The following is a 72,089-nucleotide window of genomic DNA, read 5'->3' on the forward strand; positions in this document are numbered from 1 at the left end:
TGGTAATTAAGAGGCTTTGTTCGGTGAGCAGCAGACAGAGACAATCAAGTGTATAATGGGTTTTTAATAAATGAAACTATAAAACACACAACTACATTTAAGAATATATAGAATATACAAGAATAAGAATATATATATATATATATATATATTAGGGGTGTCACAATATACCGGTATTGACGATAATCGTGATATTCAAAGCATGAAATATCGACATCGTGTTAATTTAGAGCAATACAATATACCGGTATTGGCGATATTGGCGTTTTCTAGACGCAGCGCTCGTCCGCGCCCGCGCAGCTAGAGTGAAACACTCTGTCCACACCCGAAAAAAGTAAGCTGAGCTCGCCAGTATTAACAACAGAGTTCTTCGGCTTCAAAGAAAACAGCACCTTAGAGGTGGTCGCACACTGGACGAGAAGCGCAGCGCCACGTCTTTAAAATTCGAACACATTCTGTATGAGTGTACACACACCGGACGAGAAGCACAGCGCGGTTCTATTCGGCGTCTGTCCGCGTCGCCCAGCAACGGCTCAGGACCTTGTTCAAAATCCTGCCGCGACGCAGAGCGCAGAAAAAAGTGTTCAGATCACAGACTCGGCAACTATTGTATTTAATTGTACAGTATAATCATAACATAACATTATCTCAATTCCATAATGTCCTTAAACATAATGATATTGCTGGCCATAAACTGAGAAAGTGCGTGTCCGGTGTGCAATACCTCGAGTTGTCATAGACGCGACGCGGCTATTATTTTACTAGTCATCATGGAATGGGAAACGTTATTAACTGTTAACAGGGGGTTTCTGTGTTCATATATTTAATAAAGGGTGATTATTAAAATTAAGAACCCCGTTTTCTTTACTCATCTTATTTTTGTATTTGTATTTGCACTTGATTTTTTAATTCAAATCTGCTATCTGCATGACTTTATTGACGCCAGTGCAACAACAGGTTTAAGAGCTTTTCAGTTCTTCAGGAAACCTTCAGACAGTGTTTGGCTTCAGTTTGAAACCAGATAAACTTCACATGCTTGTCTTCCTTCACAAAAATTTGCCATAGATTGAGTACCCCCCCCATAGATTCTATAGATATCGCGATATATCGATATCGTGAATTCTTTTGGCCACAATAACCGTGGTGTGAAAAATCTAACATCGTGACAGCCCTAATATATATATATATATATATATATATATATATATATATATATATATATATAAACAGAATAACGTAAGTAAATAAAGAAAGAAAGAGCAGATCACAGAATGGCAAAATATCACAAACAGTTAACCTTTGAGAGCCAGTAAAGAATCAAATCACCTTAAAGCAGGGGCAGACAGTTTACAGTTTACTTGTAAGCAGAGTTGCCGGAAATTCAGGCTAAGTCCATTTCACTCGTAGATAGAAATGAATGAGCCCGAGACTAAGACAGGGCAAGAAGCCGGAGATACGACTAATACAAAATGCTAAGAAAACAAAAAGTAAAACACAAAACGAAACGAAACACGAATTCTTTCACACGCACCATAGACACGCGCGTGCACACAAAATATGACATCACATTCTGCGCATATGTTTTACAACATAATTTAACATATACATAGTCCTAACACTTTTTAAATAGCCCACTTAAAGTGTTCATTACAAATGAATTACCAAATGCTTAAAATGAATAAAAGAAAATGAACAAAAATTTGCGTTATATATTTAAACTCGTGAACGCCCCCCATTAACACCTGAATGCCCCCCGTTAAGAGCCACTACCATATATCTACTATTAGTGTTTGTGATAAAAAATGCTATAAAACAGTTTCAGTCAATCTCATGTTAATCTTGAGTACCTATAGAGTAGTATTGCATCCTTCATATCTCCAAAAAGTCTTTAGTTTTATTATATTTATAAAAGAAAGATAGGCTGTACCGAGTCTTTCCGGAAAAAAAACAAGCGGGTGGAGGCGTGCCGTGTGGGCGGTGCTTACGCGCCGATAGCTAACAACACACAGACATTTGAAGCAGTTTTACTCACCGCCTGCGGTTCCAACGCACGACCGTGAACCTTAATCATTGGGACTGCTCCATCCTTAAGCATTAGACGATCTGCAAATCCGGCGTCGAACTGAACTTCCCTAAAGCCGAGCACAGCGCTTCGATGGGCGTACTGCTTTCGCTCTCTTGCTCTGGTCTACGGGTGCGCACGCGCCTTTCCGGGAGAAGTGCCCTTAGGACCCGTATAAGGAAATTACGCCCCATCTGACGTCACACATGCCCATACTCGAAAAAAACTTTCCGAAACTTGTGACAAACCGGAAGTATTTTTGCTACAGAAATACTCCATCAAACGTATGTTTAGCATGGGAATCCAACTCTTTAACAGCTAGTGTAAAAAACTCAGTATGCATTGTAACGTAAACGACTCTGGGTAAATGCGAATTAGCTCAAGGATATAGGGAATTTTGGAAATATTAATAATCATAACTCATGGTCATAATTCATAAATCGCATATACATTTACTTTATCAATTTACCGTATTTACCAACTCCAAGAAAGTTTTATCTTCTGGCCACGAACATCAAACTTTCTGAGTTTATGAATTAAAAACTACTCAAGGTAGTCTATAATATCGAGCTTGTAGCTTGGATCTTTGATTTCATTGACTTATAAGGTGGATTTTCAAACACAGAGACAGTTAAAAGTATAAATGGGTTTATTAATAAAATGGCACACACTAGAGATTATATAAGCTACAAATATAAACGTACGTAAAATGCAAACAATAAAAACAAACAAACATTTAAACAAACAGGAACATGACGTGATCGGAATGAATGACATGAAAGAAAGAAAGAAAGAAAGAAAGAAAGAAAGAAAGAAAGAAAGAAAGAAAGAAAGAAAGAAAGAAAGAAAGAAAGAAAGAAAGAAAGAAAGAAAGAAAGAAAGAAAGAAAGAAAGAATAGAAGAGATAGAGGGTAACTTAATTCACAGACCAAGAGCTAGACACCAGGAATCACCTGTTAGAGAGATCAATACTTGCAAGACTTGGTACTCTTTCAGTTCGATGCTGTAAAAGGCGAGGCACAAGGCACGCGTGTGCGGGGTTTGCGTCTAGCGTCGTCTTTCAGTGTCGTTTCGCAAGACGAAGTAAAGGCTCACTTGAATTTAACGTTACCGAGAAAGTTCAGATCATTTCCCTTTTAGAGGGGAAAGGCTAGTAGGAACTTAGTTGCAAAAGAACGGCAGCTTCTACATGACGCAAGGCATGCGTCCCAGAGAGAGAGGCCAAGGCCTGTCCAGCTGGTTCCGTTGGGAGGAGAAGCGCTGCGCGTGGAGGAGAGGAAGGTCAGAGCGAGAGAGCAAGAGAGTTGAGAGTTGAGAGAGAGAGCGAGAAGAAGAGGTCTCTTCTTTTTAAAAGACATCTGTTTACGCCTTCTTTTTGGGACAACAGCAAATCAGATCTTCTGATCTGAGGCGGGAAGAAAGTTTCTTTGTTCGTGAAGAAACGCCTACTTTGACTGTCATTTGAGAGATCGAAAATAGCATTCATATTTAGAAATATGGTATTTCCTGGAATAAATGCATATTATTGTACTTTGCAGTCAAGATTCGACTCCGACATGTTTTTCCCATTACATTGACACCTCGAATGACGTTTTTGCATGAAAGAAATACAGGGTTACATAATTTCCTCATAATCACTAGCATAGTGATTTTGATTATCATAATAACGTTGCATAGGTATCTCATACATTATCTGGCCAAATAAACACACATAAAAATACATATCAAAAACATTGCTATTGGATCACATGTGTGGAACTGTGTTTCAAAGTCCAGAGTGTGTTTGTGTGTGTGCGTTGGAATGTCACGAGTCTATAAAGTCACGGGGAGTTCACACTGAACTGGGGGGATACCAGTCACACGGGCGCGGGTGAAATACCCCCGTAGGGAATAATTAACCAGAGCTGTCTTCCTAAGGACAAAGAAGATGTGTTCGACACCCTCATGATTCACTTAATTTGAAACGCAGATGTCTGTATGTCATTGTTGCTACAGCATGAAATAGCATTTCACCCCCCCCCTTTAAGGTTTATTTCAGCTTACACAGAGTCACTGAGGAGTCAGGCAGAAGAGTAAACCCTGTATATAAGGGGCCTTTGAATTTAGTGCGGTGCGTGTGTAGGTGCCTGCATCCATCACTAATACTGTAATATGACAGACTTCCAAATTCCAAGTCCACATAAACTCCAACTCTTTTGGACTGAGTAATCACTGGGAATGCACAAGTAATCTCATTATTCTGCCAGAGTTTTGATTTGCCATTCTGACAGAGGAGAGAAGGGAAAGTGTTATTAACTCCCATTATACTCTCTTTTCTATCTGAGGTCTTATAAGCCACACCCACACCAACTCCACCCTCACACTCCACCTCAAAATAACAGCGACAATTCAGAGCCTCTGTGCATAAGGCCTGGGGATACAGTTTGAATCTTTCAGGATGCTCAGGATATTTCTGCTCCTCTGTAGTTTCCGATATTCTCTGGTTTCTTTCGGAGAGTTTCAGACGTGGATGTACTGTGTTTGGATCCACTGTGAGCTGATAGGCATCTGCAGAAAACAGGGGATTTGTTGTCATTTGTTAGTGGCAACCAGTTTTGAGGGTAATGGATTACAAGTAACGCAAGTTACATAATCAGATACTTTTTAAGTAACTAGTGAAGTAATGCATTATTTTTTAATTTACAACAAAAATCAGAGGAACTTTTTCATTAAGTAACGCAGCACTTTACTTTGTTTTCCCGTTTATTGACTGACAGCTCTCCTGTCCCTATATTGAGAGAAATCGTAGAGGCATTGTGTGCACTATGTAACCATGATGTTTATTGTTCTTCTAGACTAAGGGCCCTATCTTACACCCAGTGCAATGCAGCGGCAAGCGCGATGCAAGTGTTTTTTGCCTGTTTCAGTCCGACGCAGTTATCATTTTCACGTCCTGCGCCATGTTGTTTAAATAGCAAATGCATTTGTGCGCCCATGGGCGTGCTGGTCTGAAAACGATGTGTGTTCAGGCGCATTGTTGGCACGTTGCTATTTTGAGGCAACTGAAATAGGCATTGAACACCTGAAACCTGGTCTAAAGTCAATGGCGCAATTATTATTTTTTTGTTATTTAAAGAGCACGTTAGTAATGTGTGCCTATAGGCGGGTCCACAACGCGCGTCCACTCTGCTTAATACACACACACAGGGTACACACACGTGCAGCAGCACACAAACTAGCCAAATATTAAAAATAGAAGGATTACAAAGTAAAGATTAATATTGTGTACATAAAGATATAGTCGAATTCGGCATGTCCTGTAGATGGTCTGCTTGTGCGCTTTAACCTCGCACACGAGCAGATCCGTTTCCTCTCTGGGGAAGCGTTCAGTCTTTTCGCTTGCAAATTCCGTCATGTAAATAGCAATCCGCCATGGTGTGAGTGCAACTGGCTTTTAAAGGGAATGGGAGATGACACTCTGGTTGGTTTATTTCACGTTACGCCCAAAATACACCCATTACTCATTAAGAGAATAGGGACAACCCTTTTAGACCATGAGCTCGGCGCGCGCCAACCATTTTTCCCGTCATTAAACTAGCAAAAGTGGATTCGGTAACGCCCTAAGTGCACTTGCACTATGCGCCTTAGACCATGCGCTTAGATCGTTAAAATAGGGCCCTATATGTTGAATTATCAGTCCCTTCAGGTTTTTGCGGCGGCTTTTCTCAAAATTTGTGGCAATATTTGCAACATTTCTTGTGTAGTTTTTGTCTGGCAGAATCTTAGCCTGGCTAACGTCAGACCTAGTCTCATTGAGACGTGGTCTGGGAACCACATGTTCATTTTCTCGTATTTGAGGCGTGGTTTACGAATGCCCAGAGCCGTTTATTGGGCGCTACGAATGTCTATCAAATGCGCCTGTACGTAGCTCATAGCCAATCATTTCAATTATACCAGATGACGTATGTAGAGTGACAGAAATTTGACGAGGAAGAAGACGTTCTAAACTTGCCTTCTAAACTACTTAGAACACTATCTAAGGCTGCATCGAAAGGTAACTTTGCGTCTGCTGCCATGTTGGATCCATAGATATAAACAAACTGCTTCGGTGTGTCGCATAGACGTCGTCATCGTCTTGCTGCTCCCTCCCCGTTCTGTGATTGGTCCCCTCGCTGAGGCGAAAATCTGGTCCATGGAATCCAGACTGCCTAGCAGCGTGAATAAAATCGCGCTGCGCGCAAGGCAGCATGGGGAAACCCAGGCTAGCAGAATCTAACATTTTTATTACTTTTCTGACCTCAAAAACCATTGGGCTCTCTAATTTCTAAAAGGAGAACACTGATAATAACTATAATTAACACCAAATTAAATTAGTTAGTACCAATTAGTTGGTAACACCAAACTTTTTTTTTTATTATTCCACAGGATTTTGTGAAACTATGGGGTGATGGCTGTCAGGCCCTCTGGGGGGATGCTCCCCCTGTAGATTTAAATGTATCAAATATGATTCAACAAGCTTTTGAGGAATGCTTTTTTGTCCATCTCTCAGTCATCATTGTAGGCCTATTACATTACATTGTTTTGCCCCAACGATAAAAAATGATAGAGCTTTCATCTTAAAACTAAGCATTTAAATGTCATCTTACCAAGGCATATTACTTGGAGATATAGAGTAACAAATTATATTTATATGCATTTTATGTAAGTAGTCTGCTATACTGTTATAAAGATCTCATTGATGAAAATTTCTGGACATATAACAACTGTACCAAAGTGCTATTTTGAGCTGTTTTTCTCCTCCATTTTCTCACTATATCATACATGGGCCATCAAATCCTGGTTTATTAAATATGACAAAACAAAACATGTGAAAACTTTTTACTTTTATATTTTGTGTAAAGGTAAAAAGGTTCCATTCAAAAAATTTTTTTTTTTTTTGATATTTACCCTGGAAACCGCTATATTACTGAATTTACTTGCTCCTTGTCCATTTTGGTGTTGTTTACAGAGTGCGCGAGCCTCTTTTATGTAGCATATGTGGCACTAGTGCGAATAAGTCATTAAAAACGAAAGTGAGAGATTAGCATACATTTATATTCAGAGTAATCTATTCAGACTAAATGTTTGTGCTTGTGTTTAAAGCCTGTCTTAGACTCCTGTTTGGTTACTTTAATAAGAGATCTGCAAGAAGGGTATTGATTTATGTGTATACAGCGGTGTAAATTATCCAAACCGCTAGGGGGAGCTCTCGCTAAGATCTGCTCCAGAACGCGTTAATGCAGAGACGAGCAGATAGCTAACACACAGAATAGGCTCTATGCCAGGGGGGCAGCGTTTCATATTATGTTGAAGCTTCCCCGGGTGCCGCCATTGGCTATCAGACCATCACCTGCTGTTAGCATCCCATTGACTCCCATTCATTTTGGCGTCACTTTGACAGCGAATAACTTTACATCTGAGGCGTTTAAAGACTCCATTTGTCCATTATTTATTTCTAAAGAAACACGAAAATGTATAAAAGGCTCCATTACCTTGTATCTTACGCTATGGCCCCATAGAAGCAGTTTTTGTAAAAATAGGCTAATGATTGCGTCATACCAACGCGACTCTCTGTCGCACAGTAGAGAGATTACCGTATGGACAGGAGGAGAAGCTCGCGGGCAATCGGGGGGACGTGGAGGCAAAATGGCAAAGTAATTAATCAGAATACTTAGCAAAAGTTGCTCCTGCTCCTAGCTCATGGACACCTCCTACTCACACTCTCCGTCTCTGCAAGTTTCGGAAGGGAATGATTCAGATTTCGCTTGGCACAGCTGCTAGAAGAAAGACGGGTTGCTCACGTCACATCTACGTCGTCAAGCTCAGTGTGAGTCTGCGCAGTATGCTCGACCATCAGGAAGTTAGTGCTTCTAATTGACTTCACTTGCCTCCGTTGAATCCAATGGGGTCGCTGTGTCCAGTTTATATACTGTCTATGCTCTATGCACGAACGCTGCTGACGTATTTCCGGTAGGATCTCAGCCGGCGTCTTTACTTCCGCATAGCGCATTCTATAGGACAATTCACTATTCGCTAGTCGGATTTCGCGCGATATGAGAGAATACTCACCCTCAAAGTTGTTGATGTAGCTCGTAATTTATAATTTAAAGAACTTCTCTTTTTTACTCATATGTGTGACAGTTTAACTGCCTCACAATATTGTTAACTTCATTCACGTTAACCGCTGGAAGTTTTTGTAAACAGCGAGTGTAATTTGCCATTATCTCCACCCTAATGCAAAAACTGCTTCTGACGCAGCACCGGATGTAACTGGGCGGGCTGAGACAAAACGCGGAAGCGATCGTGCATAGAGCCTATTGAGACGCTCCACTTGTGATTGACATTGAATCTGATATCTGTCTTGCAGGTAAGATTAACTCAGTTTATTACAGATAAAAGGGGTTCATGAACCGTTATCTTGAGTATTTTGTTGTGTGAAGTAAGTTTTGAGCACAAAAACTGTATTGTCATTACTCGTGAATAGAACATGATCAGAAACAACAGTAATGAAAGCTTGTATGTGAAACGCGAGTCTGTATTGTGCACAGATATGAAAATACATTATTCACAGCGATGTTTATTTAGTTATTGCGTGATTTTGATGGCTAAATTTATAGTTTAAGTGACGCGGGTTCAGTAACGCACGTGGAGTTCGCGGGTGTCCGCCATTTCGTGCAAATAGTATGCCGCGGTGGCAGAGTTAATAAACTCAGACGACGTGATTTGCTCAGTAATGATATAAAAGAGTTATGAAAGGTGACATAAGAGAACATTACAGTGTTATTTGTTATTTAGAGTAAACAAGTCATGCTGGAAAATAGAATGCATGTATTCTGAAAAGTGTTTAACAAACAAAGTGAATTGTATGGGTTCAAATTAAGTTTAACATGGTTTATTTTTGATGTGTGTGTTTGTGTTTGTGAGAGATGTGCGCTTACAGCGGGAGCGGGTTGCGGTGGTTGACTGACTGACTGACTGACAGACAGACAGATGCATTGCTGAAGCAACGGCGCAAACAAAAGTTCAGATCAATTCAAGTTCAACGCACATAGCCTATTTTGAAGTGGACTTTCCTTTGGCTAAATGTGCACTGTGATGACGTCACATGACGTCTCTTGGCCCAAATTCTGCGGGAAATCTGCGGCATTTTAGAAAAATTGCAAGCTCCTCTGAATTTTGCGGAGTTGGCTTGATTTTGCGTTAAATTCTGCGATTGCGGAATCCTGGAGGGACTGAATAATACCCTAATGTTATCCCTAATCTTGTCATTTTCCTTGCCATCATCTTTTTTGATCCTTTTGTATTCAGTGCAATAAAGTTTTAACTAACTTTTCTTTTACTGTTGGAGTTCTGAATTATTTTTGTTCGCCTATTTTTATCAGCCCCAAATTGCCTTGCAAATAGCACCGGAGCCCTCTATTAGTCAACTACTTGGTGACTAAGGAGCAACTAAGGAGAAAAATGCAACAATGCAATAAAATGCAGCTTGTATCTGTTGCTTTCAGTGACGTGAACTCAGATAAATCTGATCAGTAAAAACGCATGAAGTGACCAGGTGTAAACAGGCCCAGAGAGAGAGATTAAGCTTGTATGAAATTCCCAAGTTTGTGTGTCTCTCAACAGTGTTCGGCAGTACTCTACTAATAGCGAAACTGTACATTTATCTGCTTCAAGAACAGCACCGTTATTACCTAGCTAGTGAGAAATGTCATGTAGCTTTTAAGTTGTTAAACTATTTTACTGATAAAATCGTCAGAACAGCGCTGACAACACTGTGCGATAGTGTGTCCGTATTTCACTGTGCGTGTCCCTGAAAATAATCGCACACCTTAGAAGATTCTGATTGGTTGACGAATGAAGCATTCAACAGCTAGCCTACATAGTATAAATGTTGATTATGTGATTATGTCACATTATTATTCAAAATAGGATTAACAGTTTAATTTTGTGTCTTTGCATGAGATACCTACATTTTATCAGACCTGGATGAATTCGACACTCTCCTCCTTTCTCAACACTGGGGGAATATACAAACACTGATTTAAAATATAATCAACTGTTAAAAGAGCAGCATTTGAAATACAGAGGCTTGTAGTATTGTAGAATCTTATGATCATGACGTATGATAATAGTGTCATGCCATGATGTCCTCTTAATCAAGATTCCAACTCGTAGTGTATTACATAATAGAAAAATAAGTACATACTTTAGTTTCTCCAGTTTACAGGTTGGATCATCTTTTTTATCAGAGAGCAGTTTCACCCCTAAGTCTCCAGGGTGGTTGTAGCTCAGATCCAGTTCTCTCAGATGACCACCATTTGAGTTGAGAGCTGAGGCCAGTGAACTGCAGCCCACCTCTGTGATCATACACCCCGACAGACTGCAGGTAATATTGCAAAAAAAACAATGTTTCTAGAGCATCTGATTTAAATATTTAAGTATATAAAAACAGATATTAACCCAAGATCATGACAAATCACTGTCAAATGTCTTTTACACTTTGCCACACAGTCCCAGACTTGTAAGAATTAACAACTATATTCTATACATTTTCATGAAGATACTGTAATGGCATTCGCCTGTGCAAAACTCGCTGTCATGATACTAGGGTGTTGTAAGTGGTTGCCAGGATGTTTTGAGTGGGTTTTATTCCATTGTTGTGTGGTTGCTTGAGTTTTCGGTTCTGGGCAATTTCTATCTGTTTGCAGTCATGCAAAAAGAGTCACTGATATTCAGGTCTCTAGATTTGCCTTGGCTACCCCCTTCAATGTAAGACCGTGGGAATTGTCTATGAGGTCTTTGCCTGTTTAGTTGTATGTCAGGTCATTAAGAAACAGCATACCTCTTAACAAGATGTATCATTCATGTTCACAGCATAAAGTTTAATGGCTTAAACTTTAATGTTTAATGCTTTAGTTCCCTCACCCGAACGATACACCATAATAATAGTGATGCCTGCAAGGAGGACCACTAATAAAATAACTGTTGGTGACCTTTGGTTCTAATATTATAACACAGCGATTATGTCATCATAGTTGTGCTTACCTCAGTTTCTCTAATGTACACTGTGGATCATGTAGTCCTGTTGAGAGCTGATTTACTCCCAAATCCCCCAGATCATTGTTTTTCAGCTCCAGCTCCTTTAGGTCTGAGTAAGATGATTTCAGAACTGATGCTAGAAGTTTACAGCTTGCCTTTGTGAGACCACATTGGTTTAACCTGTAGAAAGAGGTAAATTACATCACATACCAAATTAGCTAATGTTAAATCTAAACACACTCACAAATAAGGCGATACTTACTTGAGTTTCTGAAGTTTACAATTTTGACTAATAAGTCCAGCACAGAGTTGTTTTACTCCGTTTTTAGTTATCGTATTGTAGCTCAGATTCAGTTCTCTCAAGAGTAAATTTGTTGATTCGAGTGCTGAGGCTAGATTTGTACAGAATTCTGATGGGAAATCACAGCCAGCCAGCCTGAGATGCAGAAATAAAAGACACCACAACTAATGAATTAGCAGGAACCATCAACTCACATTTATCCAATGTATTCTACTTGGTGAAGTAATTGCATCAACACTATGAGGAATCATAATTTTTGTCTAATAATAGAGTTTTATTTTCCAATTGCTAGGACCATTTTCTCAATATTTAGGTCACTTTTTCAAAACCTTATTGCGGAAACATTGTGTGTCCTGCGTGCCCATCTGCTATGCCACTGTCTGAATCTAAAAAATGGTTAACACTTTATTTTGATGGTCCCCTTTACACATTCTGTTGACTTTAAGCACCAACTGTACATGTCAACTGTTACATGTTGCCTGCATTTGCCCCTAGACAATTAAAATGTTTCCTGTTCCTTGTGCTGTGCTGTAGTCCTTTGTAGTCCTTTGTTGGTTTTCCTTATTCATTAGTCTTGAATGTTACCATATTGAAATATATTCTGAATCTGAAATACTATAAAAAAAAAAAAAAACTTAAAAAAAAACTGTAATACTCAAATAATACTCCAATAAGAGTTCCCTTTCGTGGTCACTACGAGTTACGAGTAACTCATGGTTCTCTTACGAGAGTTCTCTCGTACTGCGTTTTATCAAAACGCTACGGGAAAAGTCTCTTTTCACGATACACTGAAGCAAAAAATTATCCTTTAATTTTCATATATGTAAAACAGCAGCAGACAGCTGAAGCAAGACGGCTTGTCCACTCATTGGCTGCTCTGCGGCAACTGCATAAGCCTATCGAGCGCGGGCTGATGCAACATCAGACCAATGAGGGCGCTTCGCGCCCTCCTCGCCACTTCCCGCCGAGACGGGCGTGGCTTACCTCTATAAAAGAAGCTCGAGAAGGCTGATTCACTTGATTTTAATCTCTTCAGCGAAGCGCACGCATCGCATCGCTGGATCACGGAAGCAGCGTCGTCTGAAGCAAGCACTTCAGCGGGACGAGCCCTCGAAGCCGCTGGCCAACGCCGCCTTCTACAGCCGTACCTGCTGCGCTTTCCGACGCCCATATCCTTTACTGTTGCTCTGTTTTGCGTGTGTGTGTAGTGTTCTCGTAGCACTCACCCCCTAAAAGAGCGGCGTCTTTCTAAAGATGCCTATATCCTGCGGCTCGTGCAGAGCCCCACTCGCCGAGGGAGACGACCACGTCATCTGTGTTTCCTGCCTCGGTGAGGACCATGCAGCGCTCGCGCTCGCTGACGGCGGCTGCCCTCACTGCGAGCTTCTGCCTATGGTGGCTCTGAGGACCCGCCTGGCATCCTTTTCGAAGCCTGCATTCTCCGCCGCGATGCCGCGCCGTAAGAAGCGCCGCTCGCAGCGGGTCCCGGAACCCTCTCCAGCCCGACCAAGCTCGCCGGTTCGCCCGCCAGCTTCACCGGCCTCGCCCGCTTCACCGGCCTCGCCCGCTTCACTTCCTGATGCTCAGCGCCCGCAGTCTGCCGCCGCTTCATCAGAGGAAGTTGTTTCAGAGGCCGCGTCGGGGGAAAAGGATTCCTGTTCTCTCCTGGCTTCAGGCAGCGAGGATTGGGCGAGCTCTGAGGATCTCGCGCCTCCTGCCCCGAAGCCCTCAAACAGAGCCAACATTGAGACGGAGCTCATGCGAGTACTCGCTTTGGCCGCGGCGAGCCTCGGCCTCGAGTGGTCTGCACCGGAGCCCCCCTCTCGCACCCGGCTTGATGGTAGCTTCCTCCCTGGTGAGCGCGCTTCTCCGGAATCTAAGCCCGCTCCTTTTCTTCCTGAGTTACATGAAGAAGTTGCGAAGGCCTGGAACGCGCCCTACTCTGCGCGAACGCGCTCATCTGTATCGCCTGCGTTCTCCTCTCTGGACAAGGCGAATGACTGAGGCTACCTCTCTATGCCGCCGGTGGAACAGGCTATAGCGACCCATCTGTGCCCGCCCTCTGCTGGACGGCGGACTAAACCGGTGTTGCCTTCAAAAGCCTGCCGCATGACGTCGACGCTGCTCGCGCGAATATTCTCCGCCGCCGGGCAAGCCGCGTCAGCGCTGCACACCATGGCTACATTACAAATATTCCAGGGTGATCTCCTCCGTAAATGGGACGAGGTTGGGCCTGATGCTGTCTGCATTGCGGATTTGAGGAGTGCTTCGGACCTCACGCTCCGAGCCACCAAGGCTGCCGCACAAGCCATGGGACGCTGTATGGCTTCCGCCACTGTCGCTGAGAGGCACTTATGGCTGACGCTCACGGAGATGGCCGATTCCGAGCGCACCGCGTTTCTCGACGCCCCGCTGTCTCCCGCTGGCCTCTTTGGTTCTTCTCTCTCCGAGTTCGTAGAGAGATTTACTGAAGCCCAGAAAGCGTCCCAAGCCTTCAAGCACTTCCTACCGAAGCGCTCTGGTTCCGCGACGAGTCGTGATAAACGGATCTTAGGCATTATAAAGAAAGGCTTCTCGCTACAGTTTCATCGACGCCCTCCGCACTTCACAGCGCGCGTCGAAACTTCGGTACCGCTGAATGTAGCACATCTACTTCGCGACGAAATATCGAACTGATAAGCAAAGGGGCGATAGAGCTTGTTCCCCGAGCTCAAAGCGAGCAGGGGATATACAGCAGATACTTTCTAGTCCCCAAAAAGGACGGCGGTATCAGACCCATTCTGGATCTCAGGCGACTGAACAGAGTATTAGTGAAACGCCGTTTCAAAATGCTCACAACCAGCAAAATTCTCGCGCATATTCGCCGGGAAGACTGGTTCATGTCGATAGATCTGAAGGACGCGTACTTTCAAATACAGATAGCGTCACATCACAGGCGATTCTTGAGATTCTCCTTCGAGGGTCAGACATACCAGTATACAGTCCTGCCTTTCGGCTTGCCCTGGCACCTCGTACATTTACGAAATGCATGGACGCAGCGCTCGCTCCTCTCAGACTCAGAGGCATGCGAGTGCTGAACTATTTGGACGACTGGTTGATCCTAGCCCAATCACGATCTCAGCTCATAGAGCACAGAGCCATTTTACTCGATCACCTCGAGAATCTTGGTATCACGGTCAATTGGGCGAAGAGTTCACTGAACCCCAGTCAAACGATTCCGTTTCTGGGTATAGTTCTGGACTCACAGTCGATGACAGCGCGGCTGTCGCCACAGCGCGTGCTGAACATTCAGCGCGCGGCGGACTTCGCCGCGCGCTGAATGTTCAGCACGCGCTGTGGCGACAGCCGCGCTGTCATCGACTGTGAGTGGCGTTTTCACCCCGCTCAGGAAATTTCAAAGGATGCTGGGTCTCATGGCCTCAGCATCGTCAGTTCTCCGGCTGGGCTTGCTCCGCATGCGCCCGCTGCAGTTCTGGTTGAAAGCGCGGGTACCGCGCAGAGCCTGGATGTCCGGTCATTTACGCCTCAGGGTCGATCAGGACTGTGTCACAGCCCTGGTGCCTTGGATGGCGAACGACTGGTACCAATCAGGTGTAAGCCTGGGGACTTCCTCGAGGGTGAGGATGGTGTCTACGGACGCATCCACCTCGGGATGGGGAGCGCTGCTCGAGGGCAGACCGTTCTTCGGCCTATGGTCGGAACGAGAAAAGCTCCAACACATAAACTGCCTAGAAATGCTGGCAGTGTACAACGCGCTGACGCGTTTTTGTCCCCACATCAAGGGCCAACACGTCATAGTCCGTTCGGACAACATGGCAGTGGTGTCCTACATAAATCGCCAGGGCGGTCTGAATTCCATATCCCTGTACAGGCTGGCGAAACGCCTCCTATTATGGGCTCAGCACAACTTATGCTCGCTGAGAGCAGTACATGTGCCCGGGCTTCTGAATGTGGGCCCGGACAGACTGTCCAGGAACAACGTTCCTACAGGCGAATGGTCTCTACACCCACAAACAGTCCGGCTGTTGTGGGAGAGATTTGGCAAAGCGGAGGTGGACCTATTCGCGTCCCACGAAAACGCTCACTGCCCCGCATTCTTTTCAAAGACCGACAGCGCGCTGTCCCAAAGGTGGCCGCGCTGCCCGCTATACGCTTTTCCCCCCGTCTCCCTCCTGCCACAGGTGTTGGAACGGGTCAGGAAAACAAAATGCCCAGTGCTGCTTGTAGCACCGTTCTGGAAGAATCAGCCATGGTTCCCAGTTCTGATGCAGTTAGCAGACATCGCTCCATGGCCAGTGCCGTTGAGGAGAGATCTCCTCTCGCAGGCCAGGGGCTCGATCTGGCACCCACACCCGGAACTGTGGTCCCTTCATGTGTGGGCGCTCAACGGATACCCGTTGGTCTCGCAGAGGGAGTCATGAATACCATCACGGAGGCTAGAGCGCCGTCGACCAGGCGGCTCTACGCTTCAAAGTGGTCGGTTTTCTCCGGCTGGTGTACAGCTCGGAGCCTTTCACCCCTCGAATGTGAGGTAGCGGAGGTTCTCTCCTTCCTACAAGAGCTGTTGGATAAGGGCAGATCCCCTTCCACGCTCAAAGTGTATGTGGCGGCTATTTCAGCGTTCTCCGGTTCAACGCTGGGTCAGTCACTGGGGAGGAATGATTTAGTCATCCGCTTCCTCAGGCGAGCTAGGAGACTGAATCCACTCAGACCTCCTTCAGTCCCTATGTGGGACCTTTCTATGGTCCTGGCGGCCATGAAAGGTGCCCCTTTCGAGCCTATCCAATCAATCAGCCTCAAACATTTGTCTTTTAAAACAGTGTTTTTGATGGCTCTCGCTTCAGTGAAGCGCATAGGCGATCTGCACGCGCTCTCCGTGAGCCCGACGTGCTTGGAGTTTGGTCCTAATGACTCTAAAGTCATACTCAAACCTAAGCACGGCTATGTGCCGAAATCCCTCAACACGCCTTTTCGGGCTCAGGTCATTTCCCTGGCTGCCCTGCCGGCGTCGAGCGAGGAAGGGGACTCGAGTTTTCTTTGCCCTGTATGGGCTTTAAGAACTTATATGTCCCGCTCTGCTGCCTTCAGACAGACAGAGCAGCTCTTTGTCTCGTTCAGCGGACGTTCCAAAGGAACGGCTGTTTCGAAACAGAGTCTATCCATATGGATAGTTGACGCCATAGCGCTGGCTTATACTGCCAAGGGCATTCAATGCCCGTTGGGAGTCAGAGCGCACTCTACGAGAGGCGTTGCCTCCTCGTGGGCTTGGTCCAGCGGGATTTCCTTACAGGATATATGTACGGCGGCAGGCTGGGCCTCTCCGTCTACATTTATCAGGTTTTATAACCTAGAAGTTCCCGCCTTACAGGCTAAGCTTTTGTCGGTGTAATCTATTTACAGGCGCAATGCGCTACCGACTAAACTGGGCAGAACTGTGTAAGACCCACGTTTTCCCACATTAGTGCAGGCTCCCTACCCTGGCTATGTGATGTCATATTCGTGTCTGTGGACATGTCTATATAAGGACGGAGGAAACCCCTCCTGTCTTTAGACTCTCCCTGTGAGGTCATGTTAAGTCTGCGGACGCTACAATATAGGGAATTAAGGCTCCCCCCCCCCCCCCCCCCCTTATTCCCTGACTCTGTGTGAGTCTATCTGGTGGTTATGCACTGTATGCCTGAAATAGCTTCCGGTGATCAGTGTTTTTATCCCAGCACGCACGGCGTTTTGCAAGGGGTTCCCGTAGCGTTTTGATAAAACGCAGTACGAGAGAACTCTCGTAAGAGAACGTACTCGGTTACTAACGTAACCTCGGTTCTCTCTAGAAGAGGGAACGAGTACTGCGTTCCCTTGCCGTGCGTTTGGTTCACTCTGGTTCGCTTCGGCGATCAAAATCAAGTGAATCAGCCTTCTCGAGCTTCTTTTATAGAGGTAAGCCACGCCCGTCTCGGCGGGAAGTGGCGAGGAGGGCGCGAAGCGCCCTCATTGGTCTGATGTTGCATCAGCCCGCGCTCGATAGGCTTATGCAGTTGCCGCAGAGCAGCCAATGAGCGGACAAGCCGTCTTGCTTCAGCTGTCTGCTGCTGCCGCAACGCGTTTTACATATATGAAAATTAAAGGATAATTTTTTGCTTCAGTGTATCGTGAAAAGAGACTTTTCCCGTAGCGTTTTGATAAAACGCAGTACTCGTTCCCTCTTCTAGAGAGAACCGAGGTTACGTTAGTAACCGAGTACGTTTCACTTAGAAAGCCTCTCACCTTCGAGTATGAAAGATGCTTGGAATCGGCCACTCCAACCGATGCTTTCAGCTGCCCGGGAAAGCATGGCCGTCAGCTCTGGATCTGACTCAGCTAACGCTGGCACTCCCGAGGGAGGCAACACAGTCGAATCCTCATTTCCAGAGGAATCAAGCCCGCCTTGTGATGCTGTGAGTGACATCCGCCAGAGCCCCGAATGAAAACACTGGGTCCCTGAGAGGAAACAGGCACACACGGAAACTCCACTGTTTGCGATGTGGAGGGGGGCGTGGCCCGAGGAATGACTCGTCGGTTATTGTGCCACATCATAACTCTCAGATCACCCTGGCCACCAGCCAAAGTATCCCCTCTCGAGGAAGAGATAGATTGGGGTGTGGCAGAGGGGACTCTACCCACACGGAGATCATTGAGTCTCGATCTAAACATCACAATGGTCATGTTCCCGCAATGAAAACATGACTCATCCATTGATTAAGCCCAACACGCCAAACAGCGCTCGTGACCGTTAAGCAGATGGATCACGCACCCACATCCAGAAAACACACTGGCGAACCATCTTGAAAAAGACGTGCCACGTGCAGCTCTTTTAGAGAGAGAAAAAAGCTCAGCAGAGTGTTGAAGCGCCCAGGGAGAAGCACACACACTGTCGGAAGATCACAGCACAGATCAGCAGCAGGCAATGTGATCTCGCTGGAACCTGCTGTTGCACCAACACACTGGAGAGCCGCTCGTCTCGTAGAGTGAAGATAATTCAGAATGGCTTGTGTGAGTGAAAAAAAACTTTTGGCTCCGAAGCGGAAACATAACTGCATGTTGCCAGCGTACTTCCTTATATACCCACAAGGTGGGGCGGAGTAACGCTATGCAAATTCCACAGACCCATGGCATTTTCTTGCCATTGGCTCATTTTGTATACTCGAAGGTGAGAGGCTTTCTATGCGAAACCCCATTTGTCGTCACGACGTAACGTCTCCGTTCCCTACTCAGGGAGGTATGTTACATACATAACCGAGAAGTTAGTTGACATGTAGGTACAACATTACTTACAGTCAACAGAATGTCTAATGGGGACCATCAACATAAAGTGTAATAAAAAAATAAAATACTATCAAAACAATTAGATGTAGCTGACACAGCTGTTAAGTCTTTCAATTCAATTACCATCTATACAATAGGAGTCTAATTAAGAATAATTTCGTACTGTAATTTAAACATGGACCATGTTACATATATTGTAGTGAATTCTTATCAGGAGAGAGCTGTTATCCTTGTTTTGAATACATTTCACAAAAGAAAATATTGTATAATGCTAACGATTGATAGTGTTTTAGGTCGATGCCTCATGAGTGACAAAGTGTTTTTGATGGGTGACAACCTTTACTCGTCTTATGAAGAATCTGAGACATGAAGTGTTTTGATAGTTTGAATGCACTCTGAATGTGAAATTACCTGCTGTACTCAACTGCTGAGTTGAAAGTTCATTATGAGAACTGTTAAGAGTTTTGAAAAAGTGACCTAAGAGTTGAGAAATGTGTCCTACCAACTGTGAAAAAAAAAATTAAGTGCAAGAAATTCTGAGTATTCTGGATGTATGTAGAAGGGATTTACAATCACAACATCTCATATCAAATAATCAACAGATATTCATAGTCTAAATAATGAAGTGCATTTATCCAGGTTATGTTTCTAATGATTTATTAAGGTTACTGTTGATGTGTATATTTTTGGTGTATAAGATGTGATTAAGGACAATAACAATGTTTACTTGTTTAGCCTGGCTTCTAGAGAATACATATCAAATTGTTTTGTAATTGATAATTATATGACACCAGTCGCCAGTCTGCGATTCTGACAAGAACAGGGTTTCTAAGAGATACCTCATACATATTGACTATTTGGACTACTTACTTCAGTTTTTGTAATTGACAAAGTGGACTTGCTAGTCCAGAAAAGAGGACCATCGCTCCAGGCTTGCTTAGTTTATTGTTGCTCAGATCCAGCTCTCTCAAGGGTGAGTTGACTGACTGTAAAGCTGAGGCGATTCTTCCACAGGACTCAGATGAGAGATTACAACAATCTAGTCTGTAAACAAGAGTGCATTTTTCCGTTTTTTTTTTGTTTTTTTAAGTTCTTCAGACAAACCATTCATATTGTTACTGTGTGCATTTAAATGTGACAATGCAACAAAAACGTTCTAACAAAATAAGGTTGTTATTAAAGTCTCAGTTCACTAGGCTGGAAAGCCTTTTAATGATATTTTAAATATATGGCGGTGTAGCAGTGTACAACATATTATAAACAATTTGTATACAGTATGGATAATAAAAACAGACCTGGCCATTTTGCAGATTTTGAGCACAGGCAGCAGTCTTATCTGGTTTTCTGTTGATGTGTTGAACTTCTTCATGTCAAACTCATCTAATACCTCCCCAGAATTCAACAAGACATAAGCCAGTGCTGACCATTGCTCTGGCTCCAGCTCTCTACCCAAGAGTGTTCCTGATTTCATGGCAGTCTGAATTTCTTTAACAAGAGTGTTGTCATTCAGCTCATTTAAACAGTGGAACAGATTGGTGATTCTCTCTTGTGATTGTTCCTGTTTGATCTTCTCTTTGATGTAACACACTATCAAGTTTTTATCTTCACAGGGTTTACATGAGCTGCCTTTGGTTAGAAGGTCTTCCAGGAGATTGCAGTTATGGTCAACAGAAAGACCCAAAAGGAAGCGAAGGAAAAGGTCAAGATGTCCATTTTCGCTCTCTAAAGCTTTGTCCACTGCACTCTGATGTACATCAGAAAGATTTGTGGATTTGTCTTTGTTAAGAACATTTTCCCCATCATTAACACATGCAAAGTGCGCATATATCGCTGCCAGATACTCTTGGTAGCTCACATGTACAAAGCTATAGACCTTCTCCCTGTACAATCCCAGCTCTTCTCTGAAAATCTCTGTGAACACTGAGTACTCTGAGGCTTTACTCGCATCAATGCCACCATTTTTTAGATCCTCTTCTTGGAAAATAAAATTGTGCTTCTCCATTTGCTTGAAAGCCAGTTCTCCCAGTTTCAGAATCAATGTTTTGTCAAATTCAGACAGTTTCTTTGGATTATTGGCATCAGCTCCATTGAACTTCTTATGCTTGAGACTGATCTGAATGAGCAGGAAGTGAGTGAACATCTCAGTTAGAGTTCTGGGTATTTCATCAGAGTTTCGATCACTCATCATATTTTCTAGCACAGTGGCAGAAATCCAGCAGAAGATGGGCATGTGGCACATGATGTAGAGGCTCTGACATGATTTGATGTGTGCTATGATTTCACTTGCCAGCTTCTGATCACTGATTTTCTTCTTGAAGTATGCGTCCTTTTGATGGTCATTGAACCCATGAATCTCGTTGACCTGGTGGACACACTCAGGAGGGATCCTATTGGCTGTTGAAGGTCTTGTAGTTATCCAGAGGAGAGCAGAGGGAAGCAAATTACCCTTGATGAGGTTTGTAAGCAGCACATCCAAAGGAACTTTCTCATATATATCAGAGCAGTAGTCATTCTTATGGAAATCAAGAGGATACTGACAGACTTCTAAACCATCTAAAATAAAAAGCACTTTCAGTTTTGAAAGATTTTCTTCTTTCACCTCAGGAGCATATTGTTGAACCAGCTGTAGCAGACTACAGTTCCCCTTTTTCTGGAAGAGGTCACGGAATGGTAGATGGATGATAACATTGATATCTAGGTTTGATTTTCCATCCGCCCAGTCTAGAATGAACTTCTGCACCGACACATGCTTTCCAATGCCAGCTATGCCCATCGTCAGGACTGTTCTGATTTGTTTTCTTTGTCCTGGCAGTGTCTTGAAGATGTCATTACATGCAAATGAAGTTCCTTGCGTGTTTCTGCTTTGTGAAATCATCTCAATCCTCAGAACCTCATGTTCATTATTTATCACTCCACTTCCACCATCTGTCATGTAAAGATCGGTGTAGATATCCTTCAAAAAGCATTGTTTACCTTGAGATGAATTTCCTTCGATTAAATGTTGACATTTTTTCTTAAGCTTTGCTTTATTGGCATCTGTGATTTTTTGAAGTGGATTAGCTAGACAAAAGTAAGAGATGTTTAGATGAAATGAAGAAAAAAAAATAAAAAATCTTAATTTAAACTTCAATTAAATAATAATCCTACCATTTGCCACGAAGTGACATGCGATCCTCAGTGCTGCCTCTCCTCCAAAGCTCTCCACCATTTTCTCAGCAGCATCAGAGGGACTGAGCTTCTCTGGCTGATTCCCTAAGCATTCTGGGTAATCCTCAGATAGTTTTCTTTTGAAGGTTTTGAAGAATTCTGTTACCATGTCCCCCATAATATCATAAAGTATGGTTTGACTGCCTGGCACATTCGATTTCTGTGGTAAAATAAAAGAGTACCCAATAGAAAAATGTTTATCAACCATAAATTATATAATTTGTTTTAAAATTAAATTGTCTGTTGAATAACTGAAAAGATATTTCAATGGAAAACTAACCACAATGTAGAATTTACTGTGGCCTTGGTGCTCTTGCCCCATACAGATGCTACAGATGTGCATGTTATCTGTCTTACAGAACACCACTGGAGCTCCGTAATGCTGCTGACAGACTCTTTTAGCAGGTCTGCACTCCACCTGGTCTTGGGTCTCTTCCACAGACAACCTCCTGCAGGAATATTCAACATTAATCAGTTAACTTAAATTAATATTGAATATTAATTATTAATATTTTGTCTATTTTGGATTATCTAGGCATTTTAAAACTATTTCAGCATGTTTTCTCATTTTCATGCTAACTTTGTAAATGTTTAATTAGACAAAACCTTTTTATATTTTTCTGTGCTCCACTGCTGAAGTTCAGTGGTAGAGGGATTGATCTGTCACTCTTCAGAGACAGATGTGATGTTGGTGAGTCTGATTCCTCCTGTTTGGTGCTACAAGTAAAACACAGAACGTTTATCAAAGGTAAACAAGTATGTTTATCTTCTTTACACATGAAAGACAGTTTATACTTTTCCACTTCCATGTTATATTTACTGTAAATGTTACATTAGATCAAACCTTTCTGTATTTCTCTGTGCTTCATCACTGAAATTCAGTGGTAGAGGAATTGATCTGTCACTCTTCAGAGACAGATGTGATGTAGTCGAGTCTGATCTCTCATGTTTGGATCTATGATTTAAACACAGTCAGATAATCTTCCACACATGCAAATGAGTATGTTTATCGTTACACATGAAAGACCATACATATGGTCTTTCAGGTATAGATATATATATATATATATATATGAAGAGTTTGGTTCCAAAACGAGATAAATCCATTTTGATTAATTTGAGTAAAAATGTTTTCTTTACCAAGAAAGTGGCAAGATGAAAACCACTATTTTCTGTTTCAAACTTTCACATAGCACCTTTAGGTTATAATAACATAAAAAAATTCTAATCCAGATTTTGATTTTCAAATATTTATTATAAAACCGGATATTTTTTCCCCCCAAAATGCAATAAATTTATGACACGTAAAAAAAAAAAAAAATGCAATTAATCCATTGAATAAAAGTTATTTTTCATACTGAAATTGTTGAAAATACACAACAAAGTAAGTTGATCCACATATGACAGCCTCTGAACTCGGTCAATACTAATCTTATATACAGGCACTGGACTAAAAAATACATTCAATCAGCCATCGCTAGGAAATACCTCCTGAACTTTTTTGACGGCGATCAGCTGTAAAATGGCTTGGTCCTGCTCGTTTTTTGTTGACTTTGAGTAAAACAATCTGAAAGTTTTTTAAAAGTTTGATTCAGTCGTGTGAGAACAAGCAACAGCTAGCATTTTTCCTCCTCCCGAGTGCCTCATCTTCTTAATCTCCTCACGTAAATGATTAGATTTCAATGGCTTGCGTTTCTTCCCTACTTCAGAAACCACCACAGGCACATCAATGCCGTCAAAATTATTCATATCTTTTGTTTGTTTGTTTGTTGATCAAAAGTAGATAAGGAAAACTAGGAAGCCAGGTGTATTCAAAGCGCCACCGTTACTGTTAACAATGCGTGGAATGGTACGCTGTGATGGAACCAAACTCTTCATATATATATATATATATATATATATATATATATATATATATAGTGCAATGCATAAGTGAATACACCCATGCTAAAGTTGACTAAAAAGAGGAATAAAAAATCATATTTTGGAAATTGAACTTAATGCCTTTATTTAAAAAATTTGGAAAAATCCAACCTTTAAGGACACCAATTTTCTTTGTGAATGAATAATGTATCGTAAATAAATAAATGTTCTTCCTTAAAGTACATGGTGCATAAGTGAGTACACCCCTATGTTAAATTCCCATAGAGGCTGGCAGATTTTTATTTTTAAGTATTTTTATTTTTATTTATTTTTAGGATACTATGCATCCTGATAAAGTTCCCGTGGCCTTTGGAATTAAAATAGCCCCACATCATCACATAGCCTTCACCATACCTAGAGATTGGCATGGGGTACTTTCCATAAGATCATCTCTCAATGCAAATCAAACTAGCTATTAGGCTAACTGAAATAAAACCATGCCAATCTCTAGGTATGGTGAAGGCTATGTGATGATGTGGGACTGTTTTAATTCCAAAGGCCAAGGGAACTTTATCAGGATGCATAGTATCCTAAAAAAAAAAAAAAAAAAAAAAAAAAAAAAAATCTGCCTGCCTCTATGGGAATTTAACATAGGGGTGTACTCACTTATGCACCATGTATTTTAAGGAAGAACATTTATTTATTTACGATACATTATTCACTCACAAAGAAAATTGGTGTCCTTAAAGGTTGGATTTTTCCTAATTTTTTAAATTAAGGCATTAAGTTCAATTTCCAAAATATGATTTTTTATTCCTCTTTTTAGTAAACTTTAGCATGGGTGTATTCACTTATGCATTGCACTGTATATATATATATATATATATATATATACACACACACACACACACACACACACACAAGTTAACTGTAAACTTTTCATTAGATCAAACCTTTCTGTATTTCTCTGTGCTTCACCACTGAAGTTCAGTGGTAGAGGGATTGATCTGTCACTCTCCAGAGACAGATGTGATGTTGGTGAGTCTGATCCCTCCTGGTTGGTTCTAAGTAGGGGGGAAAAAAACTGTGGACTGAATATTTGTCACAAATAAACCACTACTAAGTTTTTTTCTATAACTCAATAAAATGTAATAAATAATATATTGTATCTCCATGCCCTTTAAACAGATAGTAACACTATATTTAAAGCCTTTATATATAATGCATTATAAAAGTATTTTTAATGCATTCATTTATGCCTTGTTGTAATGCACCTTATAATGCATTCTATGGTTTCATTAATAAATTTAACCACAATTATAACACATACAAAACTTATCTATTCATTGTTACACCTTTTGAAAGTATATAGCATTTAAACATATGATAAACAACCAATTTCACAAGGAATATGCAAATATTATGATGCATTTTAACTATGGTTACAATTATTTATTAAAGATATAATGCACATAATGACTGCCTTCATAATGCATTATACATAAATGCTTTAAGTAAAGTGTTACCCAAATAATTTACCGTGTATAAGCTAAGGGTCACATGTACTGGTGTCTGCCTGTAAGTGTAACATTAAAGCAATGGTGCTATATGTAGCTATGCTGTAAAAAATGACAAAGCAAGTCTCTTGTGTGTCTCAAATGCTGCACGATCTTATCTCTTCACACGCATCATTATTCTTCATAACTGTTAAAGTCTAAGTGTGTTTCAATCAGCTTGTGTTTTGATGATTGTTAGTGTATGTTTGAAGTCAGTTCCCTTTCAGTTCGGTCACGTTCGACGTAGACGTAGGTGGAGAGAGGAGAGAGAGATATAGAGCCAATTCAATGTAAGGGGATTATTAGGAGGCCATGATTGGTAAGGGCCAATGGTGGAATGTGGCCAGGACACCGGGGTTACACCCCTACTCTTTACGAGAAATGCCATGGGATTTTTAATGAGCACAGAGAGTCAGGACCTCGGTTTAACGTCTCATCCGAAGGACGGTGCTCTTTTGACAGTATAGTGTCCCTGTCACTACACTGGGGCGTTAGGACCCACACAGACCACAGGGTGAGCACCCCCTGCTGGCCTCACTAACACCTCTTCCAGCAGCAACCTGGTTTTCTCAGGAGGTCTCCCATCCAGGTACTAACCAGGCTCAGCCCTGCTTAGCTTCAGTGGGCAACCAGTCTTGGGCTACAGGGTGATATGGCTGCTGGCCATATAAAGTTGCCCGTACTTCATTGTACTCAAGTAAAGGTGAGTTACGACCATCTTGGATCTGTGTCTTGATTAGGGCCCTTTTTCAAGCTTCCTTTCAAGTTACAAACACAGAAATGCAATCCCAATGCTTCATCCCCAAGATTGGTCTGCAGCGTTCGACCTGAAGGACGCATACTTCAGATCTCTACCCTTCCGCAACGTAGGCCATGCCTGTGTCCTTGCGTTGAGGGGTCAAAGTCTCAGTACAAGACCCTCCCTTTGAGTGCTACATAGCCAGCTGGGTCTTCAGGTCAACTAAAGAATAGTAAACTCGGCCATGGACTGAGGATCTCTTTTCCGGTTTGGAGGTGGACTTGGTCTACACGTTCCTCACCAGGAACGGTGCTACATAGAAGTGAGAAGGGGTTCCACTTAAATGTTCAGAGGCTTCTGGGGCATATGGTAGACGCAGCCGCATATAACCAGCTTCCTCCATATGTTGACCGCTTCAGCACTGGCTTCATGTCCCGAGGTGGCCGTGGCAGAGTGGCACGCTCCGTGTGTTAACGACACCTAGCCTGCCGCCAAACTCTCAACCGTGTTCAGACCTTTTGCTTCTCCGGGCCAAAACGCTCCTAGAACAAGTGTCTGCTAAACACCAGCCGAGGGGTCACGTATAACAGGCATGTAGTAAACGGGGGTGTCTGGGCGAACCTCCCTCTGCATTGGCATCCATTGCTTCGAGTTGTTAGCAGTTCCCTTGCTTGATGCAGCTGCTCAGAAAGCTTGCACTGCTCAGTATAGCGACCGTTGCTCATACACTTCCCTCGCATGTCACAACTCGCCCGCCACCTCCTCCTATGGAGTCAGAAGCTTCTGAGATTGGTTCTTCCACTTTTAAGTTCCGACCTGCTAAATCGTGCCACCCACAAGGCCTCATGCCAGCCTGTAGCCGATGACAGTGGTGACTCCATCCCCAGGCGGTCCAGCTGTTTTGGGATGACTTCGGGGCCGCAGTTACATCTGTTGCCTCTCCGAACTCTTAGTTTACTCCCTGAAACAAAGAGACACTGGCATACAGCTGACCACGGGGCCTATGCAAAATGTGCTTCCCCAGTGAGCCTTCTTGCACAACATTGTGCTAGTCAGGAAGAAGAAGGGGCAGGTCTCTTAGTTGCCCCGTAATGGCCCTACTGGACCTCGTTCCCCCGAACTTATGCTCCTCTCAATAGCCCCTTCTTGACCCTTTCCTCTGAGACATCTCAGGGACGGGGCACCATTGGCACCCGCACCAGACCTCTGGAAACTCCATGTTTTTTTGCGGAGGTTCAGCTATCTACTTTAAAATGACCGTAGATACCATCACTTCTGCGAGAGCTCCCTCTAAAAAGTAGAGGCTTGCTTATGACCTGAAGTGGAACCTGTTCGTTGTTGGTGTTCTTCCCACGGAAGACCCCCGAAGGTGTTTCGATCACTTCTGTGCTTCTTTCCTGCAAGATGGGTCGGAGCGAGGGCTGTCACCCTCCACGCTCAAAATGTATGTTGCCTTTATTTTAACACACATCATGATGCAGTGGATCTAATCCTTAGGGAAGCACGACTTCATTGCCGGGTTCCTGAGGGGAGCAACGAGACTGAATCCGCCTTGCGCTCCCTCTATACCTTCCTGGGACCTATCTCTGGTGCCACTGCACTCAGAGACCTCCCCTTGAGTCACTGCAGGCAGCTGAGTTAAAAATCCTGTTTTTAAAGGTGCCCTAGAATTTGAAATTGAATTTATCTTGGCATAGTTAACCCTCTGGGGTCGACAAACGTGCCCACGCGTTTTGCTGGATTTTTTTCACATAGCAGCAACATAAACTTAAAATACGCCGTCATTTATGGTCATACAGAAAAAAAGAAATATGAAAAAAGAATCTGTGATATTTCTACTTTTGTATGTGTCCACTTACAATCAAATCAAAACATTGTGTTTTTGTCAAATAAAGAAAATAAACAGGGTGTGCTTTCTGCCTCTCCCTCGCGGTGAACTTTTTTTTCTTGAGCACTTCTATAAACTGAAACAAAACTCAGCGAATACTTGTCTACATGCAAATCTCCACGTGGAACGCGATCGCACTCATTACCTCAAAAAACAAAACACCACACAAGTCTCTGCTTTTCGTCGAGTTTGGAAGACACGCAGTGAGCTTACATTGGATTTACCTCAGAAGAAGAAGAACGCGATTTGAAGACAAGAAAGATGTAAGGTAAGAAATTCTTACTTATTAGTTTATGTTATTGTTGCATAAACTTCACATTGCAGTTGAACTGTTGCTAGATATATGGTAGGGCTGCACGATATTGGAAAAAAATTACATTGCGATATTTTTTTTCCCAACGATATATATCGCGATATTGCGAGCCATCAATCCAGGCTAAAGTCAATAATTACCATTCCATGTTATTAATAATTTCACTAATAAGCAAGCTTCATTACAAGTAAAAAAAAGGCCACTTAATATTTTATTCCAGAAACATATTTCTCTCAGAATTCGGTGAACGTTCTTCACAGGACCTAACGTTCTTCAGGTTCTAGGACCCGAAAAATTATGTTTTCTGTGCTGATTCAGTGACGCGTTCATGTAAACGGCACCTATAACCAGCAAAAGTAATGATTAATAATATGTAAAATATTGCGATGTGACATTTTAATTGTTTATTAATAAACAAGTGTTTTCTGTAAAGATTAAGTTGACAATACTGACTCGCGATCTTCGCAGCAGTGATCGGGAGAAATGCACTTTTCATACAGATTAGGCTATTATTATTATTTTTTTAATGGTTCTGTTTAAAAGTAGAGATTTCTATTTTATTATTATTATTATTATTATTATTATTAGGTGTGTGAGGCGAGTAGGCTACCTTTTATGCTGAGTTGCGGTTCATGGATGATAGCTTATAATCTCCAGTTCAGGCGCTGGCTGCTATTTAATATTTATTTATTAAATCCAGGAAATTGGATAATGAAATACTGATTAAAATTAAGATACAATTAATACGAAACGAAATTCGTTTTAAAGAAAGGCTTTGTGCTTTCTGTTTGAGGTATCTGTGAAAGTTTTAAAGCAGTCTTTTATTGCCGCTTTCATAACGGTCGCGTCCTTAATAACATTGTTTTTTCCTCATAAATGCGAACACGAAAAATAAACGACTTAAAAAAAAAAAAAACATCCACAACTTTATAACACTCCAGCAAAGTAGCCTACCTCTTTTTGGTCAACATCCTCCTTTTTGTAGACGAAATAGGCTAGTCCCAAATAGCTGACTGAATTTTGACTTTTTTGCAGCGGATCCTCTTCGTAGCGCATTTTTAGCTATAGGATTGCCAGTGAATGTTGGCTGTGAGCGGTGAGCTGCGGCACAGCGAACCAATCACTGTGCAGGCACGCGGAACGCGTATGTCACCCCAGCAAAAAGCCATACAACAATCTCGTGTTTACTGTGTGCTACTAACGTTACCCTTCACATCGCATGTTCCGGCGATGTGACTATCGCTCATTCGCACATCGCGATGTCGATGTTAAAACAGAATATCGTTCAGCCCTAATATATGGTGAATATTATAATATTTAGACCCGTGTTTACTGTTGCTGTGCATTTGAATGTTTCATATTTTGGAGCACGATCGCGTGTGAATGTTTCATATTTTGGAGCGTGATCGCGTTTGAAAAGCAAAACGCACCAGGCTTCATGTTTTTACTATTATCTCATTTCATATCATCATAACAAATGGAAACATTTGAAGTAACATATGATAATCAATATATTATTCTCTAGCGTAGTTGTTACTGAAATCTTTTGGAAGATTTATAGGCTGCTATAGGTTATTGCTATTATTATTTTATGCAGCACTGCACGTAGCCTATGCCTAACAAGGCACAACAAACCTGGTGTTCATTATATTATATATTGTTGGAAACATGTGTGTGTGTGTGTGTATTCTGTGAATTTTAAAAAGCAATTTTAACCAGAAAAATCTAAAATGTATTCCCCAAATCGTGCAGGCATATATTTCTCTTGATATCAGTATGTTCACTTTTTTTTTTCAGTGACCAGATGCCACTGAGTCCTGCTGACTTCAACATTCACATGAGTCTCTGTATATGAACATGGTAAAGTGAAAATCAAACACCTTGGAAATGAAAGGTATGTACAATGTTTTTAGGAATGTCAGAAATGTCTCTGTCTTTGGGTCATTTTTTCAAAAATGTGCTTTTTTGTCATTTGTTGTGTATCTTTGGATTATGTTGTGTTGTAAATAAATCCAAACAATCAAACAGCGATTCTTTTTTAAATCTCCTCATTCTTTGTGCAATGTTGCTCAGAATGACAGGGCCTGATAGCTCCTAATAGGGCCATTAGGGAGGGTCTTTGTCTTTCTCAGGTGTGAAAACAATACATATTAATGATGTGATCACGCCTCCTCGCATAAAGCTTTCTTACACAAAACACATCTTACAAATTTTAAATCAATATATTGTCTTATCTGAATGAGCAGTCAGGGTGATTTTCACATAGTTTTGGAGCAAATATTCTAGGCTACGTGATACAATTTTCAAAAGTCTTGTGAAGAAATAATCAGTATGGGTTTCATGACCTTTTTTCAGTGACAATTTTTTTTGGTATTTTCACAAACCACGCATAAATGTCATTATCTCAAAACTACAAACTTTTACATACATGCTGCTGATATACTATTGTAGCAGAGTTTGTGCTGAATACAGTGTAATCAGACTTTAGCCTAGGGCTGGGCGATAATTCGATCTCGATACGGGATCGCGATAAAATTTTGAACGATTTCGATGTTTGGGACATATTATTCGATATCACATGAACAAGTAAGCGCAACAACAACAGTATCAGTCTGCCGGCTGCCGTATGCCGGTAGGACACGCCCACTTCTCAGAGAGCAGTGTGGCTACAGTAAACAGAAGGAGACTGAGAGAGAGGGAGAGGGAAAAAAGTTGGAAAAAGGAGAAAAAATTAGCGAAACTGAAGTTGAGGACAGCGAAAATAATGCCGAACGTGTAGGTGACATTTCTACATCACTCGAGACCGAAGACATTGTTGAAAAAAAAGGTAACACGACGTCAATTGTGTGGACGTGGTTTGGATATGGCAAAAGCGACCAGGAGCAGGCGAAGCCGGTCTGCAAAATATGCCGGCGGTTGGTACCAGCCGGAGCGTGCTTTTAGTACAAGTGGCAATATTGTGTCCTGCCATAGGGCAGCTTTAAAGCCAGATGTGGTGGACAGACTTGTCTTTCTTGCAAAAAACCTATAATGGGGTAAATGATGTTCACTAGTGCACAAGATGTAGAGGGCTGGGCGATATATCGCATGACATTGTTAGGCGCATCTTGTCAGTAAAGCCGGTTCCTTGATTAGTAGTAAATCGCCATCACCTGCTTTCAGATGGAGCGGCATTTACAACACAGAGCCGTAGTTAACTGACAAGCTGAGCCATATCGCATTAATTATCGCAGGCAATACGTCCGTGATAATTAATGCGATATGGCTCAGCTTGTCAGTTAACTACGGCTCCATCTGAAAGCAGGTGATGGCGATTTACTACTAATCAAGGAACCGGCTTTACTGACGAGATGCGCCTAACAATGTCATGCGATATATTGCCCAGCCCTTGGTTTACTATGTTTACATGTTTGTGCAATTTTGGCTCAGATTTCATTCTACTTATAAAACAATTCTAGAGATCTACCTTAATCTTTCAGGTAGTATTTGTGCCAGGGCCATGTTTACTCTTTTTGTACTTGAGATGTTCACTGTCCAGCCAAAGCAATTTGATGTGATAGTTGTCACAGCTGTTAGTTTATATACAATGTTTCAGTAAGTAAAAGTTTGTATTATTGTATAAAGGGAGATGACTCATGTTTGCAATTACAAATGATGTGCACAACCTTTTATTTTTGCATTTTTCAATACCTCCAAAAAATCTCTGGGAGTTAAACCAGTATAATAGTATTATAGTGGTTTACTTTTTGCATTTATTTTGTCTTTGTTTAGCACTTGAATGTGTCGGAGTGTAATGTGAATCCTTTGGCTGCATGAAGACCTTAACAAAAATATTTTTTGCCCATTATTGGAAGGCATATTGTTTATTTTTTTTATGTTATTAAACTTTATTCTAGTTTCAGTAAATCTCTTGTTTCTTCAAGCTTCAGGATGTCCCTTACACTGGCAGCATCTGCAAAAACTACATATCGTGATAAGAATCGAGATCGATCAATATGGAAAAACATATCGTGATAAAAAAAAAATGTCCATATCGCCCAGCCCTACTTTAGCCATAAAAATGTCACAAGTAACAGAAATAAGCACAAATGTCAGAGCATGTCAGAACACCTCCAGGGCCAGAAAACACCTCAGAGCCCAGAGGGTTAAATAACAAGAGTTCAGTACATGGACATGACATACAGTCTCAAACCCCATTGTTTTCTCCTTCTTATTTAAATCTCGTTTTTGAAAAACACCCCTGAAAAATAGGCGAATCTCCACATAACACTGACTGTGACGCAACAGTCGGGATCATTAATATGTACGCCTCCAAAAATTTGCATATGCCAGCCCATGTTCAAGGCCAGGCGGAACTGCGCAGCCGAATCATCGTCCGAATCATTTTTCCTCGAGAGACATCATGGCTTGCAAACGAGCGAAGCATGGCAGTTGCTCAGTGTTTGGATGTACAAACGAACACAAAGGTATTTTTTTAGTTCCTTCATCCGAGCCTCTGAAGAACCAGTGGGTTATGTGAATGTCTGATGTGTAATTGTTCAAGTTCAGACAGATAATCTTTCTCTCAAAGTCGTTCAATACTGTTTATGCATCAGTAAATCAAGCCAGTGACTAAACTATCAACTTCACGTCGTTTCTCTTAGTAGGATGAAAATAATCTTATTTAAACTGTGATTAATATACAGATAGCGATCAAAAAACGATCCCTTTCCAGTCGCCCAAGCTGTCAATCACACAGCGCGAGTTTATCTGGACACTTGCCAAAACTCGTTATGAAATCAATGACGCTGTTACGCTGCACAACGAAGCTCTTACTGTACGTACATCATGTTTGCATTGGAGAAATTATTAGTGAGAGTGCAGAAACTGCGTTGCAATGATAAGATCTTCATTCACGTGATCAACAGGCTTACACTGAAGTATCACAGCAGCCAATCACAGCAGTGGGTGTTTACACTGCAGTCTCACAGCAGACACGCCCCTTCAAACAGAGTGTTCAAATCTGAGGCTAATATCAGGCTAGGAAAAATGCCTTTTATTTCTAAATTATAACAAATTTTGATCTAAAAAACATACTAACATTATAAGGGCACCCCAGGAAACATTCTAAAATAATAAAATAATCCATGCAAGGGCACCTTTAAAGAAACAGTTCTCCTGCTTGCCTCTATCGAGAAGGTAGGGGACCTGCACACATTTTCGGTCAACGAATCGTGCCTGGAATTCAGGCCGGCCAACTCTCACAATATCTGAGACCCCAGAATGGATACATGCCCAAAGTTCCAACCTCTCTCTTAAGACGGGACCAGGTGGTGAGCCTGCAAGCGCTGCCCCGGAGGAGCCGGGTTTTTCCCTGTTCCTTCCGCCTTGCAGTTTTACAGGACAGAATGCAAAGCCTCAGGACCTCATCCAGCTCTTGTCTGTTACAAAAACCAGCAGAAGAGAAGGCTGTTTCCATGCTGAGGTTGGCTCACTGCAAAGTGGTTGCCATCATCTTGGTGTGTTTATACCCAAGGTGCACCTTGCCCACCTGGGTAGTGAGCTCCTCCAAAGAGAGAGTTAGCTCCTTTCTGGGTGTTGACACAGAGTGCCTCACTGACAGATTTTTTTAGAGCTGCGGGCTGGGCGACACCAGCACATTCGCTAGGAAAATAGCCTATGTGTCGAGCCGGTGGCTTTTCATGGGCTCCCTTCACATGAAGCCAGCTTCACTGTTAGCCCGATTTGTGGTGTCGGCTTGCTGTGCACCATTCCCCTCCTATAGACTGGATACGTGCACCATTTGCTCCAGTTGAGTTGCCCGTTAGCCGAACCCTGTTGAGTTCCTCCACATCCCTTCAGCGTTGGATGTGGCGGAGCATCCGATGTTAGGCCTACCACTCGTATGCACTGGTGGAACTTGTGCTAGGCTGGGTCCAGATGTTGCGATCCCTACGGGTATCCCATGTGTGTACTCTTCTACGGTACGGCTCCTTCCGGTAAGCCCATGTCTTCCCTTGGCAGAGCCTGCTCTGCCGTCACTGACCGGTTGCGTCTCCCCCGTTATTGGCTGGAGCCACCTCAGTGACATTCCATATGTTGTACTGCCCTATTTGCTCAGTCCATATGTGTTATTCTCCAAATGTTACTTCCCTACAGGCAGGATGTGGCTTCCACAGTGTATGCCTTCCAATGAAAGGTTAACACTTTCCCAGTGGTCTTGTGGAACAGCAGTGACTTTCCTGGCCTAAGCCCTGTCCCATCTCCGCCTCAATATTCGGGAGGATCAGGAGGCTTTTGTCTAGGCACTGGAATGTGGCAGCACTAGTGGCGTTTTCATGGGGATCCCAATCAGTACTGTACGTCTGACTACGTCGGACTTGACCAAACTGAAAGGGAACGTCTCGGTTACGTATGTAACCCTCGTTCCCTGAAGGAGGGACCGGAGACGTAGTCCCGTCGCCACTATTGTTGGACCACCGCTGACTCCCGACCTCCACTCGGCTCCTCAGCGGAAAACAAGTGCTGTGTACATCCGCTTCCGTGTTTATACCCGCGCTGCGGGGCGGAGTGCGAGATGCAATTCACGCACACCAATGTGCATTGGCTCGTTTTAACAATATTCGAAGATGACAGGCTCCCTAAGCGTGATCCCAATCAGTACGGTACGTCCGACTACGTCTCTGTTCCCTCCTTCAGGGAACGAGGGTTACATACATAACCGAGACGTTCTCCTCAAATTCAAACAGGTGTCCAACAGAGGAACCACAGGTGTAAAGAATCACATTAACTAGCAACATCATCCACTTACCACAAACAAACACTTACAAACACAATACTGACTGTGTTGATTACTCTATTGTTTTAGCATTTCAAACTTCTTTTAGTCAGATGTTTTGCTTGAAAAATGTGTACATCCATCCATCCATCCATTTACCAAACCGTTTGTCCTCTGTAGAGTCACAGGTATGCAGGAGCCAATCCCCGTGTCTCGGGTCAAAGGCAGGGAAACACTCTGAATGACCAGTCCATCCAAGGACCAACACACTAGGGGTGTACCGGTACACAAACATGACGGTTCGGTACACACTTCGATTTAGAAGTCACGGTTCTTTACAGCAGGGGGGAGAAAACACAAAATTGCTTCTTTCTTTTTTTTTATTAATGGTGTTTTGTTTTTCTTAACAAATGTGCCTCTGTGTTGAAATAAATTAAATTATTATAAAAATTCCTTAGGGATAAAAAATGTATCTTAGCTGATGTTGTAGATAATAAAGGGAGCCCTTACACATTACTATAATATTAAAGGTTAAAATTAACAAAAGAGCACAAATTGTTAAATTTAGTTGCCATTTATTTTTAAATATAATAATAATAATAATCACTTATTTTAAATAAAACACTCAAATAAAAAATAAAAACATGTAAATTGCACAAGAGGCAGGTTTTGCATGAACTTCTAAATATAATTATAAAGTACATTTTCTACTCCAATTCATTTTTGAAACATAATCATTTACACAGTTACTGTCATAACTTGTATGTTTAAATAAATTTGTCATGAAAACATTAAATGATCAAGACATTACTAACAGGTTAAGTAAATATAATGAGTAAGCTAATATAGTGCATATACAAAATGCTTCTCTCTAGAGTTCATTTCTCTAGCGAACTAACCTGCTGTCGACACTAAATGCCTGAGGTAAATGTAATGCTACGTGAGATATTATTCTCAAGCTGTTTTTATTGAAGTCTTTCCGCAGTTGAAACACTGGTTGATACAATACAAGTAAACATACCAACTGATCATCTCTTCATCTTCAACGCTTTTTACTGATAGCAAATAGTGTTGCATTACCGCACGCCCCCTTCTGGATGGAAGTGTGGATCGCCTGTGACAGACTGTATTTATCGTGTGACTGCATGCACCGAACCGTGATATCCGTACCTTTCGGTTCGGGACAAATACATGTACCGTTACACCCCTAACATGCACACATTCACACTAGCACTTACACCTACATACAAATTAGTGTCTCTAATTCATCTCTCATTTGTGAAAATCAATCTTTAAAATAAATGTCAATAAATGAAGTGTTCAGATGCAAAAGCCTCTAAGTGCCATCTGAAATTTTCTTCTAGAATCATTTTCATCTATTATCATTTTTATCAAGCTTGTATATTTAAGTTCAGTAATTTCACTTAAATGACAATTAAAAGGTAATTTTCATCGCCATTTAAGTGAAATTACTGAACTTAAATATACAAGCTTAATAAAAATGATCATTCTAGAAGAAAATGTCAGATGGCACTTAGAGGCTTTTGCATCTGAACTCTTCAAATCAATACAAAGCATAATTGATCTTGAAATGTATGTGACTTTCTCATTGTCCTCACCGTTCAGAGTGAAGGTCTTCTTCTGGACTGCTCATAGGGACAGAGCCATCATCATTCTCTCCAGCACTCATTTTTTTTAATTAATGGACTCCTGTCAAGACACAAATGTTACATTTTTTGGCTGCCATTTTGTGTATGGAACTCTGACTGTAAGTTCGTATTTTGGTATCCTCCTGTTTGAAACCAACATACAAAACAACAAAAACTATGAAGGTAATATGAAGTCATAAAGAATCGCATGCGCAGGATAAGATTTGTGAAAGTGTACATAAGATTGCAAACGTAAATTGAATTTGCATGCGCAAGAGAAGATTTGTAAAGGTGTAAATCGCCTTTCAAGTGTAAGAAAAAAATATTTGCAGCATTTTACTGTTATTCGTAAGTGTAATTCATGTTTTTTTGAAACTGCAGCTTCATGCTAATGCAAAATAAATAGGATCTGTATTCTTCTGACTTCCATTTTTTCCGCGCTTACACTTTTGGCACGTTTTTTTTCGCACAAATACGGCCAAAAGCACTGCAAGCCTGTGAACAGCAATTTGCAACCGAATACAACAGAGTCAGGAACTGCAAAACAGATTAATTGCGTAAAATCAAACTTCGTGTGAAAAAAATAAACTGTTGGAAATGTCTAAATGGCTTGTTGTGTGCATGGGGCAAAACATTTCCCGAAATAACCCGATTTGTACAGTTGAAGAACATGAAGAAGGTGGACCCGTCCTCCTCTTCGCTCTTGCAAAACTCAGTGAGTGAGAGAATCGTGCCAAAACTGGAAGCGCATGTAAAAGAAAGACGCAACTGTACAAATCGGGTTATTCCGGGAACTTTTTTGCCCCATGCACACAACAAGCTATTTAGACATTTGAAACAGCTTATTTTTTACACAAAGTTTGGTTTTACGCAATTAATCTGTTTTGCAGTTCCTGACTCTGTTGTTTTCGGTTGCAAATTGCTGTTCACAGGCTTGCAATGCTTTTGGCCGTATTTGTGCGAAAAAAACGTGCCAAAAGTGTAAGCGCGGAAAAATGGAAGTCAGAAGAATACAGATCCTATTTATTTTGCGTTAGCACGAAGCTGCAGTTTCACAATACATTCATTACACTTACGAATAACAGTAAAATGCTGCAAATATTTTTTCTTACACTTGAAAGGTGATTTACATCTTTACAAATCTTCTCTTGCGCATGCAAATTTAATTTACGCTTGCAATCTTACAAATCTTACCCTGCACATGCGATTCTTTATGACATCATATTACCTTCATAAAAAAAACATTTCATTCAAATGACTTATGTTTTAACATACACATTCTAATAATACAAAGCTGAATAAGACAGCAATTTGATACATTTCAAAAATAATATCATATTGAAATATATTCAAAATCTAAAAACAATCTAATTACTTAAACGTTTTAACATACACATTCTAATAATACAAAGTAAAATAAGCAAAATAAGCAATTTGATACATTTCAACCATAATTTAATTTAGAAAAATATTCTAAATCTAAAAAGAAAATGGAAAACTATCAAAACAATTATGTAGCTGAACTCACTGTATAGTTACTTTCAATTTCTTTACCATCTATAGAATTGGAATATTTTTGTACTGTAATGTAATCATGGACTGTAACATAAACTACATGAATTCTTAACAGTAGAGAACTGTCATTCTTGTTTTGTAAAGAAATGTTACAAAAGAAAAGGGGGGAAAAACTGGGGGAAAAACTGTAATGTAAAAAAATATATAGAAAGATGTTGGAAAAAGCTCACCTGCAGTAATGTGGCAACTAGGAACAACTTCCTTTGAAATGTGACATTATGCAAATTTAGTGATTTTTCTCCAAAATATTATGTAGGCCTGTGAGATATTTGCTAAATTGTCCCCTGAGTCCGTCTGACCACAAGGAACCAACAATTTTGGGATGTGAAAATATAAATTAGGTAAAGTATAGTAGGCCTAAATTTTCTTTCTAAAATAAATGAGTATAAGTACGTGTAAAAATAGAGGTATTGGCAAAACCTCATCTGTAGATCTGGCACTTGGACCATGCCAACATTTTAACGCAGTTGGTTTTGGTTTACATTTTAACGGAGTTGGTTTTAAAAGTCCCTTTTCTATATTTTAGCGAATTATAAATATTCAGCTATAAAAGGCGTTGGCAGTTTTGAGTATATGTTGTTGTGCCCATATACAGTTGTTAAATATATTGTTTAAACTACCTGTGGTATTTATGCCTATATATTTGTAAGACAGCTCTGAACAGAAGAGCGGGAAAACTAATAGCGAAACTAACTTTAACGCGCCACTTAAACTAAGTAGGCCAAGTTAAACTGTTGGTTATAACCCTATGCAATCATTTCTGGTCTCTCAATGCGACATGCATGAAGAAAAAACTATTTTACATTTTGTATAAATCGTTTTGGCATATAACTTAATAAAATCAATAAACCGTTTACGGTCCACCAACACAACCCCTCTCTGCATATACTTGCATCTAAATTATTCGGTTAATTTATTGAACATTGTATACAAGAGGGTAGGCTACTGGTCACCTCTTTCTGTATCATTTACAGCATAAAGGTTATCAATATGTTGCCTACTTATTGAATCTTTACAAAATGCACGTCAATCGAAAGATCTAACACGTCTTAGGCCTACACATAACCAACATTGTTGGCCTATTTAAAAACATATTAGGCTACTGAATGTTATTTCGTATGTCGTTTTCCTGCAGTGTGTTCCAAAGTGCTGCAGGTTAACATAAAAACATCAGCGGGGATAGTAGTTTAATAATCTATCATAGATTAAACCAATAATGATTCAATAGATGAACAGTGTTTTTTTTTAACTCACCGACACGTAGGCTCGCGGCACTGGCACTTTCACTTTCACTTATAGTGTGGCGCAGCATTAAATTCAAACGGGGAGGAGTTATTTTCTGGGAAGCAGGCGCATGCTATTTGACGATGTAGCTGTACTGCTGTACTGAAGTGCCCGTTTAGAGTTAAACATTTATTCGAGACTCTTGCGCACAGTAACAGCTACTTTTGGATTTGGAAATTGATGCGTTAATAGGACAATTTAAATGATTCCCCTATGTGGCTTAGGCAAGAAAGAACCTTTTTATTAAACTTAAAGTAACAAGAGGCTATTCCTATAACAAAGTGCAATGTGCAGATGAACTTACTTTAGTGGTGAGCAAAACTAGATGACTCTAGATGACAATTAAATGCATAACTTCTTAGTTTGAGCTTCTGTGTCCGGTCTCCCGCATGCAGAATGAAAGTCTATGGAGCAAACGTCTAGTAACTGCAGACAAGTTTTGTATTTCACTGCATCTGAAAGTTCAAGTATGGTGAACTCTGACCTGAATTTGCATGACAAGAATATGTATGACCAATAGAGGATCTGAACACCACAGATTGGCCTTTGACTGAATTCAAAGAACACAAACTTTAAATTGCAAGTATGAAGTGTTTTGGGAAAGTGAGAAGATTGTATATTTTTCCATATTGTATTTATTATTTCCTATATTTAAAAAAAAGGAAGTTAAGTCAAGTCACCTTCATTTATATAGCGCTTTTAACAAAGTAGATTGTTTCAAAGCAGCTTTTTACAGTGATAATAGGAAATTAAAGTAACAGAGATTGTTTTGGCTTTATAGCAGCTCTAGAATAAAGTTATTGTCCAGCGGTAACACTTTATAATAACGTTCAGTTGTAAGTCATTAATAAGTCTTTAGTTAATGATGAACTAATCATTTACAAAACATTCATAAATGATTAGTAAGTGATATACTACCATTTTATGTATGTTTTGTAAATTTAGTTTCAAGTCATTTACAAGTGATTAGTAAATGATTAAATAATCATTTATGAAACATGACTATGCATTCATAAATGATTAATAAATGATATGTTAATTATTTTATGTATGTTTTGTAGATTCAGTTATAAGTCATTTACAATTGATTAGTTAATGATTAACTAATCATTTACAAATCATGACTATGCGTTTCATAAATGTTTAATAAATGATGTAAAAAAAATTTGTATGTTTTGCTCACATCAGGTGCACAGTGGTTAAAGACGTGTTATAGATGTGTAAATGCATGAATAAATCATTTACAACACTTTCTGCATCCCCTAATCTAAAGTGTAAACTATTCATCACTTGTAAATGTCTTTCACATCATTCGTAGATAACCACTTCAAGAATCAAAAAGGCATAAGATCAACGAATGTTATCTACGAATGTATATGTAACACATTTACAAGTGATGAATAGTTTACACTTTAGATTAGGGGATGCAGAAAGTGTTATAAATCATTTACAACACTTTCTGCATCCCCTAATCTAAAGTGTAACCTATTCATCACTTGTAAATGTCTTACACTTCATTCGTAGATTACCACTTCAAGAATCAAAAAGGCATAAGATCAACGAATGTTATCTACGAATGTATATGTAACACATTTACAAGTGATGAATAGGTTACACTTTAGATTAGGGGATGCAGAAAGTGTTGTAAATGATTTATAACACTTTCTGCATCCCCTAATCTAAAGTGTAAACTATTCATCACTTGTAAATGTGTGACACTTACCTGTTATAAATGATCTATTCAAGGCATTTACAACACTTTCAGCACTCTCTAATTGCTATATACATACAAAAAAAAAAAAAACATTATTTATTATAACATTTATGAAACGCATATTCATGTTTTGTAAATGATTAGTTAATCATTTACTAATCAATTGTAAATTACTTATAACTGAATCTACAAAACATACATACAATCATTAACATATCACTTATTAATCATTTATGAACGCATAGTCATGTTTCGTAAATAATTAGTTAATCATTTACTAATCACTTGTAAATGACTTGTAACAGAATTTACAAAACATACATAAAATGTTAGTATATCACTTGCTAATCATTTATGAATGTTCTGTAAATGATTAACTCATCATTAACTAACCACTTATAGATGACTTACAACTGAACGTTATTATAAAGTGTTACCGACTATGTGAGCAGGCGTGTAGTCCTTCTTTACAAACCAACACTCAACAAACTACATGTCTGGCCTTAAAATTTAAAATTAATAATTTTTATCGCTTCCACGTAGCCACATGAACCGGAATTATCCCGACAACGTTTTATCTGTACAGAGGTAAAGGGAAGGAAAGGAGGCCTTCACAGGGGAGAGACTAGTTGACACTTCAGGACTGCGTTGTCGTTGTATCCAGGGGCAGGTCCTTCATCAGATCTGGATACGGCCTGGATCGGGCGGACTGCGGTAAACCTCGGGATAAACAGAGAGACTAATATTAGCGTAGACGCCATTCTTCTTATGATGTAACGAGTATCGGGATGTATGGGAAGTGTTCCCGGTTCTGGCTGACCTAATCTATGCAGCCTAACATTGAATTATAGAGGTCTATAATGTGTTATGTGTATATGCTAGGTCAAAGAGATGTGTTTTTAGTCTAGATTTGAACTGACAGTATGTGTCTGCTTCCCGGACAATGTTAGGAAGATTGTTCCAAAGTTTTGGTGCTAAATAAGGATCTACCGCCAGCAGTTGATTTTGATATTCTAGGTATTAACGGCTGGCCGTCATGACGATCACAGACACTGAAATGTACAGTACCACCCTTAATTTATACCAGTTTGATACATTTCAGACTATTTGCTGATGCAGAATACACACAAACATGAGAGACGGAATTCATGGCATGAATAGCGTAATAGGCTAATCAAAGTGCAACAGGGCCGGACTGGAACAAAATATCTGGCCGGGAAATCTCAGACTCATTCAGGCCATCCCATACACCCACAATAAAATTTGAAACCAAGGACAATCTTATTTTTTGTAGGTATTTGTATTTTTCCATCACATAAAAAAAAGGTTTAAATCCTTAGGCTGGGGTCATGCAAAACAATTAAAGATTCTCTCTAGAACTGCACTTTCTCTTCCCTTTTCCATCTCTTAATTCCCTTATATCTGTCCCTCCCGTCCTGTGTGTGTGTGTGTGTGTGTACTTTTTTGCTATTGGTCTTGTCCCTGTCATTTCTTCATCAGCAGGTCTACTGTTATGAACAAAACTTGTTAAATGCAAAGTAATAGGACAGTGTTATTATTGTTGTTATTTATCTTAAAATTACTTAAGATGCTCTAAGCGATGTCACACGTTTTTTAGGCCAAACATTTTTTTGTCACATACAGCAAACATCATTCAACATAAAAAATGCGGTCTCTGTAGACAGCCCAGGCTCCACAAACAGCAAGAAAAACAAACTGGGCTAACCCGCACCACGAAACATAACAATCTGTTCCAGCCAATAACCGACAAGAAAGATTTGGGGTGGGGTTTGGGGGTTAGTGCGTGGATGAGGAGGAGGGAGGGTCTAGCTAGCCTCCGTTTTGTTTGACAACACTTTAAACATCAACAAGAAGTGACGTCACCCAACATCACTTAGAGCACCTTTAAATACCCAAGATTTAAAGGGTTAGTTCACCCAAAAATTAAAATTCTGTCAGTAATTACTCACCCTCATGTTGTTCCAACCGCGTAAGACCTTCGTTCATCTTTGATGAAATCTGAGCCATGTTTCACTCCTCCATAGGCTTCTATGTGACCGAAACTTGCTGGCCCAGAAAAGTTATTAAAGAGATCGTTAATATAGTCCAAGTGACTCCAGTGGCTCAATCTTAAGTATATCAAGCGACGAGAATACTTTTTGTGCGCAAAAACAAACAAAAATAACGACTTTATTCCACTATTCATTTCCTTCTCTCTCGACCTCTAGTTGGTTCGCGTAGTGTTTTTGCGCAGCGCGTCTGTGTTACACGTCACCACGTAGGCTCACTATTGGTCGACGCCAGTCATGTGTGTGTTGCGTGATGACGTGCAACACAGACGCGCAACGCAAAAACACTACGAGGCCCAGAGAGAAGGAAATGAAAAGTGGAATAAAGTCGTTATTTTTGTTTGTTTTTGTGCACAAAAAGTATTCTCGTCGCATGATAAACTTAATGCAGTGCCACTGTAGTTCCCTTTCGTTGTCACTCCGAGTTACGTCGGATGACGACGAATGGGGTTTCGCTTAGAAATCCTATCATCTTCGAGTATTAAAACACGAGCCAATGGCAAAGAAATGCCATGGGTCTGCGGAATTTGCATAGCGTAACTCCGCCCCACCCTGGGGGTATATAAGGAAGTCGCTGGCAAGATGCAGATATGTTTTCGCTTCGGAGCCAAGTTGATCTACTTCACTCCACAGCCAAATCCTGAGTTCATCTCTTTATCTCTTCGAGACGAGCCTCTCTCCAGGTGTTGGTGTGACAGCGAGTTCCAGCGAGTGCACATTCCCTGCTGATCTGTGCAGTGATTTGCCAGAGTTTGTGTGTTCTCTCCCTGGTCGCTTCAACACTCTGCGGAGAAATCTCCTTTCACAAAAGAGCATTGCACGCGGCACGTCTTTTTAAAGATGCCTCGCCCGTGCACTTCTGGTTGCGGTCTATTTGTATCTGACTCTGATGGGCACAATCGCTGTCTTGTGTGTCTGGGTGTCGATCACGCCAAGGCAGCGTTTGTGGATGAGTCATGTTCCCACTGCGGGAACATGCCCATCGCACGGTTGAGATCGAGACTCAATGATCTTAATGTGAGAGTCCCCTCATCCGCACCCCGATCTACTGGTCCCGAGAGGGCTGGTACTTCGGCTGGCGGCCAGGGTGATCTGAGGGTTACAGTGTGGAACAAAGCGCCGACTATTCCACGCTCCACACTTCCCTCTGTTCCCGTGCAACCCGCGAGTGTCCGCGTGGAAACCGCTGTACAGTCCTCTGACTTGCCGCGAGTTTCATTCGGCGCTCCAGAGGAAGACTCAATGTCGATCGCTGCATCACAAGGTGGGCAGGAGTCCTCGGGAAGTGAGGATTCGGCTGTGCTGCCACCCTCGGGTGTCCCAGCATTGTCCGAGTCTGATCCCGAGATGACGGCCATGCTTTCCCGGGCAGCCGCGGCGATCGGTCTTGAGTGGTCCCCGCCACCTGGGCCGGTTCGTTCGCGGCTGGACGATTGGTTTTTGGGTGCGGCTGCTGATCCGCGTCGGCGGCCAACCCCAATGCCTTTTTTCCCGGATGTGCATGAGGAGGTCACGAGGTCCTGGAAGGCACCATTGTCTTCCCGTGATCGCTCGGCGACCGCCTCCGCCTTGCCTCCCCTTGATCAGGCGGCCGCCAAAGGGTACACTGGGGTTCCCCAGGTTGAACGCTCTGTTGCGATGCAGTTGTGTCCTCAGAGTGCTTCTTCCCGCGGGGACCCAAAGCACCCCTCCAAGGCCTGTAGGTTCTCCTCCACCCTTGTGGCGAAGGCCTACAGAGCTGCGGGGCTGGCGGCCTCCTCACTGCATGCCATGGCGACTCTGCAGGTCTACCAGGCCCAGATGTTGCGTGACATGCACGAGGGGAGGTCTGACCCAGCACTCTTTGATGAGTTGCGTGCCGCCACCGACCTTGCTCTCCGAGCGACGAAGGTGACCGCACGCTCGCTGGGTCAGGTGATGGCCACTTCGGTGGTCCAGGAGCGACACCTATGGCTAAACCTGGCTGATATGCGGGAGGCCGAGCGGACCCGGTTCCTCGACACCCCCATATCCCAGGCTGGCCTGTTCGGCGGTGCAGTCGAGGACTTCGCCCAGCAGTTCTCGACTGCCCAGAAGCAGACTGAGGCTTTAAAACACGTCCTGCCCCGGCGGCCCGCTGCTCCGGCGGCGCAGCCGTCGGCACAGGTGCCTCAGCCCGCTCGCCGCTGAGGGCGCCCTCCTACGGTTCCCCCCCCTCCCGATCGGCCCCAGCAGTCCGCTGCTTCCGGGTCGCGTCGGAGAGGAAGCCGTAGGAAGGCGCCACAGCCCTCTCCCGCCCCGTGCCCCGCTAAACGCCAGGCTAAGCGGCGCTCCTGAGACGGGCTGCTCAGAGATGGCGTTGAGTTCTGTTCAGGAGCCGGTTGCAGGGCCGCTCCTTCCCCCGGTGGAGGGCCGGGGGAGAATCCTTGGTTTTCCCATTCCCGCTGCTCGTCCCACGACGGGCAGCACCCTAAAATGGTTAAAGAAAGAACTCACTACCCCATCTCTGAGCACACGGAGTGTGCGGATGAGAGCACGCGCCGCCCACGGGCCACGCTCCTCTCGTCCCCCTCTGTCGCTAGACCCCTGCCAGAGCACGCCCCTGTGGGACGCTGGTCCTCCCCTGGCCTCCTCTGGCAGGACGCGGCTAATGACCGTGCCCCCGCACTGGGCCGCTATGCCACCCACGCCTGGGCCGGTCATTCCGCCTCGCTGCACCCCCGACGGAACGTCTGTGGTTCGTATGACCCCGCTGGTGCACTTTCTGGAAGCCTGGCTAGAGCTTCCCAGATTGTCCCGCTGGGTCGCGAGAACCATCAGGCTCGGCTACGCGATTCAGTTCGCGCGATCTCCTCCCCGCTACAGCGGAGTCCGCTTCACTATGGTCGGTGGCAATGCCCCTGTCATGAGAGCGGAGGTCGCCACCCTACTGGCGAAGGGTGCGATCGAGATTGTCCCTCCAGCCGAAATGAGGTCCGGCTTCTACAGCCCTTACTTCATTGTTCCGAAGAAATCGGGTGGGTTACGACCGATCCTGGACCTGCGCGTCCTGAACCGCTCCCTCCACAGGCTGCCGTTCAAGATGCTCACGGCCAAACGCATTTTCGAGTGTGTGCGGCCACAGGATTGGTTTGCAGCGATCGACCTGAAGGACGCCTACTTCCATGTCTCCATTTTACCTCGACACAGACCGTTTCTACGGTTTGCTTTCGAGGGGCGGGCATACCAGTACGCGGTTCTCCCTTTCGGGCTAGCCCTGTCTCCTCGCGTCTTTACGAAGGTCGTCGAGGCAGCCCTTGTTCCCCTCCGGGAACACGGGGTTCGCATCCTGAACTATCTCGACGACTGGCTGATCCTAGCCCACTCTCGAGACCAGGTTTGCGAACACAGGGTTCTTGTGCTCCGGCACCTAGCTCGTCTGGGCCTTCGGGTCAACTGGGAGAAGAGCAAACTCTGCCCAGTGCAGAGGATCTCTTTTCTCGGTATGGAAATCGACTCGGTCGCCATGTGCGCGCAGCTTACGAGCGAGCGCGCGCAGTCACTGCTGACTTGTCTTCGCCAGTTCGAGGGCAAGAGTGCGGTCCCACTGAAACTTTTTCAGAGGCTCCTGGGGCATATGGCATCCGCAGCCGCAGTAATGCCGCTCGGATTGCTTCATATGAGACCGCTTCAGCTTTGGCTTCGCGATCGAGTCCCGAGGTGGGCATGGCAACACGGCAAGCTCCGGGTCCCAGTGACTCCGGCCTGCCGTCAGACCTTCACCCCGTGGTCGAACCTCAGCTTTCTACGGGCCGGAGTGCCCTTAGAACGAGTTTCCCGGCATGTTGTTGTCACAACAGATGCCTCCACCACGGGCTGGGGCGCCATGTGCAATGGTCATGCTGCCGCGGGCTCCTGGACAGGACCCCAGCGCCTTTGGCATGTCAATTGCCTCGAGTTGCTGGCTGTACGTCTCGCCCTGCACCGTTTCCATGCGTTGCTCAGGGGTCAGCACGTACTAGTCCGATCAGACAATACCGCAACAGTAGCGTACATCAACCATCAAGGTGGTCTACGCTCCCGCCGTATGTCGCAACTCGCCCGCCACCTCCTTATATGGAGTCAGAAGCATCTGAGGTCGCTTCGAGCCATTTATATCCCGGGACACCTGAACCAGGCGGCCGACGAGCTGTCTCGAGTTCAGCCTCTCGCTGGAGAATGGCGACTCCATCCCCGGTCGGTTCAGCTGATTTGGGATCAGTTCGGCGACGCACAGGTAGACCTGTTTGCCTCCCACGACTCGTCCCATTGCGACCTGTTTTATTCCCTGACCGAGGGCACGCTCGGCACGGATGCACTGGCGCACAGCTGGCCGAGGGGCCTACGCAAGTATGCGTTTCCCCCAGTGAGCCTTCTTGCGCGGACCCTGCGCAAGATCAGGGAGGACAAGGAGCAGGTTATATTGGTTGCCCCATACTGGCCCAGCCACACCTGGTTCTCAGAACTCATACTCCTTGCGACAGCACCTCCCTGGCCAATTCCTCTGAGGAAGGACCTCCTTTCTCAGGGACGGGGCACCCTTTGGCACCCTCGTCCCGGTCTTTGGAACCTCCACGTGTGGCTTCTGGACGGGACGAGGCAGGTTTGAGTACCCTACCACCAGCGGTGGTGGCTACCATCACTTCCGCTAGAGCATCGTCCACGAGACATGCCTATGCGTTGAAGTGGAACCTCTTCGTCAACTGGTGTTCTTCCAAACAGCAAGAACCCACGAAATGCCCGATCAGTGTCGTGCTTTCCTTCCTGCAAGAAGGGTTGGAGCGAAGGCTGTCTCCCTCCACCCTGAAAGTGTATGTTGCCGCCATTGCCGCACATCACGATGCAGTTGAAGGTAAGTCTCTGGGGAAGCATGACCTGATCATCAGGTTCCTGAGGGGAGCGAGGAGACTAAATCCTCCTCGCCCTCCCCTCGTACCCTCTTGGGACCTCGCAGTGGTTCTGACTGCCCTGCAGAGGGCTCCATTTGAGCCTTTGCAATCAGTGGAGCTTAAGTTCCTGTCAATGAAGACAGCGCTCCTGGTTGCATTGGCCTCCATCAAGAGGGTAGGGGACCTGCAGGCATTTTCGGTTGACGAAGCGTGCCTGGAATTCGGGCCGGCTAACTCTCACGTGATCCTGAGACCCCGGCTTGGATATGTGCCCAAGGTTCCTACCACACCCTTTCGAGATCAGGTAGTGAACCTGCAAGCGCTGCCCTTGGAGGAGGCAGACCCAGCCTTGGCACTGCTCTGTCCAGTACGCGCCCTTCGTGCTTACGTAGACAGAACGCAGTGTTTCAGGACCTCAGACCAGCTCTTTGTCTGTCATGGTGGGAAGCTGAAGGGAAAGGCTCTCTCCAAACAAAGGTTGTCTCACTGGATAGTGGACGCCATTGCTTTGGCTTACCAGCAGCAAGGTCGACCGTGCCCCCTTGGTGTGACGGCCCACTCCACTCGGAGTGTGGCATCCTCTTGGGCTCTAGCGCATGGCGCCTCGCTAACAGACATCTGCAGAGCTGCAGGCTGGGCGACACCTAACACATTTGCGAGATTTTACAATCTCCGAGTAGAGCCAGTTTCTTCTCATGTACTCGCTTCAACTAGCCGGTACTAGATTCTGCTCAGGTGTCTTCGCTTGCTCGCCATTCCTCTCCACGGACGGGATACGTGCGATATTTCCTCAGGTGAGCCTCATAAGCCCTGAGTCTCCTCCAGCACTGATGACGTCAACGCCAGAGTTATGCCACGGGCAGCTTTCGCGCTTGGCTAGGTGCCACCATGTGCATGGTTCCCTTCGGGCGACCCCCACATGTGTATTCCACTGTAAGCCTCTTTGAGCATGTGTCTTTCCCTTGGCAAGCCACCTTGCCACCCCTGGGGTTGAAATATTCCACCTGCGGCTGGACACCCCAGTGTTACTCCGTATGCAGCCCTTCGGGGTCATATGTGTATTCCAAGTCCCCCCCTTCGGGTTGGGCATGATTGCATATTTCCACTGGATATGCTTCCCAGTGTACCTTGGTATTCCTGTGTTAAGTAGGACTCCTTCGTCCGTGCTAGTCTCACGACAGGGAGCTCAGACTTACGCAGGGCACTGGAAGACAGTCGAGAGGTGGCGTGATTATACGGGAACCCCATTCGTCGTCATCCGACGTAACTCGGAGTGACAACGAAAGGGAACGTCTCGGTTACGTATGTAACCCTCGTTCCCTGAGTAGGGAACGGAGACGTTACGTCTCCCTGCCACTTCCGCTGTACCGCTGGAACGCCTGAGTTCAGTCTCGGCTCCTCAGCGAAGACATATCTGCATCTTGCCAGCGACTTCCTTATATACCCCCAGGGTGGGGCGGAGTTACGCTATGCAAATTCCGCAGACCCATGGCATTTCTTTGCCATTGGCTCGTGTTTTAATACTCGAAGATGATAGGATTTCTAAGCGAAACCCCATTCGTCGTCATCCGACGTAACGTCTCCGTTCCCTACTCAGGGAACGAGGGTTACATACGTAACCGAGACGTTACTTGGACTATTTTAACGATGTTTTAATAACTATTCTGGGCCGGTGAGTTTCGGTCACACTGGAAGCCTATGGAGGAGTCAAAATTCTGTCAGATTTCATCAAAAATATCTTAATTTGTGTTCCGAAGATGAACGAAAGACTTACATGGTTGGAACAACATGAGGGTGAGTAATTACTGACAGAATTTCCATTTTTGGGTGAACTAACCCTTTAAAGGGGTTATGGACTGCATTGTTTTATAATGTTTCCTGAGGTGCACTTATAATGTATGTTTTTTTTTACATAAAAAATTGTCATAATTTAGAAAAAAAAAGAAATTTTCCTACCCTGATTTTAGCCTCTGATTTGAATGCTCTGTTTTAAGGGGCGTATCTGGTATGAGACTTCAGTGTAAACGCCCACTGCTGTGATTGGCTAACATCTTTGCATATGAAATAGCTACATGTGGAACTCTCTAAAACTTTTAGCACTTTTTTACTGTTACAGCTCTCAAAGTTATCTAATCAGGAAAAGTGTTGATTATAGCATTATATTTAGATCTATAGCATTATATTTAGATTGTGGCATGGAAAGTTGCAGTGATAAGAGCATTGTAGCCGATCACAGACATGTTGAGTGCATAAATGCAGTGATCTCGTCATTGCACTCGATTTCTGCACACTAACAAACAGTGATGGGAATAATGGCATTATAAATATACAGCGTTACTAATGGCGTTATTTTTTTCAGTAACGAGTAATCAAACTAATTACTGTTTCCTCCATTACAACGCCATTACTGACAATAATATGCGGCGTTACTATAATTGAGCTCACTGAAGCGATTTTCATCCGAGTAGGCTCTCTCTCAGCCATAGGACCTGCTAAGATTTTTCTCTGGTGTGTGTGTGTGTGTGTGTGTTTATGAGGCGCCGGACTGGACAAAAGCGAGGCAAACGCCACGAGCGCGCTTGACAGTGCGCGAGAGAGACCGAGTGTGTCCGGGACCGCGCTCGACAGTGCGCGAGAGAGACCGAGTGTGTCCGAGAGCACTCTCATAGTGTGCGAGAGAGAATGTGTCCGAGCATAATATAGTTTGTTTATAAATAAATTACACATTTCAGCATTAGAATAATCTCTGTAGCATATTGGTATAATCTCCAACGTTTTAATTAGTTTACATAGATAAAATAAAATAGCCTGCAGGGAACATTCAAAGAAAACATCTTTGTTTGACCGGTTGTGAACACGTGCGACAAACACGACTAGAATTCGGCTTAAATAGCCTCTGATTATGACGTTCTCTGTAGGTTATAAAAATAAACCCAAAAATATTATATTTTATTATTATTATTTATGATGGTACATTGTTCAGTATTATATTGAGAGCACTTTTTGTTAAACGCTTTACTTTTGTGAGGAAGAAAATACTTCAAGTTGGCTATACAGTATGTCTACCAGTTGTAAAGATGTGTGAGTTTTATAATCTGAATTTGCACTACTGTATGTATATATTTTTTTATTACTATTTTTATTTTTATTTTTTTTGGCACATTTCTTAAGAAGCATAGTTTATTTTTACTTATTTGTGGTCTGTGCAATAAACTTTCTAAGTTCTAAACCATAAAAGTTCTAAACCATCTATTGTGTTTTGTTGTTCCACTATATGTAATGATAATATTTTAATATTTAAGTTAATATGTGTCTCTCACATTGTCCCACAGCAACATTTAAAGGGGTCATATAATGGTACATGCACTTTTACAAGTTGATTGTACTGAAATGTGTGTTGACAGTGCCTGTACACAACCATCATAAAATGATAAAAATCCATCCAGTGTTTTTTTTAAATCTTCTTATATGTTTTCCCCCATCTCAAATCAAGACGTTCGATTTTGTGACGTCAAAAAATCGACGCCCCTCCCACGATTGTTGATTGACAGCAGCGTTTCAGCACAGACCCGCCCTCGCTTGTGAGCGAGCTGTCAATCATAGTCCGCACGGACCGGCGCGGTCATTATTGATATGCTGGAGCACTGTCTATGAGCAGAATGGCGTCTAAGCGATTGTGGTGTTCTGTTCTTGGGTGTAATAAGGCACACAGCAGTCATTTTGATGTTCCTAAATCCGAACCGCTGAAGACGCAGTGGCTGAGTTTGTTTTCGAAGGGAATTTTCCCCACGATCAACGTCAATGCTTTCATGTTTGTGCGAATCATTTCACACACCAGACTGCTTTACAAACGAGGTCAGTATAAAGCTGGTTTTGCTAAGAAGCTGCTCCTGAAAAAAGGATCGGTACCAACTATTCGTGTTCCTGCTGCACCTCCACAAGAAGAAGTGAGTGTAACGTTTTATTAACCTTTATATTAATATTTATATTAATCTTTGCAAATCGCTTGCTGCACGCTTCACGATGAATGCGGCTGTTTACACTCAGGGTACATTACAGCATGTTTTCTATACGTTTATAATGAACAACGCGTTATTGTGTTATTGTGTTACGGTGTAAGCACAGAACAGAGGGGCGGGGTGAGCAAAGCTCATTATCATTTAAAGACACATGCACTTAAACGGCGTGCTGAAAACAGAGCTGTTTTTGACCAGGTAAAATTTGTGTTTTCTTACAATACTAATGAGAATTTTTAATTGAAGTATATTACAAACTTTTAATTTAGACCCTAAAGAATCATATTAGCTTGTACAAAATTATATGACCCCTTTAAATAGTGTAGATTGGTGTACAATGTTTTATAATAATAATGTGTTCTATTTAGTGTCCGTTTCATTCATTTAACATATTTAATATTGGGGGTATCCAAGTTATTTCACATATTTATTTATGTATTTATTTATTTATTTTAAAGTAACGCAATAGTTATTTTCCTAGGTAATATAGTTACTTTTGTAATGATGTAACCCAGTAACTAACTCAGTTACTTTTTGTGAGAAGTAACTAGTAACTAATTACTTTTTTAAAGTAACTTACCCAACACTGCTAACAAATTATTTAATTATACTGTAACTATCAGTGCAAACACAATGTAAATAAGAGATTCGTTGATTTTGGCGAGATCCCAGAATTCAGTAACAGATAAACTTGCGATGTTTGTGAACGCCCCGTTCTTTGATCGCTTTCTATATATAATTTAAATACAGTTTAAATAACATTATTTTCATCCTACTAAGAGAAACAATGTGAAATTGACCGTTTAGTCAGTGGTTTGATTAATTGACATATAGACAAACAACATCTGACTGTACATGAATCATTACATATCATAAATCACTGGTCACGAATGAACACAGTTACTTACATGTTGTGGCATTGCTGTCCAGTCCATATCGTAAAAGTCTGTTTGCAAAGCCTGGAACGAAATTGCGACTGATTTACCAAATAATCCACAGTGAAATGAACCGAATAGAAATAAATAATGCTCAACTGAGAAAGGGTTGAAAATAAATAACCACATTCAAAGTATTAGGATCCTTTGGAAGGTAATGTTATTTTTATTCCAGTGATCCTGTATTGCAATTCTCTCCTCAACATCTCACTAAGACGCAAGTGGGATTGATTTTCTACTGCAGAGGCGGGTTTCCCTTTACTAAGGGCAAACAAAGATGATTGAATGAGCACGTTGCAAATGAGGGAACTAATGGATAGTAACACACAAGGTTGCAATAAGTAACAGAGGAGAATAATTAAAACACAGGCAAACAGGAATAAATAAATACAATTTATTTTTATAATAATTTTATGGTTTTATATTGTTTTTAAATAAAACCAGATACAAAATAGAATGTCCATGTGACACCCCTTTACCCTCATTCGCTATTCCCCACATTAGTCCACTAATAAATTCACTTGAGGAGTAAATGTGTCGTGTTGTCAGTTTTTCTTTTCTTTCTGTTATTATCTGTGTTTGGTTAATCTGTTAATAAGTTCAGTCCTGTCTTTCTCCGCCCCTGCCTGTTTGATTCCATGGTTACTGATTTGATTTGATTTGAGTTTCAGTTCAGGTGTGTCTCATTAATTAGTCTCATTAGTTCCTCTGTTTGTTGTCTATTTAAGCCTTGTGTTTCTGTCAGTTTTATGATGCATTTAGTTGATTGTTATGTTCATGTTCCTGAGATTCTGTTTTGAGTTTGTTTTTGAATAAAGCTGCTGCACTTAGATCCTGTTTCATGTCTGCTGCAACCTTGTAACAGAATGAAAACTAATGAGAGAATTTGGGCACTGTTTGCACTGGAAGGGCTGTAGCTTCTGTTGTAGTTGGCCTATGTGCTTGCTGTTTAATAGTAATTTGAAATGTAACCAGTAAGATGAAAAGATTTATCTTGAACTCAGTCATGGAAACTATAAATTTAATAATCAATTAAAAAGGAATTTCTACCTTTATGATATTATGCTGTAGCCACATTGGTCCAGCAGTTTGGAAAATGGAGGGATGGATGATTCAGCTGTGGGTGCCATATTCTATGCGAGGATTAATTCCCTCAACACTCAAACTGCATTATGGGTATTCTCTAGCTGTTGTGGATACATCCTATAAGCCACTTGAAGACAAGTCTGAAACCTTGGCCAAAAACAGTGTAATGACAAGAGGCCTTTTTTTATGTTTGTCAATGGAGGAGAGACTTCACTACACTGAATAAACCACTTTTGTGAGGAAATAGCTTATCATTTAAAGAATCGACAGCCCATCGGCTAATCTTCAACATGTTTGCTCTTAAACATTCTTTTAGATTGATCTATTTTTAGAGTTTACACTGAAAAAAACAATGCTGTTTTATAAGAGAAGTCACAGACAATTGCGCGGCAAGTATGATTTAGTTTACGGCACTTCTCATTGGTCATTTTTAATGTTCTTCGTCCTCTGCAATCACCTATGCCATGCAACAGTTTACCATGCTTAGAAATATGTATTACCATCTATGACTACGTTTACATGCAGCCAATAACCCGTTCAAAACCGGAATATTAGCAATAACCCGGTCACGCACGGCCATGTAAACACTGGGCAAAAACCCGGATATGCTCATATCCCGGTTTTTAAAAACCTGGATATTATCCCTGGGGTACCGCTTTTCTAACCCGAATATTTGGTCATGTAAACGCGTATCGGCATATCCCCATCAAAAGGAACATTGATTTGTGTTCTGCGCATGTTCTATTCGCAAGGAATCTTGGTCTTTTGAGTAGAGACGGCGCATACAGAAACCCGCGTGCAGTATACCGGAAGTAAACAAGAAGTAGAGGTAAACATGGCGAGACGCAGCACAGCACCACACTTTTGGAGCAAGGAGGAAAGCGCAAACAAAGGCGATCGCTATCTGCCCCGAACTATTCATTATCCGCGTGTTGCTGCTGTTGTTGTTGCCTTTGGGTATAGGAAGAAGAATCGGAAATGACGCACATTGCGTCTTAAGGTTGTCCGTACGTCCAGACGCTAACCGCGCGTCGCCGTTTACATCGGGATATTGCCAATTGATTACAAATTCCATGTATACAGGATTAACTCTCTCTGCTCACGCATGTAAACGGGTTATTCCGAATGTTTTAGAAACCCAAATAGTGACCTTAACCCGACCATAACCCTAATTTTAACAGCTTGTAAACGTAGTCTATGTCTCTACCAATTCTGGATTGCAAAGAATATTTTCATCTGTCTCAATTTTTACAAGTCTTTCCTCAAAAAGATAAGAGGGGCCATCGTTGACAAAGGTGTCAAATTTCATTTCACTGGGAATTTGTAATTTCAGTTTCTCTTGCCCTGAGATGTTCTCACCTGCAGACCTCTGGAGGAAGTAAGTTTGGTCTTTGACTCAGCTGTAAATTACTACATGCAATAGCTGGTGCTCCACTACACGTTTCATTTTTTCTAGTAAAGGGATAGAATCACCAGAGGAAGTAGGAAAATGAAAGTAGTTACATTGAAACAATCACCTTCATTTCCTTTCACAACTGTGATATGAGGAAACTATGCATTTTACTTTGTGGACACTTAAATATACATACATGTATTAAATATTAAATATACATATATTGCAAACAGTAGGTGTTTGCAAAATATCTCCTAAAATGGCAAAAAATGTTGATAGGTTTATTTGTACACATGCAACATTTCACTCTACAGTACTATAACATGTTTTCATGTACATGGTTTCTTCTGTAGTGCTTCCAGCGTTCATAACTTCTTGGCAGAATTTAAGAGTATATTTAAGTGAATACATTTAATAAATAACCTAAAAACCTAAAATAAAATCTATACTGAAACACACAAAACTATCATATGGCTTCAGATGGCTTGGAAAACTGAGTAGGAGTACGGACTACTTTTATGCCTTTTTGGAGCTTGACAGCCCGGTTCAAACGTTTAAAATTAGTTTAGATTTAAGGTTAGGTTTAATCCTTCTGTATTCATCTGTCATCTGAAATTGTGTTGGTTGGTTGATTCCTCTGCTGCTGCTGATTTTTTTTGTGTGTATTTATAGTTCTAAAATACTTACAGTATAAATTTGTTAATTTTCCTGGTTGTTACCCCTTTATTCCCCAAACTTTACATATTGTTACCTTACACCTACACATATGTACATTATAGGTATACAATAATTACTGAAAGTTACGCAGTAAATTCGTTTTACTTACCCATTTTTCACTCAGAAATTGCTAGTGAATTTCAAAAATAATTACAAATAAACCGCAAGTACCATAATTACAAATAAACCGCAAGTACTGTACCACTCTGTCTGGGTATCAAATATCAGGACAGAGCCGGCCTGGTCAGTGTCAAGGCGATGATTATTAATGCCTGGCTTCATTGGACAGGCCATGTTATACATATGGGCAGTTCCCATTTCCCTCGTATCCTATGGGATTAATATCCTGCCATGATTCAAAACTGAAAATAAAGTTCTGAAAGGTTGAAACTAAGTGTTCGAAAACTCAAAATCTTACAAAAAAAGTTTTGCAAGATCGAAAAATAAGATTTGCAAGTTTGCAAAATGTAAAAAAATAAAAATGTCTCTGCAAACATTATGATGTTTTTGAGATTTCCTTCTTCAGAACTGCAAAAAAAAAATTTTACGTCTTTGCGCAAACAATTTTTCAGAGTTTCAAATTTGTCAGTGTTCTCCCACTGTATTAGTTTGTTTTCCAGGTTTGAAACCTTGTAAATGGTGATCTGAAAACTGGTGTGCGAATGTGTGAAAAAAAGTTTTGAAACTCTGAAAACATAGTTTTGCAGGCTTGCAAAGTGGTAAAAAAAAAAAAAATCTGTGCAAACATAATTTTGTTTTTGAGTTTTCCTCCTTCAGAAGTGCAACCCTCTTTTTTACAGTGTTGTGCAATCATTTTTTCAGAGTTTCGAATTTGTCAGTGTTCTCCCAGTGTATTAGTTTGTTTTCCAGATTTGAAACCTTGTAAATGGTGATCTGAAAACTGGTGTGCAAATAGGTGAAAAAAAGTTTTGAAACTCTGAAAACTGAGGTTCGAAAGGGCGAAACTTATTACATTACATTACATTTGCACTCCCATTGCAGACTATTTTTTCAGAGCTGAGTTTACAACACCCACTTTGCGGAGATACGCACACACAGTTGCGAGCTTGCGACTCACGTGATTTGTGGCAGCGTTGTCACGCAGCTCTGCTCTGAAACTCTGAAACTCAGACTGAGCGAAAATGAAGCTTCGCAACTTCGCAACTTAAAAAAAGCCTGGAGGGAGGGCCTTCTGCTCTTGGCCAATGCTTTGCTGTCTGCTGACGTACAGTCCAATCACAAGTCGTATTTACTGGAAAGGTGGGATTGACCGACTGCTCCGCCAATGACGAAAGAGCACAGGATACACAAACAGGATGCACAGCTTTTTTAAAAGTTTATTTTATAAATTATCTTTAAAATAGAATATTCTGAAAATGTGACATTTTTGCTGATTCACATTGGTATCAAAATAGGTAAAACACATTTCAATGTTACATACACCATTATGTTTTTGTAAAGATCACATTAGTTAACTGTAGGCCTATTTTCATGTTGTTTTTCTCTATCAGATTATAACAGATTATTATTTGATAACACCATTCAAAAGAATATTCAACATGAATGCCCCATTATGTTTTATGATTATTTTTTGTTTTTTAACTCCAATTGTATTCATACAACTCCAATTTTATTGGCTTTTTTATTGGCCAGCAGCAGTCATTAAACAAACATAAGATTCACATAATATACACAATTTTTTTTTTTTTTTTTTTTTGCCTCATGCATTCATGTTGAATATTTGATACCAAAGCAAGTTTTTTTTTAATTTTTTTTTTTATGCTTGTTTTGCATATTAAACTTTTTATAAATGCCACCTCTGATGCAGTTTTCTCTGCAGTGGGAAAAAACGTTTTTTTTATACTAGTCAATTTGATTGGTAAAAGCAATATAGTGACTTAAAATGTATAGAATTTGACTTGAAAGATGACAGTTAGGGGGAAATTGCCTTTATAAATAAAAAAAAATAAAAAATGCAATGCGAATCAATTTAAGATTATTGGTTCAGAATAAATTATTTTTACAACACAAAATTGAACAGTTTACTGAAGTTAGTTATTGCACCAATACAGTACTTGAGATTTTATTATAATATTAGGCCAATGTACATGACTGAGTCGCTCGCTGCGTGAGGAGAATGAGTCGCTCGCTGAGGAAAGTGAGTCGCTCGCTGTGTGAGGAGAGTGAGTCGCCATCTAAGGAGAGTGAGTCGCCAGCTGATGAAAGTGAGTCGCTCGCTATGTGAGAAGAGTGAGTCGCCATCAGAGGAGAGTGAGTCGCCAGCTGATGAAAGTGAGTTGCTCGCTGTGTGAGGTGAGTGAGAGTGAGTCGCCAGCTTAGGAAAGTGAGTCGCTCGCTGTGTGAGGAGAGCGAGTATGAGAATTTCGAGAGTGAGAATTTCGTCATTGGCGGAGCAGTCGGTCAAATCCCACCTTTCCAGTAAATACGACTTGTGATTGGACTGTACGTCAGCAGACAGCAAAGCATTGGCCAAGAGCAGAAGGCCCTCCCTCCAGGCATTTTTTAAGTTGCGAAGTTGCGAAGCTTAATTTTCGCTCAGTCTGAGTTTCAGAGTTTCAGAGCAGAGCTGCGTGACAACGCTGCCACAAATCACGTGAGTCGCAAGCTCGCAACTGTGTGTGCGTATCTCCGCAAAGTGGGTGTTGTAAACCGCAGCTCTGAAAAAATTGTCTGCAATGGGAGTGCAAATGTAATGTAATGTAATAAGTTTCGCCCTTTCGAACCTCAGTTTTCAGAGTTTCAAAACTTTTTTTCACACATTCGCACACCAGTTTTCAGATCACCATTTACAAGGTTTCAAACCTGGAAAACAAACTAATACAGTGGGAGAACACTGACAAATTTGAAACTCTGAAAAATTGTTTCCGCAACATCGTAAAAAAAGCGTTGCAGTTCTGAAGAAAGAAATCTCAAAAATAACATAATGTTTGCAGAGATATTTTAATTTTTTTTACATTTTGCAAACTTGCAAATCTTATTTTTCGATCTTGCAAAACTTTTTTTTGTACGATTTTGAGTTTTCGAACACTTAGTTTCAACCTTTCAGAACTTTATTTTCAGTTTTGAATCATGGCAGGATATTAATCCCATAGTATCCTGCTGTATCAAGGCCACAGGAGTTCAAAGGATCAAAGTCTAAAGTACTTTGATTTTCCTGTGGCAGAACTGGAATCCAGAGCTGAGGACAGATCCAGCTGGTGCTTACCAATCATCCAAGCCTATAGAAAATCCAAACAGTGGCTGCGTGTCCACTTTTAGACATGCACTTGCGAACTTCCCTAAGCACTTCCCCTCGGGGGAATCCCTGCCGCCAGGGAAGTTTATATGGACAGACCCTCGTTCCCTCGATTTTGACAGAGGAGCGAGTCTACTTCATATGTACACTTCAGGCACCTAAATGTCCCACACTGCAGTACGATTGTGATGTCACCACAGATCTCGTCTAATCACCACCACAACAACAAACAACTAATAATTAACAATTAAATAATAAATCAACTCCATAGCTGATTCCAAGCGATCAAGGGCTTAGGACGTTCCAATTCAGCCCATTGCAGTTTCCGCCTGTAGTGGGCACTCGTGCAACTTAAGCAATGACGTACATCCGAGTGAACGAGACGGAGGGAAATTAGCAAGTGAAGGGCATGACAATTTTGGACTGGAACGCAGCCAGTGTCGGCGAGAAAGAGTCATGGCTACCATGCAACACAAGGAGAACTCCATAACTGCACCTCTGAGAGCATCCTTTTCATGCCTTTAGTATTCCAAAGTGTGCGTATCGAGAATAGGCCTTATCAGTTACACACGTTCCCACAAGAGGAAGACTGCAAAATACATATATATTTTTTGTATAGTAATTATCCTTGTTGTGTTCACTACTTAAGTCATTCCTTCTCCTGCACTTCTTGTCCGGTCACCTTAATACCTACACTGTTGTGTTAATGCGAGTTTCCCTGCCTGTTACCTGGTTCTTGAGTGTTATTATTAAAGTGTAGTTTGGATTTCATCTTCTGAGTCTTCAGCCTGTTCCTGAGTACACCACACTGTTACAGTAACCAATAGTCAACCACCATTTTCTTCTAAAATGTATGTGTAATCTTTATTGTGTATGTGTACATATTTCAATCAGGTGAGTTTTGCATATGCAACAGTGTATAAATAGCACATCAAATGAAATGTCTACATTACTAAAGCTTCTGATGAATGTAATATGTGAATATAATTCTTTGAAAAAAACAAACAAATGAAATTATTGTGTCTACATATTTCAGTAATAAGATTTAAATAATGAGATTTTGTTTTACATCAGTAATGCAAATAGGATAAATCTGTATAACTCTCATAAAAGTACGTACACCGACAAACGGGTGGTTGCTAACATCTGCTGGAACCAGACGAGTGTGGCGTAGGCTGCTGATGGTGATGTCTCACCTCCACACTGTTAGGGTCATTCCATCAGCATGGCTAGCCTGATAGCATTGTGTACCGTATAAATAGGGTTTTGTTTGTGACTCTACTGCCCTTTCCTTACCTCCATTTAGAGAGGGGGATCAGGAACCATCAGCACAAATAGACAGCTCGAAGAATAGAGCAATTCCTCCTGGGATGATAATGTCAGAAAAGGGAGGGCAACGAGAAAAAGGAATGACAGATAAACCAACACATTCATGATGGAGGCTCAACTTCTCTTTGCCTATTGACAATGACATGTCCGTCAAACCAGAAGTCCTTTCTAAACATTCTTCCTAATGATACTACAGGGCTAAACACCACAGAGAGACCATGCAATGCTTTTTAGAAGCCATGTCTAATTTAAGACTTGTATTCACATATTTGCACTAGGTTCTGAATGGGTTCCTTTGTTTCCGCTCACCCAGATTCAGTTTGCCTGCGTCCGTTGCTTTATATCATTACAGAAATCAGAAAGTGTGCCTGTAATGCCTGCCATAAATTGCACATTTAATGACAGGCTCTCAATCTTGGAAATTTGACGACTTACTTCACGCCCACTGGATCAGGTCTGATTTCCATTTTCAGTGGCAAATTTGCACTTATGTACTTGGGACCACATGCTCCTTCACAAATGAGAGTGAAATGAACCTCCGTAAGTCCAATCCGACCATTCACAGGCAGTAAATAACATATTATTAAATACATAGTATAATGGGCTGATTCACGAGACATATCCTGCTCCATACAGCCGTCAGAGGTAAAAACTAAAAACCACCATAAATTTAATATGAGGAAAAACCTCTGAGTAGAGATATGGACCATTATATCATGCCATTAAGACAATCTCAGGACTTTAATACCTGGTGTATGACATGCACACCGAGGACATTTATCTTGATATCAAATGATGCTTGAACTTCTCAATAATTCAAGAAAATTAATAAAGTGATATACATGAAATACAAAATACAAAAAGAGTTGTTGATGAAGTGTCACTTTCACATATGTGACCCTGGACCACAAAACCAGTCATAAGTCGCACGGTATTCTTGTGGCAATAGCCAACAATACATTGTATGGGTCAAAATTATCAATTTTTATTTTATGCCAAAAAACATTAGGATATTAAGTAAAAATCATATTCCATGAAAATATTTTCTAAATTTCCTACCGTAAATATATAAAAAATGTGTTTTTGTGAGTGGATGCAGCAAAATCGAGGACTTCATTTTGACAACTTTAAAGGTGATTTTCTCAATATTTAGATTTTTTTGCACCCTCAGATTCCAGATTTTCAAATAGTTGTATCTCGGCCAAATATTGTCCTATCCTAACAAATCATACATCAATGGACAGCTTGTTTATTCAGCTTCAATTTTTTTTTAAAATGTACCCATATGACTGGTTTTGTGGTCCAGGCTCACATATCGGGTAACAAATAGGTTCTGAAATGATTTCAATAGGGTCTTTTTTCTATTTTAACAAATGGACAGTGAAAGTAGGTGCAAAGTATATATATAGGGCTAAATGGTTGATCTTAATGAATGACTTGTCTTCATCCCAAGCTGTAAAAAGGATCGAAGTCGCATCACAATTAAGAATTGTTCATTTTTAATCATGCAATAATAGGTTGAATAACAATTAAATAGATTAAAATTATGACACTGTTTATTGATTTTGGGAAAACATGTCTCGCTCAAAGAATGAGCAGAAAAATCCCAGACGTTACCTTTCTGTTTAGCCTCAGTGGACCAATGTCATGTTTATCAGGTTAATGTCACACCAGAACATTATTCACACTTTTCTCTGATAAGATTTTGAATGATAGAGCTGTTGCTGGGGGATCAAAAACATATTCCCCAGCTTCCATCCTTCTCCAATCCTGTGGATGTATTTTTACCAGGAAGGGAAAAAGGTCAGGCCTGGCAATTTGAGCATAAGCCAACAAGAACTGTTCAAACACGAGGCAAATGTTTCCATATCTCGCTGAGTCCTTGAACTCACAAGGTGACTGGCAGTCATGCTGGTCCAACAGTTCACCCCTCTAAAAAATCATTCATTTTTCAGTGCACTTTCACATCTAATAGAATTTCTTATGACGGTACATATATGAGCAGAAATCCTCTGGAGCTTGCCTCCATGAAATTCACTATCCTATTAAGATGAGAAATCAAACAAAACAAATTGTATTCCGTTGGCGTGTCAAGCCACTCTTCACACTAGATTGCTATTTGCTATTTGTCCTTTAAGAGATGCCACAAAAAATAAATACACAAAGACAAACAAATGTTTTAGTGAGTAGGCCTATAACCTTTTTAAGGAAGTCTTGCATCAGAGGTGTGACCTCTCTCCCGATGACTTGAAACTGCCTTCTGTCAGGACAGGGAAATGAAAAATGGTTATCATCAGCCCAAGAGACGAGCGCTGTGCTCCCGTGACTCATAGCAGCCGGCTCTATTTCACAGAGGAAACAAGAGGAAATGAAAACTTAATATATATGTTAATGAGAGAAAGCATGTTTAAATCACCAAATAAAACAGCACATGAACTTACTCAGAGGTCACAGAGATTGATCTATCTATCTATCTATCTATCTATCTATCTATCTATCTATCTATCTATCTATCTATCTATCTATCTATCTATCTATCTAGCCATTGTTCTATCTTACATTGTATTGTTTTATCTACTGTTATATCTATCATTCCATCTGTCTGTCTAATTCTTTTGCATGTTTGCTCTAAAACAGATCATTAATTGGACCTTAAGAAGGCCATATGAAATTTAAGACAGCTGTTGACTTTGATTGACAATGTAATCAACCTACGACAGTCATACACTAGAGGAGTGACCCCAATTCACTTCATTCATGCTTTATGACAGATGTCAGTTGCCACACTCATATCACATATTAGATTTTAGTCAAGGTAACAGATATAAAACCAAATGTTCTGTACACACAATTTTCTTTACAAAAAGACAAAAAATATTCACATTCAACTTTGTTTATTAATACTTTCCTTGACTGTTTAAATGACATCTTTTGCTTTCACAGTCTACCATCCCCAGCATCTCTCCCACTGGTAAATATTCTGTTTGTGTCTGCCCAGAGGACGCACCAAAAGTCAAAGCCATAGTGCTTTTATCCTGATGCTTTTACTGCTGACCTCCAATTTAGAAAACATGCAAAGACACGCAAAGAGAGTGTGTGAGAGCGAGTAACATGTTACAGGTTTGCACAAAACACACTTGAATGACCTCTACTGTTTGGTCATGAATAATTGGTGACTGTTACTCTCAGGGTACAAAGACTCAGAGAAACACTCATCCTGCTTTAGCAGACACTGATGGGTTGCCATGTTTTGCACTTCTGCCTCATGAAGCATGTGGCTAGTATGGAAGGTTAAGTGGGAAGTGGAGGAATGACTCTATTTGTTACAGTAATGTCCCTTGCGGTAATGTTCATTTCCCATGTGTTGTTATTTATGTGGAGTGCATCATTAATTCCTGCCTTTTTTAACCAAATATATGTATGTAGATGGCTGCCATTCCTTTCCCATTACCTCTGATGTTGCTGTTGTTTCAGAGCAAAACCTTTTCATCCTGATTTAATCACTGGAGATCAGATAAATGGATCAATGTTTTATTAGGTTGACTGCATTGCTTTAGGCATGATTAAAAGACACACAATCTTCCCAGGCTTAATATTCAAATTAAACCATTGATTTAATTTCTGGTTGCTAGTCTCTTAATTGTTGTGGGGAAATCTGATCACTAGAAAGGTCATTAGGTTTTTTTTTTTGTGTGTGTGTGTGTGTTTTTTTTTTTTTTTTTTGCAATGTTTATGTTGGCTTTTGCAACATACTGTAAGTCAAGAGATTGTATGAAATATGTTTTGTTTAGAGGAGTCATACTAAATCTTTGACCTTCCTTTTCGAACACTGCACACTTCCTTCTTTCTACAAAATTAGGGGTTGAAATATTTTTGTTAATAAATAAGGGATGTAAAGTTTATAATTTCATAAAACATCCGTTCATTGTAATATAAATTCATATTTTTAACGTATGAAATACAGACCCGCAAGTAAAGGATGATGTACAATGAGCTGGTAATTACAAGCCCCAAGCCCCAACATAGTCTTCTATCACCCTAAAGGAATCAGTGTTAGCCTAGGAATCTAGACGCACCCTAGCGGCAGCAAATTTTATTTTGCAGCCAGGGTAGCAACTCTCCGTTGACTTTCGAGCTGAAAAAAAAAAAAAACTCTATTCAGGCCAATCGCATCGTGTATAGATTCGGTAGGCGTGCTTAACATAATGACGACAGAGTTGTGACGGTTCCGTGTGAATTCCCTGCTGCTTGAAAACAAAGAACGGCTGCTGCTGCTGGCGAACAGGCTTTGGCCGCGACTCTGGAGGACTTGGAGTTAAGCTTTTCTTTGGGAAAAGAACAAAGAACGGCACTTAAGTCCTTCTTAAAAAAGGAAGATGTGTTCGTAGTTTTGCCTATCAACTAGCTCCGCTGGTGGGAAAACGCTCTGGTTGGTTGTAGTGCTATCCTATTGCGTGCAGAGGGAATATGAAAAACAACCGTTTATCTCGCCCCTCGGATTGAGTCCTGCCAATGGTGAGTTCCCAGACCCAACATCTTGATGTGGGTCTGGCTTGCCAGGCTAAACCAGTCTAGCCCTACCACATTAATGAGAGGCTTGAAAAAATTGCATGCTTTTTACTCATTGTCCTTGTGGGTCTCCAATTGTCCATGAAAAACGTACCATCCTCACTGTCTCCTTCTGCCTGAATGGCAAATTAATGCTGCTCTGAATTAAATCATATCTCTATTGCATTAAATCACAGTCAATTTTGGTATGCTGACAGTATCGTTCACTACTTTATAGCCTTCATTAAGAGAGAGGTTAGATGTTAAAGGGTAAAACAATTACGAACTGTGGTGTCGAGTTTACTTAACATGGGCACAATTATGTTGTTATGGACTAGAGAAGAGAATAAGATAGTACTAGAGCAATACTGCAGCATTTCATGAGGACTGAAGAGGTGAAACACTTCCATAGACTTTTTCAAATAGTTTATGTCAGTGTTTGATTATTTACATAATTATATAATTTGACTGGCATCTCAAGTTCATTTGTTTTCTTATAAACACGGATAAAGCTGATAAAATCCGATCAACCCATCTCAGATGAGAGATGTGTAATCTAAACTGCTGCAGTCAGTGTGATTATTAATGCATCCTGTGGTTAAATTTCACCTTCCATTTATTCATTCATCACCTAAAAGCAAAGTATTGATTTTTCTAATGGTTTTTCAAATCTGTAAAACACTCAGTTGGGTAATTAAAAAAAAAAAACAAAAAAAAAACATGGAGCTCTAATAAATAATGTGGAAAGGGACAAAAGTTGCCATCCTCTGTTCCGCACTGGAGAATTGGATGTATTCCTCAAATGGATTTTATCCAGTTGGAATTTTGAAAGTTTGTTAAGGAACAGTAATTATACTAATTTCTTATGTCATTACAGTAAAACATACATAGATAATATGAATACAGATGCATGGTTGCAAATATTCTCCTGATTTCCATTGCTGTGGTTGCTGCACAAAGAACAAAAGTATTGCTGTAATAGCTCAGAAATAACCACCTTTTTACATGTACAATTACAAGCAACCAGTTTTATAATTACTCTAGCAAGCCTAAAAGTTAAATAAATAAATCGAGCAAAAATAGAGGGAAAAGGATGTGTTGAGAATTCCTATGGATCACATGACGTAGCCAGTCAGGGGAGGAGCTAAGTCTCCTCAGGTGTACTTAATCACTAGTGTTTGGTGTGTTTTGTGTGTGCCACATGCAATGGAGGTAGACTGTCCTTCCTTTCTCTCCTGATGAGAGCCCTTTTGTAGAGTTGATGTGTTCCTGACAATGTAAGTTTGTGCCCTTTTGATCTGTTACATAATGTCTTGAGATTCTGTTTGAGTCTAATTCTGAGATGTTCTATGTGATTACTCTACTTATGTTTCAGTGTTCTTACTAGTTTGATGTTGAACTGTTTAGGATTGGATTATGAGATTAATGATTTACTATTGAAGTTTTGTGGTGTTAAAGATTCTGTTTGTTGTTTATTTGTTTATAGAAACCATACAACTCTATGATCTGTTGCAATAAAATGAGTATGGACTGAGTACTGGACCCCTGTGTTTTAATGGACACACCATCCTGGTAGCACATTTCCTGAACCAAACATTCAAAACTTTACATGGTCCTTCGAGCCGGAGAGGCTGCTAGGATGGATCAAGATGATTCTAAAAGACCTAAACGGATATCAAACTCCCCCAGATGGCATCAGGATTACTTACTGACTCAGTCAAGAAAACCAGCTTGCACCCAGGGACAAACCACTTCTGATCATGTGCTTCGGGAAGTATCACCAAGAGCTGCCATATCTGAAACTCAGGCTGAGGTGAGGGATCTTGCTGCAGATGTACAGCAAATAAAAGAAATGTTGTCAGAACTGAGCCAGAGAATGAGAACAAGAAGTCGAAACTCTTCCTTTTCGATCAGTTCAAAACAGAGTTCCAGGACAACATCTCCTGTTGTTAAACATAATCAAGAGGATGAAAATTCTAGAGCATCTCTTGTTCATGAATTGGGTGAATGCCTAAGACAACATGAGGCAAATCGACATGATATTGATCCACCTCCATCACCTCCTCAACTCAGCAGACAAAGTACTCTCCCTCCTCCACCAAGATCTAAGCTGCCTACACCATTGCCACAAGAAGGATCATTAGAGCCTTGCTCTCTATGGCTGCCTGAGGCACAAACGTTAACGGAACCTGTTGTTACACGGCATGTTCACTCTCAGTCCCAGTCCTCTGAGAATCTTCCTGGAATGAGTAGAAATCCAACTCAGTTTGGCAATGTTCCGCCTTGCTCCTTAATCCAACAGCCATCGTATCCAGTCTATCCAGCCAATCATCTGCATGTAACAAGAAGCGGTGGGCCTGTTCCTAGTCAAGGGCAAGGCAATGGAATTTCCCCATGGATGTTTCCAAATTATCCAGTACCCTTTCCTCCTCTTGCATTATATCCCCCTTATGGTTCTTTTGTTTATCCAAGTCATGTCTTTCCGATGGCCATACCATCATTAAATAGTCAAGTTCCATCAATACCTCCAGCACAGTTTGGACCATTCATGGGCACTTCAGACGTGACCGCTACTGGTAATGTTCCTGTGTTTAGACCTCAGACATCGTTTGGACCTACGGGTATGATCCAATCAGGAGATTCAATGGTGAGTCAACCGGTAGTAGCCGCCTATGTTCAGCCTTCCACAGTAACTGGGAATTCAAGACTAGCCGCAATTGAGAGACCTTCCTTTCCATGTTTCAAAAGAAACGATCCTCAAGAATTTGCAATGCTGAATATGGCACTAAAAAATCTATTACCTTCAGAGGAAACAGAACAATACAAATATCATATCCTTTTGGATCATCTGAAGCTTGATGATGCACGGCATTTGGCCCTGGCATATGCTCATGACCCCCAGCCTTATACTACAGCATTACATGCCCTCCAATCCAATCCATGTCAATCCAAATATTCCATATAATTTGGTGGATTTTGCAAAGTGGCTGGAGGAGGAAGCAGAATGTCAAAGTCTAGTAGTCCAAGTATCCGAACAATCAAAGGGGGCAACAAAGTATCAAGTGAGAGAAGAGAGACCTCCTAAATCTCTGCATTTTACGGCCACCTTTTTGCAGGGTGCAAATCAAGAGGAACATTGTAACACAAAAGGTAGAATGTCTCAGCATGATAATAGCAACCAATCAGACCCAGGACCTTTCTGTGCCTTTTGTGGTTATCAAGCCCATCATTTGAGCCAGTGTATACATTTCCAACAGTTCGATGTGGAGGCTAAAAGGAAATGGATCCTGGATAATGGTCGTTGTTGGAGATGTGGGCGGACCCATCGTTCAGCTAATTGTGACTTGAAGAGGCCTTGTCCATACTGCAAAGAGCGTCATTTGGGAGTTTTGCATGAAGTTAATGTTCGTAAACCTGACTCTGGGATATTCTACTTGAGTAGACCAAGTGGCCTAAATTCTGTGCTGTTGAAAGTGGTAAAGGTTATTCTGAGTTATGAAGGAAGGACTGTGGAGACCTATGCCATTCTTGATGATGGTTCAGAAAGAACTATGCTCCTTTCTTCAACTGCAGAGATGCTGGGCCTAACTGGGGCGGCTGAGTCGCTAAGGTTGAGAACTATCCGACAGGGTTCTGAGGAGATTAATGGCACTAACGTTACATTTTCCATCTCTCCAGCATCGTTCAGCCAAAGGAAATATGACATCAGAGCAGCATTTACATCCAAGATGTTGGACTTACCTGAACAGACTTACTCTGTCCGTACTCTCCAAAGACGCTATCAGCATCTTAGAAGGATTCCTCTTGAAGAGTTCCATCAGGTTAAGCCCCTGTTGTTAGTGGGAGCAGATCATCCTCATTTGCTATGCTCTACGGAACGAGTAATATTTGGTCCTCCTGGAAGTCCTGTTGCACTGCATACTCGTCTAGGATGGGTATTGCAGGGTCCCACTTCCTTGAAACCCGAGACTGATTCTGTCTCTCAGTGCCACTTCTTAGCTACTTCCATCGAAGATCAGTTACAGAGGGATGTAGAAAGATTGTGGCAAGTCGATGTCCTTCCTTTCTCTCCTGAGGAGAGCCCTTTTGTAGAGCCCGTCCCCGCCGAGGAGTCCGTCCCTGTCCCCGCCGAGGAGTCCGTCCCTGTCCCCGCCGAGGAGTCCGTCCCTGTCCCCGCCGAGGAGTCCGTCCCTGTCCCCGCCGAGGAGTCCGTCCCTGTCCCCGCCGAGGAGTCCGTCCCTGTCCCCGCCGAGGAGTCCGTCCCTGTCCCCGCCGAGGAGTCCGTCCCTGTCCCCGCCGAGGAGTCCGTCCCTGTCCCCGCCGTGGAGTCCGTCCCTGTCCCCGCCGAGGAGTCCGTCCCTGTCCCCGCCGAGGAGTCCGTCCCTGTCCCCGCCGAGGAGTCCGTCCCTGTCCCCGCCGAGGAGTCCGTCTCTGTCCCAGCTGAAGAAGATGGGAAGTTGACTGAATGCTTGTACTCTAAACCTCTTGGATATGCGACATCTAATATATCGGACCCTGATCCCATAACTCCAAATATACTGTTGATGGGGCGGCAAGATGCTTCACTGGCTCACGTAATGTATGCTGATTCTGAAATACTTTCATGTAGAAAGTGGAGGCATAGTCAAGTTCTGTCTGATAGATTCTGGTCAAGTTTTATCAGAGATTATCTTCCTTCCCTTCAAAGTCGTCAGAAGTGGATGCAGGAGGGAAATTCGATTTCATGTGATGCTGTAGTTTTGGTCGTTGACCTGCAGCTTCCACTGGGACTATGGCCTATAGGAACTGTCACATAGATCATCATAAGTCCTGATGGCAGGATAAGGGTTGTGGAGGTTCTCATTGAAGGGAAATGCTATATACGCCAAGTCAGCCATCTGGTGGTCCTTACTAAGTTTTTGAATTAATAATTGTACAGAATTCTCTAGGGTCAAATGTTTGTTCCCTTTTGTGCCTTCAAAGAGGACCATCGTTGAATCCGGTGTTGAGAGGCGGCGTTCATCTTCCAGTGCGAGCTGTCGCCTCCAGAGCCTCCAGCCGTGTGGTTCTTCAGCCTGCTTATATTAACAGGCAATGTTGACATGGCTGTAGGATTTTTTTTTTTTGCCACTGGCTGTATAGGTACTCTGCGTGCTTGACCACAATGACCAGGAGTTGTGGTCGATCTGCTGTTCCCCCGCGATGTGACAGAATTTTGGAATACATCAGATTCCATACGGTGAATGTCTTGTACATGTAATATTACTTGTCTCCTATCGCCTTTCCGGCAGTGTAGCACTGGGCGTATTACTTGCCCTCCACAGGTCAACTTACTGCAATCACTAGTGTTTGGTGTGTTTTGTGTGTGCCACATGCAATGGAGGTAGACTGTCCTTCCTTTCTCTCCTGATGAGAGCCCTTTTGTAGAGTTGATGTGTTCCTGACAATGTAAGTTTGTGCCCTTTTGATCTGTTACATAATGTCTTGAGATTCTGTTTGAGTCTAATTCTGAGATGTTCTATGTGATTACTCTACTTATGTTTCAGTGTTCTTACTAGTTTGATGTTGAACTGTTTAGGATTGGATTATGAGATTAATGATTTACTATTGAAGTTTTGTGGTGTTAAAGATTCTGTTTGTTGTTTATTTGTTTATAGAAACCATACAACTCTATGATCTGTTGCAATAAAATGAGTATGGACTGAGTACTGGACCCCTGTGTTTTAATGGACACACCATCCTGGTAGCACATTTCCTGAACCAAACATTCAAAACTTTACAGGATGCATTTGACAGTCACATTTATTGAAACACAGGAGGCAACCCATGAGCGTGAATAACAGGACAGGCTGTAATTACTGGGGTATAGGCAGTGTGCTGCATACATTTGTGTCAGCTCAGAGACAAATTACCCTTTTAGTACATGTCATAAGATTCTTGTGTCAGGACGTGCCGGTGTGCATATAAATCTAACAGGTCCATCTTCTAGACTCCATAATTACATCAAATGAAGGAATTAGTGCTTTTCTACACAGCGAAAGTCCCAGTGCCCCTCAATTTCTCAACCGCTGTGGTGTGGCAACCACACACCCTTTCTGCAGGAACACTGGAAATAATTGTGGAGCTGCATGTGGTTCATAAATCTACTTGGTGATGGTTTGTTAGATAATCTTTTAATTTCAAAGAGCCTCAGCACTTCTGTGACAGATAGATACATCAGATAAATTAACATTCTTAAAGCAGTTCACCTGCACTGCTCATGTAATGTGACGTGCTGAGGTTAGTGTGTAGAGCCCAACATGGCGTTTCTGATGACACAACTTTTTTGGACACTTCAATATTTCATCATCATTTGAACTTTAGGCCCAGATCTGTCCTACAGGTCCCTTATGTGATGATGATGATGATGATGATGATGATGATGATGACACAGACAGTGGTGATGACGATGGTAATAGTAATGACGACAATGATGGAGATGACATAATGATGAAGCAGATGACAGTGGTGAATGATGTTAATGTTGTTGGATTTATGATAAGAACCATACAGGCTCATCTCTCAAAAAGGTACTGTGATAACTAGAAAGCGTTATGCTGTGTATTGTACACAAT

General features: G+C 41.8%; 1 protein-coding gene across 3 annotated transcripts; it reads right to left on the reverse strand.

The window, feature by feature from the left end:
- Nucleotides 1–2,694: 2,694 nt before the first annotated feature.
- On the reverse strand, nucleotides 2,695–40,028 carry LOC311306836 (NACHT, LRR and PYD domains-containing protein 12). 3 transcript variants are annotated; one of them, XM_084435422.1, is made up of 14 exons: nucleotides 39,852–40,028; nucleotides 36,659–36,749; nucleotides 24,740–24,850; nucleotides 22,768–22,878; nucleotides 22,530–22,640; nucleotides 22,204–22,372; nucleotides 21,864–22,083; nucleotides 20,012–21,776; nucleotides 19,587–19,760; nucleotides 11,382–11,555; nucleotides 11,126–11,299; nucleotides 10,287–10,460; nucleotides 10,051–10,097; nucleotides 2,695–4,609 (listed from the first exon to the last, which is right to left on the reverse strand). In XM_084435422.1, exons 2-14 carry the CDS (start codon nucleotides 36,727–36,729, stop codon nucleotides 4,092–4,094), a joined length of 3,819 nt encoding a protein of 1,272 aa, XP_084291548.1. In that variant the 5' UTR covers nucleotides 36,730–36,749; nucleotides 39,852–40,028; the 3' UTR covers nucleotides 2,695–4,091. The 3 variants fall into 3 exon arrangements, with proteins under 3 accessions (XP_084291548.1, XP_084291547.1, XP_084291549.1); XM_084435421.1 differs by lacking the exon at nucleotides 39,852–40,028 and adding an exon at nucleotides 39,518–39,568; XM_084435423.1 differs by lacking the exon at nucleotides 39,852–40,028 and adding an exon at nucleotides 38,434–39,531.
- Nucleotides 40,029–72,089: the final 32,061 nt, after the last annotated feature.

This window comes from Rutilus rutilus (genome assembly GCF_951802725.1).
Source record: "Rutilus rutilus genome assembly, chromosome: 17".
Taxonomy (NCBI): domain Eukaryota; kingdom Metazoa; phylum Chordata; class Actinopteri; order Cypriniformes; family Leuciscidae; genus Rutilus; species Rutilus rutilus.

Excerpts from the sequence above, each read along its gene's own strand:
- LOC311306836 (XM_084435422.1), bottom strand. The coding sequence starts at position 36,729 with ATGAGTGCTGGAGAGAATGATGATGGCTCTGTCCCTATGAGCAGTCCA. Across the intron at positions 22,879-24,739 it reads GCACAGAGAAATACAGAAAG|ATCCAAACATGAGAGATCAG; the intron begins GTTTGATCTAAT and ends TTTAAATCATAG. Across the intron at positions 10,098-10,286 it reads TGTAAACTGGAGAAACTAAA|TGTTGAGAAAGGAGGAGAGT; the intron begins GTATGTACTTAT and ends ATATTCCCCCAG.